A 72,089-nucleotide genomic window follows, 5' to 3' on the forward strand; every position below is an offset into this window, starting at 1 on the left:
TGCTGCTTTAGGGTGAAAGGTTCTGAAGATATCTATTAAATTGAGTTGATCTAGTGTGTCCTTTAAGTCTGCTGTTTCTTTGTTAATTTTCTTTCTTGAGGATCTATCTAGTGATGTTAATAGGGTATTAAAATCTCCTACTATTATAGTATTGCTGTTGATCTCTCCCTTTATATCCATCAAAGTCTGCTTTATATATTAGGTGTGTAGGTATTTATAATAGTTATATCTTCCTGTTGGATTGCTCCCTTTATCATTATGTAGTGGCCTTCTTTATCTCTTAATATCCTTTGTTTTAAAGTCCATTTTGTCTGATATAAGTATTGCTACCTCAGCTCTTTTTTCATTTCCATTTGCATGAAATGTTTTTTTCCATCCTTGTACCTTCAGTCTATGTGCATCTTTTTTTTTTTATGGTGTGTCTCTTGTAGACAGCACATGTATGGGTCCTGTTTTCTTATCCATGCAGCTATCCTATGTCTTTTGATTGGATCATTTAATCCATCTACATTTAAGTTATTATTGATATGTAGTTTTTTACTGCCATTTTATTCTTCAAAGCTCTATTCCTCTTTTTCTATATTCTTTTCCCTCTTTGATCTGTTTTCAATAGGCCCCTTAACATTTCCTGAAGCATTGATTTGGTTTTAATAAATTCCTTGAGGGTTTTTTTTTTTTGTCTTGGAAGCTTTTTATTTCTCCTTCAATTTTAAATGATAACCTTGCTAGATAAAGTAGTCTTGGTTGTAGGTTCTTGTTCTGCATTACTTTGAATATTTCTTGCCATCCCCTTCTGGCCTCAAGTGTTTCTGTTGAGAAATTTGATGTCATCCTTATGGGGGCTCCTTTGTAGGTGATAGCTTTTTTTTCTCTAGCAACTTTAATATTTTCTCTTTATCACTTAGCTTTGGTATTTTAATTATGATGTGTCTTGGTGTAGGTTTCTTTGGGTTTCTCTTTAATGGAGTTCTCTGTTCTTCTTGAACTTGTGTAAGTTCCTCCTGCATTAATTTAGGGAAGTTTTCAGCTATGATATGATTGAACAAAGTCTCTATCCCTTGTTCTTTCTCTTCTTCTTCAGAAACCGCTATGATGTGGTTGTTATTTCTCTTCATGTTGTCACAGAGCTCTCTAAGAGTTTCCTCAAACTTTTTGAGTCTCTTTTCTTTTTTCATCTCTGATTTTATGCCTTCATTCCACTTGTCCTCCAACTCGCTAATTCGATCCTCAGCTCCATCCAGCCTGTTTTTAATACTTTCCATTGTGGTCTTCACTTCTGATATTGTATTTGTCATCTCCAACTGATTCTTTTTTAATATTTCAATATCCTTTTTTATGCTTGCTATTTCTTTATGTGTTCGTAATGATCATTCATTGTTGTTCTAAGATCCCTAAGAATCCTTACAATCATTATTTTGAACTCTACATCTGGAAGTTTACATCCATATCACTCAGTTCATTTCCTGGATGTTTCTCTTATGGTTTCATTTCGATTGCACTTCTCTATCTTCTCATTATGTCTGGTTTTTTTGGTGTTTTGTTTGTAGAGCTGGTTGAGTCTAGGCTTGGTGTTGTCTCTCTCTAGTTTTTATTTGTGCTATTTCTAGGTCTTCTTGGGTTGGCATCAGCTATTATTTGTAATCCATTTTTAGATTTGGGCCACTTTGAAGTCTTGATTTGTTTGTCTTCTTAACAGTTGATAGTCTTGTTTACTGATCTCAGCAGGGGGCTTATTTGAAACTGTATCCAGGAATGTGATGGCTGTAACCTGAGACTCTGATGACCTTTTCTTCTTGTTACTCTCTCTGGGGGCAGGATGTTCTTTCAGCTTCAGTAGGGAGAGATGTATCTCAGATCTCCATGGAGACCTGAGTTACTGCCCCTCCTCCCTACTTCTTGTTTTGAGCTGTGTCTTGCTGCACTGATTGTAGCTGGAGAAATGTCTGGATATCTGTGACCCAGAAGCACTTCAGTGTTTTGTTTTGTGGAAGGATCAGCCCCTCCCCCAGCTAAGGCCACCTCCAGCACTGGATGAGTCAGCTTCTCAGGTCGTCCCCTGCATTCCTCTTCTCCTCACTGTCTGTCTCTCTCTCTCCCCTTTCTTTTTGGAAGACAAGCTGGCCCTTTCAACTCACCTCATTTCCTGGTTGCCTGGCAAGTGGCTGTGAGCAGTATATTCTGCTCTTCCTTGGAGTGAGTGCCCTTCTTGGATCTCAGCCTCACCCCCCCCCCTCTGGTCCTGTAAGCAGGGAGATTCAGGCACTCCCTACCAGGTTTTTTGTGGCTTCTTCTTTGCTCCTTGGTTTTTGAGAGCTGTTCTTGTAGTCCAGAGTTGTTTTTTCATGCTTACTGTTTAAAAATTAGTTGTAATCCAGTTTGGTTGTGTGAGCTGAAAGTCTGTGCATCTGCCAACTCCACTGCCATCTTCAGGTACATTTTAAACAAAATGATTCCATGGAGCACCACTGGTCTTGAATCAATGTTTTTAGTTATTAACTAATTGTTGTTATTACTAGTAATAATGATGTAGTAAAACTACTCGAGTTTTATATTGAGCTAATCTCATGCTATTTCTGGAAAGACTCCCAGAATAAACACTCAAGCTCAATATTTAGGACTTGCCAATTACAAAGAAAAAAGGTGCAATATGAAAAATACATGGTGGTTATACAAGGGAGAACTGTATGTACTTCTTGTATTAACTTCTTGTTTCTTGCTGAGGATGCCATAATTATGTTTGGGTCTAGTGAAAAAATATAAAAAGTAAAGACTGCTTTTTGGAATTTTTTTGCTCTGTTATCAGCAATCACCCTGCCAGCCATTTGATTCTTGGAGTGGCTTTTTCAATTTTACCTCAAAGACGAAATATCTTTGTAAATTTTTTTTAAGTATATTGATTCCCCTATACATGGGCAATGTTCTAGGGACTTTAGATAAAATGAATATTAATGGGACATAATCCTTGCCATCACTTAATAATACAAACTAGGATATAAAATAAGACAAACTTAAAAATACAATAAAGGAAGAATGCAGTAGTTATTGTAAAAGGAATTCATGTCATATTAGATATTTGACTTGACTAGTTCTTAGATGATGGCTGTATGTTAGATTTCTGTAAATCCATTTCTGCCAATAAACAGTTTCATCAATTCATATTATTCCTAGTAACATATTTCATGTACTAATACCATTTACAAAATAGCAAAACTATTAAAAAATAAAGACAAATATAAAAAAGTTGTGTGTATTTAGAAGAATTTTTTACTGCATGGGCTAGACTGAGTACATGCTTTTTATTTATATATATATTTTTAATAAATTTGTATTAATGTTAATGGGATGACATTAATAATTCAGGGTACATATATTCAAAGAAAACATGTCTAGGTTATCTTCTCATTAAATTATGTTGCATACCCCTCGCCCAGAGTCAGATTGTCCTCTGTCAACCTCTATCTAGTTTTCTCTGTGCCCCTCCCCCTCCCTCTAAATCTCTCCCTCCCTCCCTCCTGCGTCCTCCCTCCCCCCACCCCTGGTAACCACCACACTCTTGTCCATGTCTCTTAGTCTCATTTTTATGTTCTACCAATGTATGGAATTATGTAGTTCTTGTTTTTTTCTGATTTACTTATTTCACTCCGTATAATGTTATCAAGATCCCACCATTTTGCTATAAATGATCTAATGTCATCATTTCTTATGGCTGAGTAGTATTCCATAGTGTATATGTGCCACATCTTCTTTATCCAATCTTCTATTGAAGGGCTTTTGGGTTGTTTCCATGTCTTGGCCACTGTGAACAGTGCTGCTATGAACATGGGGCTACATGTGTCTTTACGTATCAATGATTCTGAGGTTTTGGGGTATATACCCAGTAGAGGGATTGCTGGGTCATAAGGTAGTTCTATTTGCAGTTTTTTGAGGAACCACCATACTTTCCTCCATAGTGGTTGTACTACTTTACATTCCCACCAACACTGTATGAGGGTTCCTTTTTCTCCACAGCCTCTTCAACATTTGTTATTACCCGTCTTGTTGATAATAGCTAATCTAACAGGGGTGAGGTGGTATCTCATTGTAGTCTTGATCTGCATTTCTCTAATAACTAATGAAGCTGAGCATCTTTTCATATATCTGTTGGCCATTTGTATTTCTTCCTGGGAGAAGTGTCTGTTCATGTCCTCTTCCCATTTTTTTATTGGATTGTTTGTTTGTTTGTTGTTGAGTTTTATGAGTTCTTTGTAAATTTTGGATATTAGGCCGTTATCTGAGCTGTCGTTTGAAAATATCATTTCCCATTTAGTTGGCTGTCTGTTTATTTTGATATCAGTTTCTCTTGCTGAGCAAAAACTTTTAATTCTGATGTAGTCCCATTCATTTATCTTTGCTTTCACTTCTCTTGCCATTGGAGTCAAGTTCATAAAATGTTCTTTAAAACCCAGATCCATGAGTTTAGTACCTATGTCTTCTTCTATGTACTTTATTGTTTCAGATCTTATATTTAGGTCTTTGATCCATTTTGAATTAATTTTAGTACACGGGGACAGGCTGTAGTCGAGTTTCATTCTTTTGCATGTGGCTTTCCAGTTTTCCCAACACCATTTGTTGAAGAGGCTTTCTTTTCTCCATTTTGTGTTGTTGGCCCCTTTATCAAAGATTATTTGACCATATATATGTGGTTTTATTTCTGGGCTTTCTATTCTGTTCCATTGGTCTGAGTGTCTATTTTTCTGCCAATACCATGCAGTTTTGATTATTGTGGCCCTATAATATAGTTTAAAGTCAGGTATTGTAATGCCCCCAGCTTCATTCTTTTTCCTTAGGATTGCTTTGGCTATTCGGGGTTTTTTATAATTCCATATAACTCTGATAATTTTTTGTTCCATTTCTTTAAAAAATGTCATAGGAATTTTGATGGGAATTGCATTAAATTTATATATTACTTTGGGTAATATGGCCATTTTAATTATATATATTATTCCAATCCAAGAACAAGGAATATTTTTCCATCTCATTGTTTCTTTTTCTATTTCTCTTAGCAATGCCTTGTAGTTTTCTTTATATAGGTCCTTTACATTCTTTGTTATGTTTATTCCTAGGTATTTTATTTTTTTTGTTGCAATCGTGAAGGGGATTATTTTTTTGAGTTCATTTTCTAATATTTCATTGTTGGCATATAGAAAGGCTATGGACTTCTGTATCTTAATTTTGTATCCTGCGACCTTACTGTATTGGTTTATTGTTTCTAGTAATCTTTTTGTGGAGTCCTTTGGGTTTTCGATGTATAGGATGATATCATCAGCAAAAAGTGATACCTTTACTTCTTCTTTTCCGATATGGATGCCTTTTATTTCTTTGTCTTGTCTGATTGCTCTGGCCAGAAATTCTAGCACCACGTTAAATAAGAGTGGAGAGAGTGGACACCCCTGTCGTGTTCCTGATTTAAGGTGGAAAGTCCTCAGTTTTACGCCATTTAATATGATGTTGGCTGATGGTTTATCATATATGGCCTTTATTATGTTGAGATATTTTCCTTCTATACCCATTTTGTTGAGAGTCTTAAACATAAAATTGTGTTGTATTTTATAAAAAGCCTTTTCTGCATCTATTGATAAGATCATGTGGGTTTTGTTCTTTGTTTTGTTGATATGGTGTATTACGTTAACCGTTTTGCGTATGTTGAACCATCCTTGAGATTCTGGGATGAATCCCACTTGATCATGGTGTATTATTTTTTTAATATGTTGTATTCGATTTGCCAGTATTTTGTTTAGTATTTTAGCATCTGTATTCATTAGAGATATTGGTCTGTAGTTTTCTTTCTTTGTGCCATCCTTGCCAGGTTTTGGTATGAGGGTTATGTTGGCCTCATAAAATGTGTTTGGAAGTATTGCTTCTTCTTCAATTTTTTGGAAGACTTTGAATAGAATAGGAACCAAGTCTTCTTTGAACGTTCGATAGAATTCACTAGTATAACCGTCTGGGCATGGACTTTTATTTTTGGGGAGGTTTTTAATGGTTTTTTCTATTTCCTCCCTGCTGATTGTTCTGTTTAGGCTTTCTGCTTCTTCATGACTCAGTCTAGGAAGGTTGTATTGTTCTAGGAATTTATCCATTTCTTCTAGATTATTGTATTTGGTGGCATATAGTTTTTCATAGTATTCTACAATAATTCTTTGTATATCTATGACGTCTGTGGTGATCTCTCCTCTTTCATTTTGGATTTTATTTACTTGAGTCCTGTGTCTTTTTTCCTTGGTGAGTCTTGCCAAGGGTTTGTCGATTTTGTTGATCTTTTCAAAGAACCAGCTCCTTGTTTTATTGATTTTTTCTATAGTTTTTCTGTTCTCTATTTCATTTATTTCTGCTCTGATTTTTATTATCTCCTTTCTTCGGCTGGTTTTGGGTTGTCTTTGTTCTTCTTTTTCTAGTTCCTTAAGGTGTGAAGTTAAGTGGTTTACTTCGGCTCTCTCTTGCTTGTTCATATAGGCCTGAAGTGATATGAACTTTCCTCTTATTACTGCTTTTGCTGCATCCCAGAGATTCTGATATGTCGTATTTTCATTTTCATTTGTCTGTATATATCTTTTGATCTCTGCGCTTATTTCTTCTTTGACCCATTCATTTTTTAGAAGTATGTTGTTTAGTTTCCACAATTTTGTGGGTTTTCCCCCCTTTTTTTTTACAGTTGAATTCTAGTTTCAAGGCTTTATGATCAGAGAATATGCTTGGCACAATTTCAATTTTTTTAAATTTGCTGATATTGTCTTTGTGGCCCAACATATGGTCAATTCTTGAGAATGTTCCATGTACACTAGAGAAAAATGTATACTCTATCACTTTGGGATGAAGTGTCCTGTAGATGTCTATCATATCCAGTTGTTCTAGTATTTCATTTAAGGCCACTATATCTTTATTGATTCTCTGTTTGGATGACCGATCTAGAGCCGTCAGCGGTGTATTGAGGTCTCCAAGTATGATTGTATTTTTGTCAGTTTTTGTTTTAAGGTCAATAAGTAGCTGTCTTATATATTTTGGTGCTCCTTGGTTTGGTGCATATATATTAAGGATTGTTATGTCTTCTTGATTCAGTGTCCCCTTAATCATTATGAAATGGCCATTTTTGTCTCTGAGTACTTTTTCTGTCTTGTAGTCAGCATTATTAGATATGAGTATTGCTACACCTGCTTTTTTTTGGGTGTTGTTTGCTTGGAGTATTGTTTTCCAGCCTTTCACTTTGAATTTGTTTTTTCCTTGTTGCTTAGATGAGTTTCTTGTAGGCAGCATATAGTTGGATTTTCTTTTTTAATCCATTCTGCTACTCTGTGTCTTTTTATTGGTAAGTTTAATCCATTTACATTTAGTGTAATTATTGACACTTGTGGGTTCCCTATTGCCATTTTATAAATTGCTTTCTGTTAGTTTTGTATCTAGTTTGATTCTTCTCTTTTGTTTTTCTATCGTTTGTTTTTGTTTGTTTGTATTCCATACTTCTTTCCTCTGTTGCTACCTTTTTTAAGTCAAGTGTTTTTGTGGTGGTTTTTTCAAGGGTGGTTACCATTAAGCAATGAAAATTGTATCTACCATATTCATTGTAGTACCCTTTCTTGTGAGTATTTCTGCGCTTCATCGTCCTTTGCTACTGTTAATCTTCATCCTTTCTACCCCCTTTTTTTTTTCCTTTTGTTGTCACAGTTTAAGTTTGGTTTTATTGTTTTCTTGGTGGAGCTGTTACTTGTGGTTATGTTTTCTTTTGTTCTTTGAATCTGGTTGGAAAACCCCCTTTAGTATTTCCTGGAGTGGGGGCTTTCTGATGATAAATTCTCTCATCTTTTCTGTATTTGTGAATATTTTTATATCTCCTTCGTACTTGAAGGATAGCTTTGATGGGTATAGTATTCTTGGCTGAAAGTTCCTCTCTTTCAGGGCTTTAAATATTGGGGTCCACTCTCTTCTAGCTTGTAGAGTTTCTGCTGAGAAATCTGATGATAATCTAATAGGCCTTCCTTTATATGTTGTATTCTTCTTTTCCCTGGCTGCCTTGAGAATTTTTTCTTTGTCATTGGTTTGTGTCATCTTCATTATGATGTGCCTTGGAGTGGGTTTGTTGTGGTTAAGAAAACTTGGTGTTCTGTTTGCTTCTTGAATTTGTGGCTTTAATTCTTCCCACAGGCTTGGGAAGTTCTCATCTATTATTTGTTTGAGTATATTCTCCATTCCATTTTCTTTCTCTTCTCCCTCTGATATACCTATTATTCTTATGTTATTCTTTCTGATGGAGTCAGACAATTCCTGTAGGGCTTTCTCGTTTTTTATTATTTTTGAGTCTCTTTCTTCTTCTCTCTGTTGTGCCTCAAGTAGCTTGTCTTCTATTTCACTGATCCTGTCTTCTATCTGGGCTGTTCTATTAGCTAAGCTTGTTACCTCATTTTTCAGCTCTTGAATTGAGTTTTTCATTTTTGTTTGATTTGTTTTTATAGTTTCAATTTCCTTGGTAATATATTCTTTGTGATCATTGAGTTGTTTTCTGATTTCCCTAAATTGCCTTTCTGTGTTTTCTTGTATATCTCTGAGTATTTTTAAGATTTCTATTTTAAATTCTCTGTCATTTGGCTCCAAGGCTTCCAATATGTTAAATCTTTTCTCCATAGATTTTTCCACATCTATTTGTGTTACCTCTCTGTCTTTTGTATCCATAATGTTCGATTTCCTTTTTCTTATTGGCATCTGAAGGTGGTCTTGATGATAGTGTTAATTGGAATTAATAAAAAATAAAAAGGAAAAAAAAAAGAAAAAAGGAAAACACTCCACAAAAAAAAGTAATAATTTATTATTTCCCCCTTTTTTCTTTCTTCTCTTCCCCTCCTCTCACCTCCTTAGGGAAATATCGTGGTGACCTGTGAATTATATTATGCTAAATGGAACAAAAACTGCCTATAATGGAGGGCCTAATTTGGGGTGAAGAGTTCAAGGGGCAAAAAAGGGAGTAGGGACCTACTAAATACAAAAAAAAAAAGGGGGGGGAGAAAATCTTAGACAAGCATAAAATGATTTGCTTGTAAGTGATGGTCAACTAAGAGATATAATGAGAGGGATGAGAGGGAAACAGAAAAAAGGAGAGAAAAAACAATAATTAAAAAATAAAAAAATAAAAATAAAAATAATAAGTAAAAATCTGTTGTATTAAGTGGAGCGAAGACTAAATACAATGGAGACTTTGGGTTGGGAGGAATGCTAGTGAGTTAAAAAGCAATGTAAAAAGTGCCTAAAATGCCACAAAAACAAACAAATAGAGGAAAACCAAGAACAAAAGCAGAAGAAGAAAAAAAAGAACAACAACAACAAAAAAAACCCCTTAAAAACTTGAGTCCCATATTAAATAATTTGTTCGTGATTGAGGCTTAAATGGGAGGAAAAGTAAAAGGAGAAAAGAAGAAATGAATAGAAAGGAAAAAATAACAGTAAGAGAGAAACGAAGGAAGAAAAAAAGGAAAGGAAAAAAAACAAAAGGGGAGAGAGGGAGAGTTAAGGGTTTTGGAGTGTAACCCTAAAGGAGAGTTAGGATGAAGAAAAGAAATAAAATGTAACACTCATGGGTAGTGTAGTTCAAGAAAAGGGTAGCATAAGATGGGCAGAGAGTAAAAGGACCAAGGTGGAAGAAATAGAAATAATAATAAAGGCAATAAGAGAGAAGAAAGAAACAACAACAATAAAGAATTAGTGGAACAAGTTATAAAGTCTGTGGATTTTTCTTGATTTTGAGAGGTTAACTTCTTCCTTTTTTCTTTTCTCCCCCTCTTCCTGGTTGGTGACTCTGTACCCCAGGTTCTGCCCCTGTGTCACTCTTAGGTAGGAATTTGCAGTTGATGGTATTCTATGGCAATGTCATATAATTGGTTTTAGTCTCGCTGGTAGTCAAGGCTTGTTGGCGTTTGCAAAGTCCAACAATGAGAGAGTTTGCTTTCCTGGAGTCTCTCCCCTAGTCTCCCCTTCCTGAATTAGCAGCCTGGTGATCCAGCTATGAGGTTGCCACTGCTTCTGTCTGGGGAGTAAGAGGCTCCAAGAGCTGGGAAATCCCCACTCTATCCTCACTCAGCGCAAGGCTCTGGGTAAGGCTCCAGCGTAATCAGGTGGGGCTGGGAGTCAATTGTTGTCAAGGTGACTGTTCAGCGCCTATCATTCAGTTGGACCACTCAACCCAGGCTTTCCACACTTGGTAGCCTGTTTTGGCTGGGAAGAAGAAGCACTAGTCACTGTTTGCTTTATGGATCTTAATATCTGCCAAGTCCCTCTTGTTAGGTATATCCCTGAATATGGAGGCTCTGTCAATCAGAAGTTGTCCCCGCCCCTTTAGCGAAAGGCACTGAAAAATATCACGCCTCTTGTCTTGGATTACTGAACTGGGAGAGATCTTATCAATTAGAGCCCCGTGGGTGCGTAGATTTCATGGGTTAAGCTAATTTCAGTGATTGGATCCGCAGCTGTGCTCCAGAAAGTATTTCAGGCTGTCTGCGCGCCCCTCCCCCCAGCGCTTGATTGTTAGCTTGAATGGCTGGGTGAGGTGCCCCGCCCATGGAGAGAATCTCCTGACTAGGAAAAACAGCCTTGGCGTCCCTGGGGGGGGGGGTTGGCGCGCGCGCACTCGCGGTTTCTTGGCACACCAGTGGCCGGGGACCGCGGCACGGGGCGCACGCGCGGTTTCTCAGCACGCCAGTGGACGGGGACCGCGGCACGGGGCGCGCGCGCGGTTTCTCAGGGTATGCTGGGGCGGCCGCCAGCGCCCAGGCTGCCGTCCCCTAGTGTGGGCGGGCCGCTGCACGTGTGGGTTGACTCACCACAGGTGTACTCTCTCCTCAGCAACAGTCCTTTTGCTTTCAGTGTGTGTGTGGAACTCCGGAATGCTCCGAGGATAAATTTCTCTGTTTCTAGTTGATAAATTTGTTGAGATTTTGGGGAGATCTGTCGGACGCGCTGCTCACGGCGCCATTTCCGTGACGTCACCTCGAGTACATGCTTTTTAAATATGAATTTAATTACATGAGCTGGAATGGTCACTGGAGAGAGGGTTGCAGAATCAAGAACAGGCTACAGGCTGAGAACCAAAAACAGCTTGAACTGGCATGAGTGCAAGAGAAGAAGCCAACTTCTTTGTAGAGCTTTAGTGTGAAGTGCAGGCTGAACACCCACAGCACCTGGAACTGGAATAGTCATTTGAGAAGAAAATATAGGTCCGAGAGCTGCAGTTTGCCCTAAAAGCAGAATGCTGGCACCAGCAGTTGTTAGAGCAACAACTATCCACACCTGTGTTCAGCTACTTTTACAGGCCTGTTTCTCTTGTTAGTCAAGGGGACAGATGGGCTGCAGCCTGCACAGCCTTATGGTTTCTTGCTGCCTCCACCCCCCCCCCAGATCTGCCACCATCTGTGTAACAGTGTTGATGGGCCCACATTGGGGCTCAAGATAGCCACTAGTGACCCAAAAAGGGCTGACAGGCTGCTACAGAGAAGGTCCTACATCTCTGTCATAAATACTTCCTCGGCCTGACCTGTGGTAGCGCAGTGGATAAAGCATCGACCTGGAAATGCTGAGGTCGCTGGTTCGAAACCCTGGGCTTGCCTGGTCAAGGCACATATGGGAGTTGATGCTTCCAGCTCCTCCCCCCTGTCTCTCTCCTCTCTTTCTCTGTCTCTCTCTGTCTCTCTCTGTCCCTCTCTGTCTCCTCTCTAAAATGAATAAATAAATAAAAATTTTTTTAAATAAATAAAATATTTTAAAAAAATAAATAAATACTTCCTCATTTCCTCATCTGGCCCATGGAACCTCAAGTTGAAAGCATTCTTCATACCTAGTTCCTGGAGAACCTGTTGCAACTCAGTATAAAAGTATCACCAACTCACTGCCCCTGGCAAGTCTCCAGCATTCTGCCAGACTGTATGAATGGCAGCCATCACCCACTCAAATAAGGTATAGTTTCCTGGGTTGTCATGGCAGTTATGAAGACACTGCTTCAAGCAGGAGTGCATGGTAATGGCAGTCAGTTTCTCCACCTCTGTTCTGGAGAGCATGATGCCATCTACCCTTTATGTCCCACAGCCACAGCAACCAAGCTGCTGAAAACTCAGTGGGTTTCTGCCTGAATTTTACCCCTAACTCCAACAACTCTATCTAGGTGTAGGGCCAAGCCACAGAGTGTTCAACTACTTGTGGAGGAAGTTTTGCCTGCCCTTGAAGCACTATTCGCTATTGGATTTTTAACTTCTGGGTGACCATAGGCAAGGATCTGAATCTGCCAATGGCAGTTTCAGCCCAAACCTCCTCCTCCTTCGAAAAGAAGGAATTGGAAATGCCTGTTACCACCAATTCAGAGCCACTCTGCTGGCATGACTGCAGCTCCTTCTTCAGCACCCACTTTAGCTCTTGAAACTGTTGGCTCTTGGCCTGGAGCTGAAGCTCAAGCTCTTGAACCTGAAGTTGCTTCTCTAACAACTGCCAGTACCAGTGTTCAGTTTCTAGGGTAAACTGAAGTGCTGGGATCCATATTTCCATTTCCATTGATCATTCAAGTTCCAGGCACTGGTGCTCAGTCTGCATTTCACACTGAAGCTCTCAAACTCAGTCAGTGTCCTTCTCCAGAAACTTTTTCAGTTCGAGCTGATTTCATACTCATTCTGCAGCTCATCCTGGAACTTTTGACCTAACACAGCCTCTTTCGGAGAGTTTTTGGTTTCTTCTCATAGGTCTATAAAACCCACCCACTTACAGCCCTCAACAGGGTAGCCACAGGGAACAGCCCCTCCTCTATTCTACCCTTTAAGTTTGTCAGTGGTTCCATAACAATCTGATCCAACTCTTGCCTACTAAACCAGATGTAATAATGGTGATTGAGGCCAGGCAGGCTCACATTGGATTCAGGCAGATGATGGAGGAACTGCAGAGCTGGAAAGTGGTGGGCCATTCTAATTTAGTAGAGTCTCACAATGGCAGAGAAGCAAACAGGCAGGGGAAAACTGCTTCTCATGGCAGCAGGTGAACAAACAGCAAAACAGCCCTTTACAGTGGTGGGAAGGCAATCCACAATCTGCTCTGAGAGCAAACACCCATAGCCTTACATAGTCTATACACATGTGTCACTGCCATGTGCTCACACACTAATCAGGCATACCACAACTGAGCAAGCCTAAAACAGCTGTTTCCCCAATACTATCAAACTAAATAATTTTAATTTTAGTACAAGGATAATAAGTACTGAAATCTGGTATTAGAGCAAGAGCGTAATATTATAGTCAATAGATATTCAATATTATTGCAAGTGTCTAACCTTATTCAGACTGCTATTTAAAAATACCACAAACTGGGTGGCCTTTTAACAACCAAAATTTATTTCTCATAATTCTGGAAGCTAGAAGTCCAAGACTGGTGTGCCAGCAGGATCAGGTGAGGGCCCTGTTTTAACTTGCAAACTTCTTGTTATACCTTCACATGGCAGAAGGAGTAAGCAAGCTCGCCGGGGCCTCTTTTATAAAGGTACTAATTCAACTCATGAGGACTCGACCCTCATGACCTAATCATCAGGTAGAGAGTACTATTAGAACCCCTGGAGTTTTGTTGTTTTTGTTCTAACCTCATGTAGTCTTAACTTTTTATATCAAACCCAAAAGATATAATCCTGAGATACCATGGGTAAGCTAAGCTTTTTGCTTGTTGACTCATATATATTTGTATATGAATGTTATCTCAAAATTCATTTAATAATACACAGGAAAAGCCTTCTTTTAAGGAGGCTAGGTTTTTTTTTAATTGTTGAGATACAGGTTTAGGTGTGAAACTCAAACAAACCTCATGGGCTGGTGTGGATGTGGAGGAAAGGGAGCCTTCACACACTGTTGGTCAGAATGCAGATTGGTGCAGCCACGTGGAAAACAGTATGAAGTTACCTCAAAAAGTTAAAAATGAAACTGCCTTTTCATCTAGTAATCCCAATTCTGGGAATATATCTTAAGAATTACCAAACTAGCTTTTATTTATTCCTTTTCAAATGATAGACTCTGGATTGCTTATTTGTTTACTCAGTGAAAGGCAGGGAGGAAGAGAGACTCTTGCATGAGCCCCAACCAGGATCCATCTGGTAAGCCCTCTACTGGGCAATGCTCTGCCCATCTGGGGCCATTGCTCCATAGCTCCACAGACGAGTTCTTTTAGTGCCTGAGGTGAGGCCATTGAGCCATTCTCAGTGTCTGGGGCCAACTTGCCTGAAACAATTGAGCTATGGCTGTGGGAGGAGAAGAGAGAGAAAAGGAGGAAGGATAGAAAAGCAGATGGTAGTTTCTCCTGTATACCCTGACCAGAAATTGAAACGAGAACATCCACACACCAGGCCGATGCTCTTCCCCTGAGTCAACTGGCCAGGGTCAAACTCTGTTTATATATTTAAATCTATGTTCAAACTATAATATATGGCAGGGTCCCAAATTAAGAATAGCAAATATATTTAAATGAGAAAGGACCTTGGAAAGATTACTTTTAAGTCACATAGTTCTACAATAATAAATTCCTTAACAAGAGAAAAGAGTTCATAGCAATAGTAAACTTTAAAAACACAAGAAAATATATTAAACCTAAAAGTAAATTGTTTAAATTTGTAAAAAAAAAACCATGAAGGGAAGATTAAGAGACTTAGTATATACAGATTGGGGGGCAAGATATTTAAATAATGAGGTCCCATTGTGTATAATTACCCCATTTCCCCTGAAAATCATTGTACAAATATCTTGTGGCTTTAAAATCTCTAGTAGAATGCGATGATATGAGCCAAACCATCCAGAAGAGGCAGTTAGTATAAAAAACACACATGCCAATTGTTCAAGGCTTCCCAGGCTTGGAAATCACTCCTACTTTATAGAGCAAATTTTAGGGGGGGGGGAATATATATATACACACACACACACACACACACACACAGGTATAAAAGATTAATCTCTTCTCCTTTTGTAGCACGAGAATAAGCCAAGGGGAGTACAGTAAAGCCTAGTCTAAATTGACGGGACCTATGCTTTAGGTCAACACTCTGTCTAAAGCCAGAAACACAGGCAATGAGGTCCTGGCCCCAGGCTGGAGTACAGAAGGCCACAGGGGTACAAATTAGGCTGAGCCCAAGCAGTACTGAGGGCCAGCACTATGTCTGGTGTCTCACAAACTGCATAAGCCTCTCTGCAGATATGACAGGACCCATTAGTGTGGTCATGCCTGTAAGCCAGCTGTTCAACAGAAATTCCCAATGTCCAGTTTCAAAAACCTGACTGATCATCAGAATCACCTGATATGCTTTTCAAAAATACAGATTCTTGAATCCTAACCTGGGTGATTTGCACTGAGAGGTCTGTGGTGGAGCCAGGGTATCTATATTTTATAAACTCCTACCGGTGATATAATGATCAGCCAGGTATTACAGCATACTGCCTTAAGCCATTCCACTCTAGGTTTGTTCTTTGGACATAAATATTTATGGTTTCCTCTCTCCTAATGTCTGGCAGCCTTCCATAAGCACACATTTTCTTGCCAGACTCTATTTTCAAGTCTGCTTTTCAAACCTTGGACCAATCCAGAAATGTAATTATTACTTTCTCTCTTATATAGCCACATAAGGTTAGACAGGACTCTGTTTTTATTTTTTCAAGGAGGAACATAAGCAGTCACTAAATAAATAATATAGAAAGTCAAACCATGAAACAAAACTAGTCAAGGACTATATGAACAGTGGATGAAATGACAGGTAGAAAAGCAAGAACAAAGAAGTCATATCCACCCAAGAGGAGAGGCATAGCATCCAATACTCAGACATGCATACTTAGGAGTTTTGCAGAGTGAAGAACTATATATATATATAGTTTCATGAAAATGAAAACAGAGCTAAGCAGTGTGTAGAGAATAAGATGCATTCACAAAGAAACTTAAATAACTATATTAGCCTTTTAAGTCCCAGTCAAAAGTATTTAATTCAAAAGAGTTAAATTCTATATTCAGCTGCTGTTATGGCAATGAGGGTGAGACAGACAGGTTTGTTTCTTTGTTTTCCAAACAAAGATTTATAAATATATCAGATTTTATTGACAGGCTAGAAAAGTTTTAAAAATTACAACATAGGTAAAGATAAAACACTTAAAACTGTACTTTTATCATAGTATAATGTCATAACAACTGAAAACTATAACCCTTCCCTGAGTAAGTTTCCAAGTGTCTACCAGGTGCTTAAGTTTACTCCATAGTTAGATGGAAAGAGGGCACTATTAATAGCTAACTGGACAACAGGATATGCTAGGACTCTCATAAGCACCCAGGACATAAGGTTCCCCTACCCATAGTCCTTCTGTTTGTGCTCGTCTGTAAAATTGACAGCTTCCTCTTAAGTCCTGCTGTGTACTCTCCACCTACATTTTGATAATCATCATTTCACTCACAATGCATGATCCTTTCTTAGAAAGCATGTTTCTCACAGTGGGAATCCCATTTGGAAATTTTTGAGTGACAAAGCATGGAGAAAATGTTGATCTGGATCTCCACTTTTTTTTTTCTATAAAATGATTTAAAGCAGACAGCGGCATTCCAAATCCAAACCCTTTCAAAATCTACCCCCAGTGATTTATAGATAGACTTCTTTATTCTTCTGATTATTCATCAGATAACTGTTTACATAAACACACACATGCATGTGTGCACGCTTACAGATTGGAGAAAAATACCTCTAACTAGAGAAAAATATTTTCTCTATCCCATCATCTAAAATGATGCTCTTAAGCAGAGGCACATAATTCTTTGTTGTCAGGGGCTAACTCATGCATTGTAGAATGTTTAGCTGCTCAGTGGCCGCTAACCACCAGATGCCAATATAACTACCTCTTTTCGTGACCACCAATGACATCGAACATTGACATATGTCCTGTGAGGAGCAAAATTGTCCTGATTGAAAACTACTGCTCTAGGTTCAAGACCCTGTCTTACTATGAACAGCAAGTTTAGATTTTTTTCTTCATACCCTTGTTTTCAAATTTTCCTTCCTCAGTTTTGATGAAGACAAGAATTAAACTTAACACTGAACAATAAATTTTTTATTGAAAATTCTTTTAGCTACATACAGACATGTTAAAACTATTGAAATTATCACTTGTTAGGAGTGGCTTGATTTCTCAGCCACATGCCATCTTTCTTCTTGGTCTGTCTGGGGGAGAGATGGTGGTAGCTTCATTCCTTCAGTTATATGATGTCCTTGTATAGGAGGATATGACCACCCCAAGCTGACAAAGTTGTTGGGAACACCAGGATGAGGTGGATAGAGAACTTTCTAAAAAAACACATTTTAGTACCAAAACCTATTAGAACTCAGGTAGCTGAGGCCCCAGTGTCTAGTTAAACCATACCAGCTAAGCTGCCTATTCCAGGTAGTTCATGAAAGAAAAGAAAATTACTTCTCTGCTAGGTGTTTTACTTCTGCTATCTCAGTCCCTCAGGAATTAAGTAGTTTAAGACCTGTTATTTTTTTTTTAATAATTTTATTTTTTTAATGGGGTCACATCAATAAATCAGGATACATATATTCAAAGATAACAAGTCCAGGTTATCTTGTCGTTCAATTATGTTGCATACCCACCACCCAAAGTCAGATTGTCCTCTGTCACCTTCTATCTTGTTTTCTTTGTGCCCCTCCCCACCCCCTATCCTTCTCCCATTCCCCCCTCCCCCCCATAACCGCCACACTCTTATCAATGTCTCTTAGTTTCACTATTATGTCCCACCTACGTATGGAATAATACAGTTCCTGGTTTTTTCTGATTTACTTATTTCGCTTTGTATCATGTTATCAAGATCCCACCATTTTGCTGTAAATGTTCTGATGTCATCATTTCTTATGGCTGAGGAGTATTCCATAGTGTATATGTGCCACATCTTCTTTATCCAGTCATCTATTGATGGGCTTTTTGGTTGTTTCCATGTCCTGGCCACTGTGAACAATGCTGCAATAACCATGGGGCTGCATGTGTCTTTACGTATCAATGTTTCTGAGTTTTTGGGATATATACCCAGTAGAGGGATTGCTGGGTCATAAGGTAGTTCTATTTTCAGTTTTTTGAGGAACCACCATACTTTCTTCCATAATGGTTGTACTACTTTACATTCCCCCCAACAGTGTATGAGGGTTCCTTTTTGTCCACAGCCTCTCCAACATTTGCTATTACCTGTCTTGCTAATAACAGCTAATCGAACAGGTGTGAGGTAGTATCTCATTGCCGTTTTGATTTGCATTTCTCTAATAGCTAAAGAAGATGAGCATCTTTTCATATATCTGTTGGCCATTTGTATTTCTTCCTGGGAGAAGTGTCTATTCATATCCTCTTCCCATTTTTTTATTGGATTGTTTGTTTGTTGTTGAGTTTTATGAGTTCTTTGTATATTTTGGATATTAGGCCCTTATCTGAGCTGTTGTTTGAAAATATCATTTCCCATTTAGTTGGCTGTCTGTTTATTTTGTTATCAGTTTCTCTTGCTGAGCAAAAACTTCTTAGTCTGATGTAGTCCCATTCATTAATTTTTGCCTTCACTTCTCTTGCCTGTGGAGTCAAATTCATAAAATGCTCTTTAAAACCCAGGTCCATGAGTTGAGTACCTATGTCTTCTTCTATGTACTTAATTGTTTCAGGTCTTATGTTTAGATCTTTGATCCATTTTGAGTTAATTTTTGTACAGGGGGAGAGACTGTAGTCCAGTTTCATTCTTTTGCATGTGGCTTTCCAGTTTTCCCAGCACCATTTATTGAAGAGGCTTTCTTTTCTCCATTGTGTGTTGTTGGCCCCTTTATCAAAAATTATTTGACTATATATATGTGGTTTTATTTCTGGAATTTCTATTCTGTTCCATTGAAGACCTGTTATTTTTAATGTTGAAGCACATTTGACTCAGAAAATCTATAATGTGGCTAAGTCACATGATAAGCAAATGTTTCAACCAGAAAGTAATATCAGATGTGGTTCCTGATAAGGTCTTGATACTACAGAAAATCTCAATTATTATTAATCTCACCTAAAACATTCTAATTCATAGAGAGGAGGCAAACTATGAGTAAATGTAAGAAAGTAACAATTGACAAATTAGTAGGTTGAGGAAGCCTAAAAATAGGAGCACAGTCAAGGGGTATAATTTCCTGATTGCCACCCAGTATCCATGCCCTTCATCTTCTCCAAAGATTTTGGAGAACCTGCCTGCCACCATTCTCCAGCATGGAACTTGGGAAGGATCATCTTCTTCCCAGCTATGAGGGATAGCGCTGGTGGACTTAAAGCCAGTCAGCATGTTCTATCTCCTGCTTTGCATGATTTGGTTTGAGGAATGATCATAATATTCTACTCAGGCCAAAAAGAAAAAACAAATCCCAGGATTGGTTTTGGTTCTTCCTTTTGTACTTCCAGAGGAGAATCAGTCATTATCCTTAGATGATATAGTACAATGTTTGGCATCTGAAACCACAGCAGCCATTTGGCCATCACGAAGTAAAACATCAGAGCTGTCTTAAGGTGAGAGGAATAGGACAGGAGCCTGAGAAAACTAACACTGAAGAAATCAGGTAAAGAGACAGAAAAAAGATTCTTAATAACATGATATGTGTATACAGATGAAGTCTATTCTGAGGTCAGATCCACGTTTGTACTTTTAGTCAGAAATAAACATAATCCCTCTGGTGTCTAAAACAGGGTAAACTGGATTTTCTGTCACTTGTGATCAGAGACCTAATTATTACAAAGAGTAAATTCTCTATACCTCTAATTCTTAAAAGGCTATTTATAAATGATAGTCCCTGCCAAGACAATTTGAGGGCTTTTACTTAAAACTAGAAAGTAAGAGAGAGTGTCTTCACATTCCTAGCCTTACATGCTGCTCAAAGTCTCAGAATGTGTTCTTGCCTTTTTCTAAAAAAGCATTTTCAAGATACTGTTTATTATATTTCTATTAATGTAAAATGAGCAAGGCAGAGAAGAAAGTAAACTTGAAGTCAAACTAATCAGATATAAATTTCTACACTGATTTAGTTCTCAGGTAGTTACTTAACCTACTTGTTACTTTAATTACATATAAAATATGTAAAATCAACAAAGTAATGCCTGTTTCATCCATTCATAAACATTGCAATAAATAGTAAATATATGAAAATCTTTTGAGACTTGGGAATAAAATGTAAACAGGCAGGTATGAAAGGCGTTTCAAAATGGTAATAAGAAAAAGTGTGGTTGAAAGTCACAGGCAAACAAAAGTAAGTTTCAAATAATTGTATTTCTCTGGAGAGTACTAGATACAGAAATTTTCATCTGGAAATGACATATGATCAAAAACACTCTGTATAATCCATTTATAGATAAGATCATTTTGGACTAATTATTAGTGAAACTTTTATTCTCCCAACAGTGTGAGAAATGATGCCAGACATCAGGGTTACAAAGAGAGATAAAATGTCCTTACCAGGGGCATATATATATGAGATTTCTTCATATTGTCTTTATAATTTTTTGGTAAATCTGCCCTTATTCTAACATAAAAAGGTTTTTAAAATTTTTCAGTTAGTTTTATTTTGTTCTGATTGACTAAAACATCTATCTTTTATGAGACAGATCCTCAGTGTCCTTCCCTGAGTATTGCTGCCACCTAGTGATCAAACCTTTCTATGAAACACCAACACAAGGCAGATTAGGCACTCCCAAATTGTTTACTAGTATTACGGTTGGATAAGCATAGTGTAAGAATGCTTACTCAGTAAGCATTCTTACTGAGTAATTCTTACTCAGTAAGAATATGGAAAATAAAGTTTATCAAATAACTCTTTCACATTTACCATCTATCCAAGTTCTATGGAAGATGCATAAACTCTATTTCTTAAAAAGCTTGCAACCCATTACTTTACAAAATTGAAAATAGTAAAATACATGAGAGGAAGGAGAAATCTTATACTTCTGCTCTTAGTTTGCTTATGTTTGATATCATGAAAGATAGAAATAACTACAATTTAGAGGACATCTTCACTGTGTCAGGCCTTGTGTTTTAAATAAATTATATTTACAATCCTCACATTATACTTTTAAGAAAAGCATTAATATTGTTATACAATTATTCATTTTCCAATATGGTAGGTACATCATCTACATATAATTATCTCTGTACTTTTTTTCAATATTTATATATTATTTTCCAATAATATATTGCCTGTTTATTTGAATACATCTTATAATTTCAAGTATACTAAAATATTCTTCATTTGTGAATATTTATTTTCAAAAACTTTCTAACATTTTATAGATTCCTCCGCCCCCCCCCCCTTTTTTTTTAATTTGGCCAATTGGTATAAACTACTTTTCTATTAATGTCTTTCTTAGTCTGGCACCAACATTTTAACCACAACCAGCCTCTTCTCAGGGAATGGACCAAACTGAATGAGGAAGATTTCAACAGCTGACTGGAGTCCACACCTCCAGGTCCGTGCACTTCCCAGTGCTGAGCTGGCAGGAAACAGAGTGGGAGGATGACATTTTCCTGTTTTCACTCAAACTTGTTCCATGGCCAAAAATCACATGAGCCAGTTTGAGGGGGAAGAAAAAATTGAAGATAGCTATTTAAGAAGAGAAAACCCACCATCTTTGTTATGGAGGGTAGATTGTTATTGTTTCTTCACCAAATAAGATCTGTGATAATTTTTTAAGTACAACTGACTTCCATGCTACCTCTACTTCAGTCATGTTTTCCATATTGCATATTCCACTTCATAATAGTGACATCTAATGACCTATGCTACCTGACAGTGAGAAATAGTTCATGCAGTTATATGCATTCCTGTTTGGAAATATTGCATCAAGTCTTAACATCACCAATCTACATATTAAAAATGAATTAACTGGCCCTGGCTGGCTGACTCAGTGTTAGAGCGTCAGCCTAGCGTGTGGATGTCCCAGGTTCAATTCCCAGTCAGGGCACAGAGGAGAAGCATCCATCTGCATCTCCATCCCTCCCCTTCTCCTTTTTCTCTGTCTCTCTCTCTTCCCCTCCTGCAGCCAAGGCTCCATTGGAGCAAAGTTGGCCCAGAAGCTAAGGATGGCTTCCTGGCCACTGCCTCAGGCGCTAGAATGGCTCTGGTTGCAAAGGAGCAATGACCCAGATGGGCAGAGCACCACTCCCTAGTGGGCATGCTGGGTGGATCCTGGTCAGGCGCCTGCAGGAGTCTCTCTGCCTCCCCGCTTCTCACTTCTGAAAAAAAAAAAAAAGATTATCTGCTTAGAGTACAGATTAAAATTTAATACATTTCAAAGTATAAACTGTGCACTCATATCATAAATATGTTGTAATATTCCAATATTTTTACATGGTAATGGTAATGTATATATGGGAATAATATAGATAATAATAATCATATGCATAATAATATGCATTCTTTTCTTTATAACACTTTAATAAAAAATGAAAAATTACTTGTTTTTACTGCCAGATATTGTTTGCATTTTCACAAACAACCTCCCATTGACTAGGGAGTAAAGCCAAGGTCCAGCCACAGAGCTTCTAGTTCGGGTATTGGTCCTCCTTCAAACACTCCACACCGCCTCACAGTACTAGGCTCAGTGCATTCACCCAACCTCAAGCTTATTAAAGTTCTCATAATTCTCTGGTCCTTTCTGTCTATTTAAAGTCAAATATCTTCTAGGGTCAGCTCATCATTTTGTCCTTTTTCTGACTCCTGCAAAATGTACTTGTCTCCCTTTCCTCTCAACAGCAATAAAATCCAGATGACTTTGTCACATAAATTTTAGTACATATATACATATATATATGCTATTATCCAAGTATATCATGATATATCATAGTATTTTTCAGCTTTCAAAAGTTTCATCAGTTAGATTATGTCTTAACTAGCTTCTTTATCCTGACAGAATCCAACATCAGGTTGAGCACCTGCTACTCAACAGTATGTATGATTAAACAGAATTTGTAAATTCACAGTCTCAAAAGCATGATGAAAGACAGGAACCATGATAGTGCATCTTCTCAACTTCACTGCCTCTGTGCACATATTGATGATCAAAGTGGGTAAAAATAGTTTATTACAGAACAATGGAAAACTTAAAAGTGCAAGTACCTATAAAGAAATTAACTAAATAATATTTAAAAATTTTTTAGATCTTCTTGTGTTTCATAAGTGTGATGATTGGGTGTTCATTCTCTTGTGTGACATGTGCCTCCCTCAAACCTGGTAATGATGTTAGCATACTATTCATCTGATATGAACCTAAAAAAGTATTTTTAATTTTTTTTATTCATTTTTAGAGAGGAGAGAGAGAGAGACAGAGAGGGAGAGAGACAGAGAGAAAGAAGGGGGAAGGAGTTGGAAGCATCAACTCCCATATGTGCCTTGACCAGGTAAGCCCAGGGTTTCAAACCGGCGACCTCAGCATTTCCAGGTCGACACTTTATCCACTGCGCCACCACAGGTCAGGCTAAAAAAAGTATTTTTAATTGAAGCCTAAACAAACAGTAGTAGTAACTAGTACAATGCTTTTTAAAAACTGTGTTCCTTGGAGCTCTGTGGTTCTTGAAGGTGTAGCAAGGACTTTGAGGGGAATGAAAAGGAAAGGAGACAATTATTAAGTAGAATTCCCTTCTCAGCTCACCCTAACCCTGAATGGCACCACTGTCATTGATTTTATATTTTGGGGGTTGTATTGAATATTTCTTCCATAAAAGGAGTCTCAGCTGATTAGACCAATTGATAACTTTAAGAACCACTTGTTTGGTTAAATGTTTTTCTTCTAGGAATAAAGAAATTATAGGTCCACTGGGACAAGTAACTGTGTTACCTTAACTAGCTTGATATTGGCAGGCTTGAGACAAGACACACACCCAGGGAATATTTATAAAGAGCTGGCTGTCTGCTCAGTACCGGCATACACCCTCATGTGTCATCTACAGTCCAGCCTCAGTTCAAAGTGTTGTAAAGTAGCATACCTTAATTCTGCAGGTTTACGTAGAGACATCAAGGCAGAATACAGAAGAATTTTTAGAAGGAGATTTATTAATAAGCTGGCTGCATATGACTTACACGGGGTATAGCTAACCTAAATCGTGTGTGTGCAAAATAGCCCTGAAGCTAGCTATATAAACTTGATCACATATAGTTTGGGGAAAAAGGAGAGGGAGCATGACACAATAAGCTTACAATATTCATCTATAGGATCTATAAAAACATTCCTACATATTAAAACTTACAAAGTAACACAATAGTGATGTCGTTTTATATATCAAAGACATTCACAAATCTTTTAGTGTCTACTTCCCATTTCTTTGTCTAGAGGCATATGTTACTCTCAGGATTCCAGGAAGGGAGGAAGAGTTAAAATCAGTGTAGGATATGTAAATATTGTCTCTTATTGAAAGGTAAAGGAAGTTCTTCAGATAACCTTTATTCTTTCAGAGAACTATAGTTAAGCTAAATGACCCAGTTGTCCTTATAAGCCAGGAAGCTCCCACATCCTTCTCCCTCCATTCTCTAAAGATAGGAGGGGTCAAGAAGCCTGACTTTTTCTCTTTAAAATGGCATTGTCAATACTAAGTTTTACAGTTCTTTGGTACCTTATCACAAAAGATAAGAAATATTTGCCCTAACTATTTGCTGAGTGATTATCAAAATATATATATTTATTGTGCCTATTCTTTCCTGTTCAAAAGAAAGGCTAATGTTATTTTTGAAAGTACTGAAGACTGCCTGGCATTTTATACATGTACATTATTTGTTATAAAAATATTATTCTGAAAGATAACATGTGCTCTGGTGTATGGCCAGTGGTTGCGGCCGTCGTGGCCAATGCTCATGCTGGTTCTCATTGAATTCAGACAGATGGTAAAGAAACAGCGGAGCCAAAAAATGGTGGGCCATTCCTTTATTAAAGTCTTGGACTGGTCAACAAGCAAACACAGAGGGAAAACACTTCCCTTTCACTCATTCAGAGCTACCAAAGCCCTGACACATTATCCAATTACACAACCAAGAGAATCTTCTTTGGTTCCTCCTAGAATCAAAGGCCTCACCAGTCTCAGCGAAGCTCACAAAAGCCCCTCAGTGCTGGTTCTGCATCTGCAGATCTCCCTTCTCTGCCAACATGGCCTCTTTTTCAGCACCCTGCATTCTCTCTGCTCTCTCTGCTCCTCTCTGAAAACATGGCTTCTTTCTCTTTCTCCTCATCTCTTCTTTTTTCAAAACATTCTGGCTCGAAAACCTCTCCTCCAGCAAATGTTAGCAAACCAATGGCCCTTCCCAAGCAGGAAGGTAATTTACAATTTCACAGACCACAGTTACCTGGTGCTGCCCAGCCCCCAATGCAAACTATAAGCAAGCAAACATAAAAATCATATTTTACTAACCTATTTGACCAACATCTGGTTATATATTATTTTCCCTTTAAATTGGCATATTCAAAAAAGTAATTTCCTTATGACTTAGACTCTGTGACCAAAACATTTCTACCTAGAGGAAACCACTGGAAGGCACCAAAGGCACTGCTCTTGAAGTCTGCATCCCTTTGGAGGAGGCTGTGTTTCCCATCTCATTGTAAATTTAGAGGAAGTGGGTGGGGAAGCCCAAGGTCTGGGAAAATGACCATAATTATAGTACCTTGTGTTTACATAGCACCTTTCTTCAATTAGCTCAGCATGTTTGGATATGATTATTCAGCTGGGAGCTTCCAGTTGTGGGAAATGAGGCACAGGGCAAACACGTGGCTGGCCAAGGTGGGACAGAGGATGAGAATGATTCTTATTCCTTTCAAATGCCCATTCATTATTTTTACTCCAAAAAGTTAATGCATGACCTTTCCTGGCCATTTCCTTAGAAACAATTAGAGAAGTTAGAGTCCCAAACTCAAATACATTTAATGGAAAGACCCATAAGCTTTTACTAGAGGGAAGAAAATCACATTCGTCAGAGCCAAAAACGAAACTAAAATAGAATAACTTCAACTCTGTAAGTGTAGTTGTAAAGTGACAAGTTCAATATTCCAATTTCTAAAGCATGTCACAAAACAACAGAACTTAAACAATCCCTTTGTAATAATGTACCAAAGGCTACAGAATTAATATTAATATTTTAAGAAGCTTAAAGAACATTTTGTTAATTTGGGCTAGGCATACAGAGGGATTTTGTAAATGTTCTCTGTACTTGTGACTAGCATAAAACCAAGATGGCCGATGGCATTGTGTCATAAATGCAGAAGAGCAAGGAGACTTGGATTCTCTGACCTTCCCCCATACTTATGGAGAAATGGGTGAATAGCTAGCCAGGTGTAAGAAGAGAAAAACTTAAATTAAACCTTTTCTTATACTAATGGACCATTTACAGGCATTTGTTCCCATAGAAACTACCTCTCCCCTCCTGAAAGCATGTAGTTAATGCATGTATCTCTAAAAAAAAAAGGTATAGGCTTACACCATGATGTCAGGTTACTTTCCTACCCATGTATAATTAACGGTATATAACCAACTCCTAGAATATTAATAACACACACGATTTGGGACTTTGAAACTGCCCCATGTAAGATATATGTGGCCAGCATATTTAATAAATTTCCTCCTTTAATAAAACTTTTCAAAAACTTATTTGGACTGAGTTCCTCTATGAAAACATGCGGAATTGTGGATTGGATACCTTACAACATTTGGCGCCCAATGTGGGGCCTATGGTGTTTTGTGTCACCGGTAGAGGCACCCCGAATCGGATGGACTCTCTGGGGAGCTGCCCAGGGCCTGCTTGAAAATCGAGGAAAGGCATGCCACCTGAGACTTTCAGGGGTCCTGGTCTTCCTGCGGGGTCTGGACAGTTCCCCAGTAGATGCCTCTTGGTTCCAAAATTCAATAATTTGGACTATTTGGCAGAAAACTTGAGGAGGTAAATAAAGCAACTCTTTTTGCTTTACTGAATGCTAGCTTTCCTCTGTATGTCTGTATGCTTGCTTTCCTGTTCGGTAGTGAGTATGGCGAAATAGATCAGACATGGTCGGCATGTTCGCTGTATGCTCTCCAAGACCAAGACGTCGGTGGAGAGTTTTTAGGTCCTGCCTCAGACTCTAACGAATATCTGCTTGTACTCTGGAGGGACATTAATGAGAACTGAGTGGACCAGGTCCACCAGTTCTGCCTCGGGCCCTCATTGACGTCGGGTTCTCTAGAGAAATATAGTGGGGACTTCGTTTGTGCTCTAGAAAGGCATAGTGGAAATTGAGTCTGTCCAGGATAAGTCAGTCTCATATCGCACTGAATCAGTGGAGACTGAGCTAACCTGGATTGATTAATCTCGCCTCAGACTTCCAGAGACTTCTCTGTGTTTGTTGAGATCTTAGTCTTTGTCTTAATGTTTCTGTCTAAAACCCCTGGTTTAGAAACCTCTGGTGACTAAGCCAAAGTTCCAGGAACACAGCTAGCAGAACACTGGAGAGGCCTCAAGGAGGAGCCTTTCCCTTGTCTATGAAAGTGTGCTTGTGTGTGTGTGTGTGTGTGTGTGTGTGTATAAGTCCTTTGTTTAATGTCTAAATGTGTGTTTTAAAGCCTAATTTCGGTCTTTTGTGTTAAAACCGGAAGCTTCTGACTAAAAGCAATCTTAAGTGGAGAACCACTGTCCTCTCTTTGTTCTCAAATTAGCTTCGGGGCACCCTGTTAGATTTCTTCTCTAAAAATCATTCTCTTGTAATAATTAATATCTCTATAGTCAAACACCTTTCATTCTGGGTGCTAGTTAATTATCTGTATTATCTTTCTTGTTTTTATCGGTGCACTAATTTCTGGATTTTTCTGAAGTAGTTTTAATTCTGTAATTAGTAACCTTGGCTATTAAATATGGGAGGAGGGGCCAGTTCATAGAAGACCCTATTAGGTTGTCTTTTAAAGCACTTTCAAGAAGCTTATGGAGACAGCTGTAAATACGATATTAAATGGTCCAAGAAAAGGCTACACTATCTCTGTGAATCAGAATGGCCTGTTTTAGGAATAGGATGGCCAGTGATTGGGACTTTTAATCTCCAGCTAGTAGAGGAAGTCTGGAATATCATAACTGAGGATCCAGGCTACCCTAATCAGTTTCCATACATTGATCAATGGCTAAATTTAACATTAGATCTGCCACAATGGCTAAAAGCTTGTTCAATACGGAAAGGGCGATATGTCTTCCTAGTCCAGCCAGACTTATATCTAAGACAGAAAAGAGATTCAAGAGAAAAATATTAAAACTCAGTTAGGAAGAAATCAATGTACATATTGCAATAGGGAATATGGCCGGGAAAGTATTTCTCCAGCCTCTAGGAGAAAGCGCTGGCAAGCAAGCAAATTAAATGAGAGAAGAGAGAAAAGCCGAGCGGGGACACATGGTGTGTGGAACAATAGAGTGGGAGTGTGGCCATGGATAGGTGAATGTGGACATGCCTCCCCCCCAGCCATGCTCCTACCCTCGCTGCCACAGGGCACCCAAGCAGAAGGCAAACATCAGGCAGAAGGCCGAGCACCAAAAGGTGAGCCCCGCTGCCACCTCCAGATGCATGGCTAGAATAGGGCTCAGCATGCTGTGTGTGGGGCAGAGGAGAAAGGGCAATAGAGAAAGAATAAAATAACTAAAATATAGAATATAAATTAGTTTCAAATGTCCACCTGCAGACCAAAGGAGGTTTTGCCCATTTGGAAAAGACAGGGTAGAAATAGTATTTAAAATTAGAACTTTGCTTTAAAAAAAATCTTAAAGGAGAGAAAAGAATTTAGAAATTAACAAACTGTAGGTATGGACCTTGCTAGTTAATTGGTTGTTTCTTAAATTAAATTGCAACTCCAGAAGGAGTAATAAAAACATAAATAATAAAATTATAAGGAATAGAATTAAAAATAAGTTCTCCGTGGGCTGAGGATGATGGCTTATTGCCCTCCACTGGTGTAAAATATGGGAAGAGGTTCCAACACTCTCTTGAGGGCAGAGGGGGTGATGGAATCTCCTTCAAGTCTCTCAGTTACGTAGAAGACATGGAGTTCATAAGGAAGACATACAGCATTCACCATAATGGTAAAAACTGTAAAAATATTTTTTAGGGAATTACGGGAAAGATTGGAAACCTCATATAGGCTAAAACGCAGCCCATTATTAGGAAGGTAAATTTATAAAACTTGTATTTTATTTGCTGCTTTTATTGTAAGAAATAAAGCTAAACAGCTGCTGGGGGAGGGAATGAAAGTCAGCTTGGCTTTTGGAAATGCTAGGTCTGAACACCAGCCCATCTGTGCCACCTCTCCCATGGCAATCATGTCCCTAATCCAGCAGCGAGGGAGAAGGGAACAGAAGTCCTGAGAGAGTGCCGCTTTGGGACTGAGCCTGGAGCCTCGCTGCTTGGCCAGGCTAGGGTTCAAGTCAGCCCTCCAGTTGTGCAAAGAACAGGTCGAATGTCTCTTCCTTTTCCCCTCTCCTAAGAACTCTGGTCTGCAAACTGCCATTTGCAAACAGCTCGTGGACCACATATGGCCTCTTAGGTATAGCTCTCCAATGGAATGCCAAGTACGGGTGATGCCTCAGTAGGAAAGATGCCTACATATATAGTTTAAATTTAAAATTTGGCTCTTAGATACCACCTCACACCTGTTCGATTAGCTGTCATTAGCAAGACAGGTAATAGCAAATGTTGGAGAGGCTGTGGACAAAAAGGAACCCTCATACACTGTTGGGGGGAATGTAAAGTAGTACAACCATTATGGAAGAAAGTATGGTGGTTCCTCAAAAAACTGAAAATAGAACTACCTTATGACCCAGCAATCCCTCTACTGGGTATATATCCCAAAAACTCAGAAACATTGATACGTAAATACACATGCAGCCCCATGGTTATTGCAGCATTGTTCACAGTGGCCAGGACATGGAAACAACCAAAAAGCCCATCAATAGATGACTGGATAAAGAAGATGTGGCACATATACACTATGGAATACTCCTCAGCCATAAGAAATGATGACATCGGAACATTTACAGCAAAATGGTGGGATCTTGATAACATGATACGAAGCGAAGTAAGTAAATCAGAAAAAACCAGGAACTGTATTATTCCATACGTAGGTGGGACATAATAGTGAAACTAAGAGACATTGATAAGAGTGTAGTGGTTACGGGGGGGAGGGGGGAATGGGAGAGGGAAAGGGGGTGGGGAGGGGCACAAAGAAAACAAGATAGAAGGTGACAGAGGACAATCTGACTTTGGGTGGTGGGTATGCAACATAATTGAACGACAAGATAACCTGGACTTGTTATCTTTGAATATATGTATCCTGATTTATTGATGTCACCCCATTAAAAAAATAAAATTATTAAAAAAAAATTTGGCTCTTAAAAGAAAATTCAGTTATTGTACTGTTAATAATGGGCTCTATTAACTAATAGGTTTTCTGACCACTGGGTTAAGAGTAGTGATTTATTGTCTTTCCTTCCCTATTGTGTAAAAAAAGATATTTTCCATGTTAAAATGTGTTATTTTAAAGGTCTCTTGTTAATTCATTATTTACTGTTTTGTAGCCTTGTAATATTAGAATCTTAGTTTAAATATTAGGAGTTATTAATACTGTCTTTTTATATAATGTTTAATTTATTATCATTTTGAAACAATATAAGGTAATATAAAAAACGTCATATCCTAAAACTCCTGTAAATCTATTTTATCATGGTTTTGTTAAAATTTATTTTGAATACTAATGTACTGAGTTATTCAGCAGCAAAGAGACTCTGGAATTCTAAATGAAGCACCAAAAACCTGTTTTTCTTAATTTAATCCAACTAATAATATTGCTTTTGTCTTTTTTCCAAGAGTTTATATAGACAGAAAAGGGCTTTCAGGCCCCTCAACAAGATATTCTGAGCATGGCTTTTAAGGTCTATAATAACCAAGAAAGGAGATAGAAAAGGCAAATAAGGCCCAAAAGAGATCAGGAAAATACCAGCTTTTGGCATATACCCTTAAAAGTCTCCAGTGCCCCAAAAGGGCTTCATAGGATTCCATCAGGGCCTTGCATCAAGAGTGGAAAGAAAGGTCATTGAGCTGAGGCCTGCCAGGCTTCTTAGCCCCACCAGGTGACATGCCTTTGCTGTGGAAAAAGGAACAGGAGAAGGTAAGCTGCGCCCTTGCTCCATGGAGGGAGGGTTCAGTCTCTTCCAGCCCTAACCCAGCTACCTGTGACCTGACCTTGCCCAGCAGGCTGGAACTTGCCACTGAAGGATTGGAGATTGGCCCCATCTCATTACACCGTTTATGAGCCTGAGGTATTTCTTCCAACTAGCAGGTAAACTGATCTCATTTCTTATAAACACGAGGGCCATTTACTATGCCTTGCCTGAATATTTGAGTTTTATTTATCCCTCAAAGATCTTTACTGGGGGTAATGACAGTCTGATTTTTGTTGCTTTATTTAATGTATAGTGTCTCCTTTATTCCTCTTGTCTCAATGCCCCATGCCTATTGTAGGCTGGGACCTAATCTAATTCCAGTTAAAAGCAATGATCATAAGGGCTTAAACTCTAGCTGCCAAGTGTAGAAATGTGACCATGGTTCCAGTGCCTTGTAGACTTTTCCTGAATATGTATGACTTATGCTCTTTAGGACATTTCTCAGAATGAAATAGAAATTAGGTTATATTTGTGAATAATATAAAGCAACAATAGTGTCAACATAAATTTAGTGAAATTATGTTAACATGTTAAGAACATTTGTGACTGTAAGAATTTTACTTTAAATCCTGTTATATTAGTTAGAACTTTGTTTAGTTTAATAATCTAGTAGGCTTTAGTCGCTTTATTGTATTAAGATGCTTGTTATAGTATTTGTTAACATTAGCTATTTGAATTTTATTGTTAATTGTATTATATATTCTTCCAGTTTACCTCAAAATCAGAACATAGTAATTCAAATGAATAGATGTCACCCAGAACCAGTGGGGTTTTGGGACCCTTACTGCCAAAGGTTTATTTGAAACCAATTATAAAAAAATTTAAAACAGAGAAGAAATGAATTTTCTCAGGTATATATTTAGAAATAGACTTTAATAAATTAATTGACAATTGTTAAGAAATTGCTATATATATGGTTCTTTCCAGGGTTAGCTTGCCCATTGTAGTATTGGACCTGCACTTCTGTCCACATTCTCAAAACTAGTAGGAAAGAAACTCAATATTGATTAGAAGCTAATTTAAAGTTACATTGTACCCACAGGTACCCAAAGGTTTAGGGTAAGTAAATTACATGAATCAAATAGTAAAAAAAAAGTAACCACTCCTTCCTTAAGTACTTTCAGGATTTATAGGTTACTCAGCAAGCTGTTCAAAAGACTGTCCAAGATGTGCTTCCAGCATTATTAGGAAATCAAGTACATCACCCAAGGACTGATTCCCACATGGACGGGTCCACACACCCTGATCCTGATAACTCCCACTGCTGCCAAAATAGAAGGCAGGTCTTACTCCAACAACAAACAGGAAGCGGTTGATCTATGTACGGCAAATGTATGAAAAACTAAGGACTCTTTTTAATCAGACTTTGGGAAAAAGGAAAACTAGGGTAAAAAGAAAATTAACTTAATTGTCACTAAAAGTTAAAGGTTTTAAATTAAGAATTCTGACTAAAGGTAAATTATTATAAAAGCCAATTAGTTTTATATACATTGCAAAAGGAAATCATACAGTCGATAGAAAATGAATCAGTAATATTTGTTTCTTTAGTAAACTGTATTGCTATTAATGCTGTTTGTTAAATATCTGTTACATGTTATAAGTTAATATTCCTATACAACAGCCTTTTGCTCATCAGTAAATTAAGTCAAGAATTTGACTTAGGAAATAAAACCAGTGGGGATTGTTGTAAGGTACCAAAGGCTACAGAATTAATATTAATATTTTAGGAAGCTTAAAGAACATTTTGTTAATTTGGACTAAGCATACAGAGGGATTTTGTAAATGATCTCTGTACTTGTGACTAGCATAAAACCAAGATGGCCGATGGCATTGTGTCATAAATGCAGAAGAGCAAGGAGACTTGGATTCTCTGACCTTCCCCCATACTTATGGAGAAATGGGTGAATAGCTAGCCAGGTGTAGGGAGAGAGAAAAATTAAATTAAACTTTTTCTTATACTAATGGACCATTTACAGGCATTTGTTCCCATAGAAACTACCTCTCCCCTCCTGAAAGCATGTAGTTAATGTATGTATCTCTAAAAAAAAAGGTATAGGCTTACACCATGATGTCAGGTTACTTTCCTGCCCATGTATAATTAACGGTATATAACCAACTCCTAGAATATTAATAACACACACGATTTGGGACTTTGAAACTGCCCCATGTAAGATATATGTGGCCAGCATATTTAATAAATTTCCTCCTTTAATAAAACTTTTCAAAAACTTATTTGGACTGGGTGCCTCTACGAAAACCCGTGGAATTATGGATTGGGTCCTTTACAACACTTTGCTACATTTAACTTTTATTCTCCAATCAAATCTTTTCTAACTTGTACTGTAAATCATTAAGCTATTATCCATTCTCTGACCCCCCCCCAAAAAATAAACAAAAAATGTAAAGAGGAAATAATTGAACTTGTATAGTATTTTAAAAGCTAAACTCTTCACCCACATAAGAAAATACTATTTCAGAGTTTAATTAAATGTTCCACCATGATTTAGTAGAGAAAAACCATGACAGAGTGTAAAGCCAGTAACCACAGCCACCATCACAGCTGCCTGGCCCATGCAGGTTTGAATTTGATTCGGACGAATGGTAATGAAACAACGGAGCCAAGAACTGGTGGGCCATTAGCTTTAATCCTAGCTTGCACCCGGCGGGCAAGTAAAAACACACACTGGGCCCCATAACCCACTCATTCAGTGCTCACAAAACCACTGACTTATCCGAGTTTCTTAGAATCCAAGGTTTTTTGCTCACCAGACTTATTCACCTCTGTTCCCCATCTCCCTGCACAAACTCTGCACAAACTGGCTTCTCCCTCAGCATCCACCACCTTGGCTGCTTTTCCTGGTCTCCACATGGCATTACTCTGCTCTCATTCCTGTTCTCTTCCCTCTTCCTAGAGTGCAGTCACTCTTTTCCTCTAATGCTAATCTCAGGAACCAAGAGAGAGCAAGCTCCTGGTCTGCCCCCATTTTATAGTGTAGAAATCAAAACCCTTAATTCAATATACAAACAAAGAAGTCTCTGATACAAAGTTACTTATCTGAGGCATAATAGGATTCCTCATGAGAGTGCACCACCCACATCATGCAATCAGTCAAGTGTGCAGGGAAAAGCTTAGTCTTAAAACTAAGCCTTAGACTATAACGACCCATTCTGTTTACAGCCTGTCCCCCACACCCAATACAAACTATAAGCGAACAAACATATATATCGTATTTACAAACTTATTTGACCAACATTTTACCCCTTTTGCTCACTTCACAATATAAAGCACAGGTATTCCTGCACAAGGGAATTAAGCACATTACACAAATTACAACAATATGACAAATCATACAATTTCAACAATTACAAAGGTCCATTTCACCAGTCTCTGAGCACTTTGCCAAAAGTGCAAAATGTCCTCGGCTTTCTGTCTAACCACAGTAAAAGCTTCCCGGGGCAGGGAAGTGCTTCCAGCAAAGCTGCCTCCACCCCCATCAGGGTATTGCACATTGTCCAAAATCCATAAATCCATCCAACAAAGGAGTCAGTGCCCACTCTGGTCATAGTCCAGGAATCAGTCCAAGTACATGGGGCTTCAACCCCCCCACTCATTCCTGCCATTCTGGCAGGTCTTACACTGTCCCAAAGAGGAGCACATGGCAATGGCAGTCAGCATTACCATCTCTGCTCCAGAGAGCATGATGGCAACCACTCCTATGTCCCAAAATTGCAGACCTACCAGGGGCATAGTAGGTACTCTTTGCTGCTTGGCTCTCACCTTCTGGAGACTGCAGATTGCAACTCCAGCCCGATTCTCCTCATCCTCCAAAGAGGAACTGAAAACACTAGCTCGCACTGCCAGGCTTGAGCTCTGGGCCACCGCCACCTTCTGCTCTGCGGCCTTACAACTCCAATCCTGGCCTCCTACTGCTGCTGGCTCTCCACAATGTCCAGGGCAATCTGCAACTCACAAACTTGTGATTCCTCCTCCAGTAGCTGCTCCATTTCCAGGCGAATCTCACAAACTTGGTCAGCTTCCTCCTCCAGCGCTTCTTCCAGCTCCAGGGTCAGCATCTGTTTCTCCCATGTTTGCTCCAGCTCCTTCCACTGCTCGGTTTTCAGGTCCCAGACAGCCTCTTTCACAGAGCTCTCAGTTTCCTCTCGCATGGCTGTAAAAGTCAGCCAGCTTACGGCCCCCAAAAGGACAGCCATGGGGAACCATAACAGCAGCCAGTCCTCTACTCCACTGCTCAAAGGTGGTGGTGGCTCCTTGCTGATCTGTATCGAATCCTGCCACAGACTACGCCAAATGTAAAGCCAGTAGGCATGGCCACCATCACACTGCCTAGCCCATGCAGGTTTGTATTTGATTCAGACAGATGGTAATGAAACAATGGAGCCAAGAACTGGTGGGCCATTAGCTTTAATCCTAGCTTGCACCCGGTAGGCAAGTAAAAACACACACTGGGCCCCAAAATCCACTCATTCAGTGCTCACAAAACCACTGACTTATCTGAGTTTCTTAGAATCCAAGGTTTCTTGCTCACCAGACTTATTCACCTCTGTTTTCCATCTCCTTCTCCCTGCACAAACTCTGCACAAACTGGCTTCTCCCTCAGCATCCACCACCTTGGCTGCTTTTCTTGGTCTCCACATGGCATTACTCTGCTCTCATCCCTGCTTTATTCCCTCCTCCTAGAGTGCAATCACTCCTCTCCTCTAATGCTAATCTCAGGAACCAAGAGAGAACAAGCACCTGGTCTGCCCCCATTTTATAGTGTAGAAATCAAAAGCTTTTATCCAATATACAAACAAGGAAGTCTCTGACACAAAGTCACTTATCTGAGGTATAATAGGATTCCTCATGAGTGTGCACCACCCTGCATCATGCAATCAGTCAAGGGTGTGGGGAAAAGCATAGTCCTAAAACTAAGCCTTAGGCTACAACGACCCGGCCTGCTTACAGCCTGTCCTCCACACCCAATGCAAACTATAAGCGAGCAAACATATATATCATATTTTAAAACTTATTTGACCAACACAGAGCATTTAATTAATAGACAATTAGGTCTATGGTTTAATCATCAACTGAGAAGATTGCTATAGTGAAAGTTTTCAATGAAAGCATTGCAATGACTGGTGTATAACACATGGTGAAGATATTTTTCTTCCTGTAGAGTCATTGAGGATCTCACCTCCTAACAAAGGGTCTCACATTTTCTCCAAGTAATAAACATGTTACTTTAACCTCACTTTCTCACATAGATGTTTGAAGCTGATCTGTTACATGCTTAAACCCAACAGGTTTACTCTCCAGGGTCATTTGTTTTAACCAAATACATATTTTTCTCTTAAATTCTGGATGATGCTTGAATATGGCTTTCTTTATAGTTCAAGTGATTTTTTTTTATTATTTTGTGACAGACACAGAGAAAGGGACAGATCAGGACAGACAGATAGGAAAGGAGAGAAATGAGAAGCATCAATTCTTCATTGTAGCACCTTAGTTGTTCATTGATTGCTTTCTTATATGTGCCTTGACTGGGGGGGCTACAGCAGACCGAGGGATCCCTTGCTCATGCCAGTGACCTTGGGCTCAAGCTGGTGAACCTTGCTTAAATCAGATGAGCCTATGCTCAAGCCAGCAACCTCAGGGTTTCGAACCTGGGTTCTCTGCGTCCCACTATGACACTCTATCCACTGTGCCACTGCCTGATCAGGCTAATTCAAGTGATTTTAACACACAAGTATTATATAAAGAATTTCACTAGAGTATTAAGGGTCATATGATTGTAATTAGCATATTTCATTTTTATGAAAATATACATTTCAGAGACTCTACATGTCTTTAAGTGGAAAAAATTCAAGCCAGGTTTCTTTCTTCCTCATTTATCTCTCCCCCTCTTCCACATCATACTAAATTTGAGAGATGCTAATGATTTATTGGATTTTATGGAAAAATATTAATTTTACCTTATTTATCTGGATACTTAACTCAAATGCCCACTTTTCCAAGACTGGTGCAGATTGATTTTTATACACACTTTATAACAATTGTATATCATGTCCTCACTCAAAAGACTGTAAGTATAGAGGATCTTGTTTTGAGCATTAATGGACTTTTTGAATGCTAGACTATCTCTCAGCTCAGATATAGAGAAATCTAAAGGTACAAAAAGTAAGATTATACTACCCTAGACTCATCCATATCCTCACCCAATTGCTATTTGAAAATCATGGGTTTCTCAAATTCTAAAGCATGTATGTAGCCAGTGATAGATTCAAATCTCCAATCCAAGTATTCTATAATAGAGTTTACCTTGTTTTCACTAACATTTCGCATGGATTTTTAACTTCTAGGTAATAATAAGAATGAAAAGGCCAAATTTTCTCAAGGTAGACAATTAATCTATTTTATTTCATAAATATTTGTGAGGCTTTACTGTGTGTAGTGTTCTGCTTGATACAGAAATAAAAAGGCAAAGTTGTGTCTTCAAGAATTCAGAACTAGCTCTTACATTTTCTAAACAAGTTAGAGAAAATAAAGAAAAATTTAACCAGAAAAACCCTTATGTACTGTTAAATTTAAAATATGACATGCCTGTCTGTCTCTTTCTTTTTTTCTTGTGTTTAAAAAAATAAAAAAGGTATGCCTATTGGAAGTTCCTTTTCATGATAGTTTTCTTCCAAAGTTCTTTCATGTGAATATTTAAGAAGAAAATTTCATCTAAAAGTGATGAAGTAAAAAATTTAATTCAAAATTTGAGAGTTTTAGCCATTGCTTTTCATATTTTTAATCGTTTGAGTAGTGAGTTTTCTGTTCACCTTTTGAGTGAGGATGGACATGAACATTTGTATACTCAAAGGGTTCAACGTAATTTTATGAGAATAATTTCAAATATTGTCAGAGTTCAAATTACTTAGTTACCCTACTCACCAGAATTAGAATTTATTACTTCACACATACCATATATCTACTAAAACATGCATTTCATTTTACCAGAACTGTTGGATGTTTGCCATTTCAGTTAACCTGTCACTTCCCTGAAGGTAGGGATCTTACTTTAGTCATCCTTATAACCCAGAGCACATGTAAAACAAACACATTCCTGGTACTGTAAATAAATGATGAAAGAGCAGATCAATAAATGAATGTTTGAATGTGACTATAGGGTTATTCAAGGAAAGAGAAAAGAGATACAATGGAAAATGAAAAAAAGAATAGAAATTTAAGGATCAATTGCACTTAGGCCATTGTGAAAAAAGAAGTTGGAGAAAAATACGATAATCACAGCTAGTGCAAGAGGCTGTTGAGATTTTGTATCATGAAAAACAAAAAACAGTAAAAACTTTTAGAAGTTTGGGTTGGCAATAGTATTAAAGGTTAAAAATAATAGAAAATGTGATAGTTATTAAAACTGTCCATAAATATTCCAGCTCTCTCTTCTTTAACACATTAAAGATTCTGTTTTCCTCACTTATCTTGGCTCATGAAATGTGATTGGAAGGGGTGTGTGCTATTTCTCATTGAAAGCTTAGCAAGCCAATAGAACTTCCCTATGTTTCCTTTTCTTTCCTCTACCATGGGGACTGAAGGTTTAAATAACAGTTGCTTCTTTTGCCTGTTGCTAAGCATGAGGGCACGGTGTGAACTACAGATCCCACCAACCCATGCGACGTGAGTGAGAAATAATCTTAGCCATTAAAAGCCTTAGATTGTAGGGTTGTTGTTTGTTATTGCAGCGTAAGCTAGTCTATCCCTGACTGATACAGAATAAGAACTTTGTTTTTAGGTAACATTTATTAAAATAACACATTTTTTAAAGTTTTATATTTCCATATAGGAAGTAGACTAATAATAAGGTATTGATAAGAAATTGTGAGCAAAGAGTGCTGACAATGATTTAAAATAATTAACATAAAAGGAAGAGAATCATCTCTACTTATTTCTATCAAATTTGTTTTGTTCTTTTTTAATTTATTGATTTCAGCAAGATAGGAAGGGAGAAGGAGAGAGACATTGATCTGTTCCTGTATGTGCCCTGACCTGGGATCAAACCAGCAACCTCTGCACTGAGATGACGCTCTAACAAACCAAGCTATCTGACCAGGGCTCAAATTTCTTTTTTAAAAAATAATGAGGCCTAGTCCAGAAACAACAAGGTTACAGTTTGATCCCTAGTCAGGGCACATAGGGGAAGCAACCAATGAACACAAAACTAAGTGCAACAGTAAATAAATGTTTTCTTCTCTCTCTTTCTGTCTCCCCCTTCCTTTCTCTGTTTCTCTAAAATCAATCAATAAAAATAATAAGAAATATAGTAATAGGATAACTTCAACTATAGTGTAGGATACTACAAAGAAGGGACTAGTGAATGCAATATGTCAACACTTTGAGGAGTATTGAAGAATATCTGAAACATATCTGCAGGTGAGACAGGACTAAGAAAGTTACTGCGTGGCCCAATGTTTACTATATAACAGCAAAAGTTTACACTTGCAGGACACAGAGCTCACTACCTAGCAGGACCATGATAGCATCTTCTAGTGTAAAAAGAAAGACCCTCAAAGTGAAATAGTTTCTGGGGGCAATGAGTAAAATCCTATTTCCTATCCAAATGACTTACTGAGGAAGTAGAGATTGTTTTTTTGAAGTTACACCCTCAAGTTGCTAAGAACAAGCCAAATAAAATGTGGTAATTATTCCACTTGCCATTAATGAAGTTAGTTAGAGAGGAAGCTATTGGCTAAGTTATATTTAAGCTACAATAACAGCCATGTATAAGAAACTTCTGAGCAGAGCAGCAAACCTGCCTACATGGGATACAGTCAGTGGTGGGATTCAGCCAGTTTGCACTGGTTCAGCAGAATCAATACCTAATTTTTTGTTGAGTTCCATAAACCAGTTGTTAAAATGGCACTTGTAATTAGGGTTCTCTCTAATGTGGGCACCTGGGCAGCCACCCAATGTGGAAGTCACAAATTTACATTCCTTGCTGTTTTTTAACATTCATTGGCACAACAGCATATTCTAAGCACCTGTAGTGATGTTCCTTTTATCTATAAGTGAAAAAAAATTGCAAGTGAGGATGCCAATCAAGAAGCAATATGCCTGACCTGTGGTGGCGCAGTGGATAAAGCGTCGACCTGGAAATGCTGAGGTCACCGGTTCGAAACCCTGGGCTTGACTGGTCAAGGCACATATGGGAGTTGATGCTTCCAGCTCCTCCCCCCTTCTCTCTCTCTCTCTCTCTCTCTCTCTCTCTCTCTCTCTGTCTCTCCCTCTCCTCTCTAAAATGAATTAAAAAAATCAATAAATAAAAAAAATAAAAATAAAAAAGAAGCAATATGGAAATATCTTAAATGACAGTTTTATTGTTTTTGTCAAGTATTATTTAATATTTTTTATTAATATCTTAAAATTCTTTCATATAACAAAATCTAATTCTGTGTACCTCTCTTATTGTTCTTATTTAAGTATTAAATGCATGAAATAATAAACTATCTTTCAGTATATTTTTTTATACTTAAAACAGTCATTAGGGCAGAGAACCAGTTGTTAAATTATTTGAATCCCACCACTGCTCACACAGATAAAGTGAAATTGTTCTTTTTACCCATTTAAATTAGCTTGTTATTTGATTTGTGCTTATCTGTGCTGCTGTATTCCTCTTAACTGGATTCTGGAATTCTCATAAAGATACTGTGGTCTATATGTTGATGTTAAATCAATGTTTCTGTAGGAGAACTAGGGCTGGGACTTCCCAATCCATAATCTTGCTAATCATCTCAAGGCTACTTTTATATACGATTTCTCTTACTCTGTTATCAAATATTTTTAATATCAACTTTTTGTTTTGAGTCCTTTTCTGTGTGTTTAATAGTTTAAAACATTTTTGCTTAATAGCTCTTTTCATTTTGGAAAACCTTACCCTAACATCTCTCACTCATGGTAATTTATTGTCCAGTGCCTTTTGCCATTTTTAGGCCATGTGCTCTTTCTTCTAGGAAAGCTATTCATGGAGGACCTGAGGGGCTTAGATTAAGGGCTTTCATTTGATTCTGCCATGTTTCACAGAATATAGTCACCCCAAACCTCTTTCTATCTCAATTTCTTGGTATAACAATTCTCAATAACTAATAAAGCTCAGTACTCAAATGCAAATTAAGATAAATTTATGCTTATAAATTTATAGGGAAGATTTTATTTTTCTATTCCAAGTTTAGATTGAATTAATAATGATGCCATAATACTGATGGGTGCACTTTTTCTAGCCCATGGTTGATCTGAGACTTTAGTCCTTTGAGTATCAGTATTATATACTATATATTGTTATAATATATACTATATACTATATATTATTATAATATATACTATATACTATATATACTATATATATGTCTCAGTTGCAACTTTTTGCCTCATGTGGATTTCATGGTTCATTTCTTGACCTGTATAGGCATATGTTCAATGTCCATAAGGGAGGTGAAATTTTAGCTTACACATTAATTCCTCGAATTTCTTTTCCTTCATTTCTCCCTTTCTTCTACCTTTTCTCATTCTCTTCTCTCCTTCTCCTTTCTTGACTAGGTAATATATTCATGTGATATATATTTTGAAAATATAAATGTATAAACTATTACTGATAAGGCACTTCCTATATCTGCAGTCCCCATATCCTGTTCCCTCATCAGAGACACCCTTATTATCAATTCCTTATGTATTTTCCACAGATAGTCTATACACACACATGTGATTTATTTTCTATCGGTATGTCACCACATGATACACAGTCTTCTGTGAGACTTTTATTCTTATAAAAATATACTTTTCAAGGTCATTTCCTCTATATAAAAAGCTATGAATATTCTTCTTAATAAGGTTATAGTATATGCATGTCTGCTATCAGTTTTCAATAATTTTTTTTATAATTTACTGCAATGAGTACCTTGTAAATAATCACTTTTACACATATATTTATATTAATACAAGTATATTATAGAATCATTCTTAGAAGTGGAATTATGACTCAAAGTATATATATAAAGTATATGTATATAAAAAGTATTCATTTAAAAGCATATATATTATGATATATATATATATACACACACACATACATATATCTCAGAAATGCAAGAAGGTACCCATTTTCCCATACTCTCACAAACATAGTGCTAATAGATATTAATTTCTACCAATAGGTAAAAATCTCATTGGGATTTTAATTTTCTTTTATCTGATTAACAAGATTGAACTCTAATAAATAGGTTTGAAAGTCTTTCTATTTCCTTTTTTATAAACTTTCTGTAAACTTTGTATTTATATTTCTTGGGCATATATGTAGTGATTGTGGGACTTTTGTTGAATCAAAGCAGTTAGGTGCTCATCACCTGTGCTAGTCAAGTAATGACATTATTTTACTCAGATTCAATCTCAACAGTGATAGATCAAATAGTAAATCTGATTATGTTAAAAACTTATTTAAATCCTCTTGTTGACTCCTTATCAACAAAAATAAACTCAAGTATTATAAAATGGTAGTACAAAAGCCCTCTCTTGTTGGCCCATACTCATCTCTTAATTCCTAGTGTTAGTAATTAACTACGGTATTTCACACTTACCATTCTGGTAAAACCAAATTGCTCTACACACATTATTTTCCCAATGCCATATCGTATTCTTAAAATGAGCCTCTCTCGATCCTTGTTTCAGTTAGCCATCTCTCATTCTCTACCTCCCCACACTCACAGGCTTTTCTGAGTTTATTTCTATTCTACTCATCTTCTACAATGCAGTTCAAGTACAATCTCCTCTAGGAAGAAGGTTAAATTATAGGCTCTGGCCTCTTAACACACAGTTTGGTGCCACCCTTTTATATACTCCAGTCACCTTTTGTAACTATGAAAATTATCTAATGATGTGACAGTGACAGCTTCTGCACTGGGAGAGAACTTACTGCCTAAGACCCTATTCTACTAAGATTTCAATTCATTGTGTGTACCATGTGTCTACACATAATAAGTACTCAGTAGTATTTATTAAATAAATGAATGCACCCATAAAAATAAAACAAACAGATAAAACTAGGATAACCTTACCAAAAGATAGAGAATTGGAAAAGATAGAGAATATGACTAAGGAGAGATTACTATGACTGATATGGTAATGAATGAATAAAATGCATTCTCTTCTCCTTAACCACTCCCTTTCACCAAACACACTATTGTATGGGTTTTCTTGGTTTGAGTGTAGTTATACCATGTAGCAGCAGACGCTATAGCTAACAAGGGGATTGTACACACACACCAGTGTCATAGAGTACACACATAAAATAAACATTTACAATTCAAAATAGATAAAAATGAATTGTTTCAGGGTTTGAAAAAGTATTATCAGAGCTTGGACGGACTTGGGTCTCTCCAGAAATGAGGAATATTCATGAAGAAGTTTAATAAGTGTTGATTAGTAATCACCATGATCACAATGATGCAACTGCTATTTTGAGCAGCACTTTTTTAAAAAGTTTTTCCACTGCTAAGATGACTCAGCTGTTTCAAAAAACAAACCACACAAAGTACAAATGAGTGGGTAGCATGCCATGAAGGTCCTTTTCAGATGAGTAAAGCCCTGGTTTCTTCACTTAGCATGAGTGTCATGGTCACCCCTTCATAACTGCTCTGCTGAGAAATCAGGCAGCACACTGTGGAAGGTCTACCTGGGCCCTTTACTTTGACTGAGAATTCCAGAAAATTGGTAGAATTCTGGGAATTGGTATATATCCCCTTTTCATCATACTGTTATCATCATGGATACAGCAAGGGAAGAAGATATTTAATTTAAAATACTGGTCTTTAACCGTCTCTAGTGAGGTTATCTGATCTCAGTGATCTTTGTTAAAAGCCAATCAGAAAAAGGCATGAGCCTGGGCTAGAGCTTCCTACAATGTAGATAGAATACATTTCTAAATCCTGACCCAAGAAACCAACCCTTTTAGGTAGGACACTTGACTATAAGAGACAGAAACACAATTTAAATAGACTTAAGGAAAAACAAAGTAGAAAGAGAGATTTTGTTTTGCTATTCTTGAGTCTACCAGAGGCTTTCATATTCAAACAAGGAATTAAACATTCTTTCTCTTTCATTTCTGCTTCTCTTGACCTATTAATTTGATGTTTCCTCATTATCAGCCAGAATCTTCACACAGTGGGAGATACTGACTCTGACATCAGTGCAGTCACAACCTTATAGCCTCAGACCAGAAGAAAAAAGAGTTATGTCTCCACAGCTCCAGTGAAACACACTCCTGGAAAGGAATCCAATTAATTAGGCTCAGCTTGAGCCACATGCCCACCATGTGGCTAAGTCACTATGACTAAGGAGGGATTACTATGACTATCCCAACCAGAGGTGGATTAAGGTTGGTTGAAGCTCCGAGTGCAGAAGAAAATATTGGGCCCCTTACATTAGAAAAGTGTAAAGTTGGGGTTTTTCGGGGCCCTTCAGAAGTTAGGGTCCAGGGTGCATACCCAGTGCATTTACTGTTAAATCCGCCTCTGACCTCGACCTGGTTTGTGTCCACCCTTTGATTAATCACCAACCTTTGGCTAAGCTTTAGTCGAGGGAAATGGAGGTACTCTATGAGACCATGAGGTAAGAGGTAGAGTAGGGGGCACTGTTAACCCCAGGCAAAGGGAGAGATTTAGGCAAAAAAAGAGATATCAACCTCAGTCACCAACAGCATAACATTGATTTTCATGGGGTGTTACGTTCTCAGTTCCAGGAGTTCTTCTGAAAACTGAACTTCGTGAACTTACAAGTGAGGGACGGTCAGTATCTGAAAAATCACTCACGGGAAAAGAAGACAATGGTTATGGGAGAAAGTGCATCATGTCACTTGTCATCTGTTTTTCCTTAAAGCACAGGCGTGGCTTTCCTTTGGGTTTTTGGTCTTTCCAATGAGGTTGCTTCCTTAGTTGATAGGCCAAAACCACTGCCCTTAGGTCAAAGCCTGATGGTCATTCTGATTGTCAGCATTAATAAGAACATTTATAATACAATTTCTTTTATGTTCTGAGGACTGGAAAAAGTGTATTTACTTTATTTAAAGAGTATAAAAGATATAGGTTATCTTATTCAGATCAGCGGTGAATACCCATAATATCAAAGTTTAAATTAAAATCATGCAAATAGCATACATATAGAATCTCTCTCTATTTTAATCTATTCTAAAATACCTGCCTTAAAGTTTAGAACACATCCTATCATGATATTTTGTAGTCATTGTTCTTATTCCATTATAGACATATTTTTTGTTAGACAATTACTGCTTCGATCACTTCTCAGTGTTTTGGCTAAGATCAAGTGTAGTATCTTTTCATAGGACTTTAATTATTGCTTGGAAATAATATGGTATGTAGTGTATTTAATTTTATATAAATGTCAAAATAATGTGAATAAATTTACCTCTGTGCTTACTTGGCCACAAAGCCCTGCCTTAGGGCACCTGAGAACCTCATCAGTTCTGAAGAAGGACGTGTAGGAAAATGTACTCAGATTGTTTTGGCAGAGAACTCTGGAAATATTTTTTAAGAGTCATCACAGAATTACTTTAGAAATGTTAAAAAAATAAGAAATCAGACATGGAAATTTTATCAAAATGTAAAATTCAACAATCACAACTGAAATATAGTTTATAATAGCTACCAGATTCTCAGCATCTTCCAAAGGAAAAGCTTACAGAAAAATACTGTACATTTTTTTGTTTGTAAAATTGAAATGCCCTTCTCTTATGCTTTATTTTCTTTCTTTCCCCTCACTGTGGAAGAATGTAAGATTTCGTAACAACAGACAGCTTGCTTTTGATTGAGACACTCAATGCAAATGTTTCATGATTTTGAAAAAAAATAATTGGTAAGAAAATAGTCTTCTTATCATTAGTATTCTTCATATATACTCACTGGAGCATTTGAGGTGATAGCATGGTCACACAAGTCATCAGATTCTGTGTTTTAGCCATAACCACTCACCGTCAGAGACATTGAACTAAATGGGAACATGTCATGTACCCAGTCTGAAACAGGTCAGACCTCTTCAAATAACCTTCAACTTTTACTGGAACTGACCTCAGACTTACAGCTTAGAGGAAACAGGCTACAAACTTTGACCCATCTGTCTTCAAGTTTATAAAATGCTTCTGTGGGACATGAATGTTTTGTTATTTTCTTAGCTGATGGTGAGAAACCCACTTCGATTTACATCTGCTCTATTGCAGAGCTAAATATAGCCTCATTTTGACAGTTTATTTTGGCCCTAAATTATTTCCTTTAGTCAGATACCTTTAACTGTCCAACTCATCCTATTGGCATGGATAGAGTATTAAAAGGAATTCAAAATTCACAAGTTCATATGACTACCATTTCAATTCAAAGAGAAATTTGACCTCTGGAAACTAAAAATGGACTATTTCATAAACAGAGTTAGTAGTAACTTTTGTGATTTGAGTTTAAATAACTCTCTGATACCTATATATATCTCCCCCAACTTTTAGCTGGACCTCATGAAATTCACAATTTCAAAAATTATGTTGGGAAAAATTATGGCATGTATTCAAAGGAATGAGTGTCTTGAAATTTAGTACTATACTTGTGTTTTCTAAGAGCAGAGAGGTAGTAATTGAGTGGAATTTCTATATATTGAACAGCTCAATGTTAATTTCTGATGTTTTGATATGTATTTTGTACAGCTAGCTGAGATTGAACAGTGAATGAAGTAAAGAGAAAATAAAGACAGTAAAGTAGAGATCAGAAATTTCCAGTTCCAGCCCTGGACAAGGTCATATGTCATTTAGAACAAATTACTTCAACTCTCTGAGATTCATTTCTCTATTTAATGATAGCTGCTATAACAAATAACTGTGAGACCTCATTTATTGAGTATTAATAAATAAATAATTAATACATAATAAAATATGTCTTATGATCAGAAAATCTAATGAGAATTTTCTTTATTAGATGACTTGTGTAAGTCCCTTGGGAAAGCACTTTGCCAAGAAGTAGTTTGAAAGTCAGTCCTCTTCCATACTGTGGCCCTGTTATTTTGGAATCCCTCATTTTTTAGCTTCTCAGACAGGAAGAGAGAGGGGAAGGAATTGTAGAAACACTTAGGAGCCAGATGTGTAAATGGTTTACATCATTTTTGTTCACATTCCACAGACAAAAAAAACTCCCTTACAACTATGGAGGGGATAACCTACATTAATTCTGAAAAATTAGTGAATAAAGTGAATTTCCTAAATGTAAGATAAGCTAAAATGATAGCCATGTTGTATTATCTGTGCCACAAGATGTAAAATAAATGAAGTTAAGTAAGTTCTATATTCCACTCCAAGGATCTGTAGTTTAGCAAATAATTTAAAGAGAAATTGCAAGGTAAGACCTCAGGAAGGAAGAACTCAGTCTAAGCTACAGAGAACAGAGTAAAATGCTAGACTGCAAAATCATGAGAGTAAGAACCATGTGCACTATTTCTCACCATCTCCCACACATGCAAATTATGGGCACTTATTAATGTTTGCTATTGATAATATCAGAAGCTAACTGACCTGAAGGTGGGATGAAATTGGGAAGAGAGCACAATAAAGAGTATGCACTTGTGAAGACAAACCTGTTTACCTTACTATATGATTATTAGCTGATCTTGTCATAGACAAAAAGTCAACATGGAAACAATCAGTTTCATAAGAGAATAACCTTCCACCCCCATTACATGAACATCTTCCACCATTTCTGCTGAAGGACCTGGGTCACCTTCCCAGTCATGACAAGGCAGCTGTGTATATCCTAACAGTGAGGCATTTTCTAAAGAGAACAGGCCTTCAAAGCTCCTAATTTTTATTTTTTATTTTAGTGTTTTATTGATAAATTTATTTGTTGTTGGTGATAGAATTATTTTTTTGGATGAAAAACAAAATTTATGCATCAAAGAACCTTGTTTTTATAAGGAGTTTTCTAGAATCCATAAATTATTCATGAAGATAAATTTTCAAACACACAGTGATTTCAACAAATAAAAACAAAGCTGTTGGCCTGACCAGGTGGTAGTGCAGTGGATAGAGTGTCAAGCTGGAACTGGGACACAGAGGACCCAGGTTTGAAACCCTGAGGTCGCTGGCTTGAGCGCAGGCTCATCTGACTTGAGCCCAAGGTTTCTGGCTTGAGCCTGAGGTCACTGGCTTGAGCAAGGGGTCACTCGCTCTGCTGTAGCCCCCCAGTCAAGGCACATATGAGAAAGCAATCAATGAACAACTAAGGTGCTGCTCATCTCTCTCCCTTCCTGTCTGTCTATCCCTATCTGTCTGTCTCTCTGTCTCTGTCACATACATACACACACACACACACACACACAAGAAATACATGTGAAGGTGTGCACTTCTGAGCCCACTAGGTAGGTGGTCATCATGAAGTTCAACCCCTCATGACGCAGGACTGCAGCAAACCTGCAAACACTTCAATGCCTGGCCCCTTGCACCTGCACAGGAAGATCATGCCTGCTCATTCTCCAAAGACCTGTGGTCGAAACACAATGTCTTCTCCATGTTCACTGAGAGGATGACAAGGTTCAAGAGGTCTGGGCAAACTACAAAGGTCAGCAAATTGACAGTATGGTACATATATCTAGAAAGAAAGGTATCATCTACATTGAGTGGGTGCCAAGTGTGAAGGCTAACAGCACATGTCATTTGCTCCAGCAAGGTGCTTACCACCAAGCTAAAACTAGACAAAAAAGAGTGGAAAAAACATTTTTGCACTCAAGGCCAAATTGTGACAGATTAGCAAAGGGAAAAAATATATATAAAGGGGACCTTATTGAGAAAATGCAGGATAATATATAGCCCATGGTGCAGATTTTTAGCTAATGTGAGTATCTTTGGAACTTTTCAAGATATATCTGGAAAGTTTTATTTTCCTTCCGTTTTGTCATTGATTTTTGGCTCTATAAACCTATTTCTTTTTGAAATTAGATTTGTAATTCTATGGAGACAAATTACAAATGTTTCTTACTAAAAGAAAGAGATGGAAGATTACAGAATGGTTTTTCTCCTTCACCCCACATTACCACCACACCAACAGGCTCCATGGTAATAGCAGAAGAGGGCAGATACAAGTCTTGTGATACACAGACTCTCCCAGATGAGTAGCACTTAAAAAAGTTCAAAATCAACAAGAGAAACAACAAAGACATTAGATGTATTTGAAAGCTCCAGCCCTTACAGTTACAATAACCTTACCCAGATTAACATAAACATTATACTAAAGGCTTATTTTGCTCACTTCTTATTCTTCAGTACATAATGTCAGGTTTTCAACAAAAATAACAAGGTGTGCTAGGAGTCTGGAAGAAACAGTCTGAAGGAAAAAAGCGAATTTCAGAACTAGACTCAGATATGACAGAGATGTTGGAATGATCATACTAGGCACATAACTATGATTAGTATGCTAAGGGCTCTAATGGAAAAAATGGACAGAATGTAAAAACAAATGAGTAATGTAAGCAGAAAAATGGAAACTCTAAGAAAGAATCTCAAAGAAATGCCAGAAATCAAAGCCACTAAAACAAAAATACAGAATGCTTTTGATGAGCTCATCAGGAGACAGGACATGGCCAAGGAAAAAATTGAGGAGCTTAAGAATAATTAATAAAATCTTTCCAAACCATCAAGAAGGTGAAAAGACAATGAAGATAATAAGAGAAAAGTTTCCAAATCATATATCTGATAAAAGATCTGAATGTAGTAAGGAGTCTCACTTCTGGTTAGAAACATCTACTTGTGATTATTCAGGCCTGATCACAGGCCTGATCACAGGCTTTGCCAGGCAGTCTTGTGGGGAACAGAAAAGATGCCCTGTGCACTCAGATTTGGTGCACAGCTCACACACTGCAGCACCACATATTTTGAAAGGAGTTGTGGTCAAGATAATGCTTTTTGAATATTTGCCACCCCAGCCCCAATGCTTTTATTCCCAGGTCATTTGATCTGAGACCTTGGGTAGATATTCCCAGATGTCTCTGTTGAGACCTTTTTATGCAGGGAAGGAGGAGGTTGCCTTGAAGATAGTTTTCCCTGCTCCAACTCAGTGCCCAGGACTTTTACACTCCCAATCATTCCTCCTCTTTCTCCCCTCAAATGCAAGGTCCATAAAACTTCCAGAGGCTTTGGTAAGAACTTTCTCAAAAGAGAGACAACCCCCATATCCAAGCTGATTACCCTGACTCTCAATTGGTGAGTTGTTTCATGGTGACACATAGAATGGAGGAGTCAGTGTTTTCTCTGATTTCAGCCTCTTGCTGTAAGTATTTCAGTAAATGATTCAAGGCTCAACTTTCTCAATGACTACCCTGCCACCTGGTAGCTTTGCTCTTTTTCACAGCTCAGCTATGCTCCTGACATCTGCATTTAAATTTTTACAGTGCAATAATAAAAAGACAACCCAATTAAAAGATGGGCAAAGGACATGAACAGATACTTCTCCAAAGAAATATAAATGGACAAAAAAAAAAAAAGAACATGAAAAAATGGTCACCATCATTACACATGAGGAAAATACACACCGAATGAGATTCCACTTCACACTCACTAAGATGGCTATCATCAGAACGAGCGATAATAGTGTGTTGGCAAGAATGTGGGAAAATTGAAACCCTCATACACTGTTGGTATAAAATTAATATGGTGCCACTGCTTTGAAAATCAGTCTGGCAACTTCGAAAATGTTAAGATAGAGTTACTACATAACACAGCAATTCTACTCCTAGATACATATACAAGAGAAATGATATGAAATTAAAAAAAAAAATGAAAACATGCCCATATAAACACTTGTACACAAATGATCATAGCAGCAATATTCATAATAGCTACAAGGCATAAAAAGTGTTTATCAACTGATGAATAGATAAATAAAATGGAATACACAAACAAAATAAAACATTATTTAGCAATAAAAAGAAATAAAATAACATTACTTTCTACAACAGATAAACCTTGATAATATTATGCTAAGTGGAAGAGACAGTTACAAAAGACCACCTATTATGATTTCATTTATATAAAATGTCAAGAATAAGCAAAATTATATGGACAGAAAGCAGATCAGTGATTGTCTATACTTAGAGAAAGAGATGGAAGGACTGAAGAAAAATATTTAAGGCATACAAGGTCTCATTTGGGCGTAATGGAAATATTCTAAAACTGTAAAGAGGATACATAACTCTGAAATAGATCAAAAGTCATTGAATTATATACTTCAAAGGGGTGAACTGTAAGATTTATGAATTATATTTCAAAAAAGTTATATAAAAATAAGGTATACTTAAAAGGTTAAACACTGTATAAAATTTCTAAATGCACAAAAATAAAATTATTTTAAAATATTCTGACCAATTCTCTATATACAGAGTTTAAATTTTATCTAATATATGTACATTATCTCTTTTGCACACAGGTATATTTCTAGTTCTTAACATAGATTTTGATCCATAGTTATATTCAATAAATATTTTTTAATTAATCAAAAATTGTTGCATAACTGTAATTGCAATACCAGGAGATGAAGAGTATGAGAACAGAAAAAAAGAAATAGGTGAAGTAATAATGCTCCTCAACTTTCCCAAATAAATTAATAACAGACATAGATCCAGGAATCTCAGAGACTACCAAACAGGATTAAAAACAGAAAAAGAAAAAGAATAAAACCACACCTAGACTCTTATATTTAAATTGCAGAAAATGAGGTCCTGGTCACTTGACATAGTGGTAACACCTCAGCTGGTATGTGGATGTCCTGGAGTTCCATTACAGGTCAGGGCACACAGGAGAAGCAACCATCTGCCTCTCCACCCCTCCACCTCTCCCTTCTATCCCTCTTCCTCTCTCTCTGCCTCTCTCTCTCTCTCTCTCTCACACACACACACACACACACACACACACACACACATCTATGGCTAGATTGATTCCAGTGAGTTGGCCCAGGTGCTAAGGATAGCTCCCTGGCCTCTGCCTCAGACACCAAAATAGCTAGGTTGCAAAGCAACAAAGTAACATGCCAGATGGGCAGAGTAACCCCCACAGGGGGCTTCTGGTCTGGCACATGTGAGAGGCTGTGTCTCCGCCTCCTCTGCTCTCACTTAATTAAAATAAAAGGAAGAAAGGAAGAAAAGGAAGGAAGGAAGGAAGGAAGGAAGGAAGGAAGGAAGGAAGGAAGGAAGGAAGGGAAGGAGAAAGGGAGGGAGGGAAGGAGGGAAGGAGGGAAGGAGGGAGAGAGGGAGGAAAGGAGGGAGGGAGGGTGGGAGGGAGGAAGAAAGGAAGGAAGGAAGGAAGGAAGGAAGGAAGGAAGGAAGGAAGGAAGGAAGGAAGGGAGGGAGAAAGGGAGGGAGGGAGGGAAAGAGGGAAGGAGGGAGAGAGGGAGGAAAGGAGGGAGGGAGGGAGGGAAGGAGGGAGGAAGGAAGGAAGGAAGGAAGGAAGGAAGGAAGGAAGGAAGGAAGGAAGGAAGGAAGGAAGGAGAAAGAAGAGAAGAGAGGAGAAGAGAAGAGAAGAGAAGAGAAAATGAAAGACATCCAAGGTATTAGAAGAACAGAATTAAGGTAAACTTCTTGACAGAAGCCATGCAAATAAGGAGAGAACTGGTTGAAATATTTAAGTGTTGAAGGAAAAACAACCACCCAGAATTAATATCATTTAAAAGAGAAGGAAAACTGAGTACTTTCTCAAACAAAGAAAAACTGGAGGAATTCATCACAAGATGATATAACCCTTAAAAGTATTATAAATTATTGGCCTGATCTGTGGTGGCACAATGGCTCAAGTGTTGACCTGGAATGCTGAGGTTGCTGGTTTGAAAACCCAGGCTCGCCTGGTCAAGGCACATATGGGAGTTGAGCTTTCTGCTCCTCTCCCTGTTCTCTTTCTCTCTTTCTCTCTCTCTCTCCTCTCTCTCTAATAAAAATGAATAAATAAAAAAATTTTAAAAGTATTAAATTATTGAAGGAAATAATACAGATTGTTTTATGGGATTGTGTTCACCAAAAGTGTATATATTGGGGTCTTAACCTTCAGTAACACAGAAAGTGACCTTATTTGAAAATAAGTTCTTTGTAGAGGTAATCAAGTTAAAATGAGGTCATTATGATGTAAACCAAAATTACTGGTGTCCTCAGAGAAAGGGAAAATTTGGACACAGAGACAGGTACACATAAAGGGAAGACAAAGTAAAGACCCAGAAATAATGCTGTTTATAAACTGAGGAATGCCTGAAGTTACTACAGTAGAAGCTAGGAGAGAGGCATGGACCAGAATCATACCCTAACTTCATCGATACTTGATTTGGTTGGTTTATATAATGAGATTTTAGACTTAGGGTTAATGCTGAAATAATTGAGATTTGGGGGATACTGGGATAGGGTGAATGGCTCTGAGAAGGAACCGCCTTTGTCAACATTTTGATTTTGGACTTTTAGCACACAATACTGTGATACAAATGTTTGTTGTTTAATTTACCCAATTTGTAGTACTTATGGCTGCCCAGTAAAGTAATACAGATTACAGCAAGTAGAGCATTGTAACAAATACCTAAAGATGTCAAAATGATTTTGGAATTTGGTAATGGATGGAGGTTAAAAGGTTGTTGAGGAATTTCATAGAAAAAGCCCAAGTTGCCTTGGTCAGAGTGTTATAGAAACATGAATGTTATAAATACTTCTGGTGAAATCTTGGACAGAAATGAGGATCATGTTATTGGTAACTGGAGGAAAGGTAATCCTTATGATAAAGTGGCAGAAAACATGTGTGAATTGCATTCTGTTGGGTGTAAGTACAATATGTAAGCAATGAACTTGAATATTTAGCTGAGGCTATTTCTAACACAGTGTTGAAGCCATGCTCTGGTTTCTCCTTGCCACTTACCAAGCAATGCAAAAGGAAGGTGATAAGCTGAACAAGAAATTGATAACCAGAATGCAAAGATATAGAAATTGCCAGCCAATCCATATTGCACAAAATTAGGAAATGTGCTCTGAAGTGAACACCAAGGGTGTAGCTAGACAAACATTCACTAAAGAAACTAGGCATGTTACCTGTGGATCCAACTGGCCATCTCAGTAGAAGCACTTCCAGCATGGACTGAAGGAGAGAGAGAGAAGGTAAAATGAAGGAAGACGTTTAGACTTCTGGAATTCTACAGAAGGAAACAGGCAAATGGGGTTATCTGACTATGAACATGTGTTATTGTTCAAGAAAAGGGAAGAATGACCTCCAGGGAAGTTCAAAGGCCGGTGGGTCTGTCATTGATATTAGAACTCTGAGGTCAAAAGCCCAAGGGGTTGGGAAACTTCCTCCTCAGTTCCAAAACACACAGCCACATCATAGGTTGCAAAGGGCGGGGCCACTTATCAGGGCATAAGAAGCAGGGCCACCACCCAAGGTTGCCTCCCCAGTGGGCCAAGAAGACAAAGCATTGAACCAAGGAGGAGTCATCTCAAGCCTTAAAGTCGAATAAGATTTGCCCTGCTAGTTTTCAGATTTGTTTGGGAACCATGACCCTCTTTTTCTTTCTTTTGTTTTGGAATAGGAATGTTTATCCTATGCCTGCCTCATCATTATATTAATAATTTCAAGGCAGATATGTTTTTTTGCTTTCACAAATTCACAGATGGAAAAGAATTTTGCCCTAGAATAAATCATAACCCAAGCTTCATTCATATTAATTTGAGTTATTTAAATCAGTGGTTTTCAACTGCCAGTCCAAAGATTGGCACTGGTCCACCAGAAATTTTATGTCAGTCTGCGAAAGAGTTAACCACCCCGATGTATGAAAATTATAGAATCTATAAATTTCTGGTGGACTAGTGGTTGAAAACCACTGATTTAGATGATGATATTTTAGACTTAGAGGTGATGTTGAAATGATAAAGATTTTGGAGATATTGAAATAAGGTAAACAGATTTTGCATGCAAAGAGAACAGAAATTTGGGAGGTACAGGAGACAGACTACTATGAATTCAATTGTGTTCCCACTAAAAGATATGTTGAAGTCCTAATCCCACTACAGAAGAATGTGACCTTATTTGGAAACAGAATCTGTGCAAGGGCAATCAAATTAAAATGAAATCATTGGGGTAAGCCCTAATATAATATGGATGGTGTCCTTATAAGAATGGGAGATTTGCGTCAGCCTGACATGTAGAAGTCCCAGGTTCGATTCCCGGCCAGGGCACACAGGAGATGCACCCATCTGCTTCTCCACCCCTCCCCCTCTCCTTCCTCTCTGTCTCTCTCTTCCCCTCCCGCAGCCAAGGCTCCATTGGAGCAAAGATGGCCCGGGCACTGGGGATGGCTCCATGGCCTCTGCCTCAAGTGCTAGAGTGGCTCTGGTCACAACAGAGCAACACCCCAGATAGGTAGAGCATGCCCCCTGGTGGGCGTGCCGGGTGGATCCCAGTCGAGCGCATACAGGAGTCTGTCTGACTGCCTTCCTGTTTCCAGCTTCAGAAAAATACAAAAAAAATACAAAAAAAAAGAAAAAAAGAATGGGAGATTTGAACATAGAGATAGACACACAGATGGAAGATAACGTGAAGACACAAAGAGAATACTGTTTACTAACCAAGGCATGTCTGAGACTCTCAAAAGCTAGAACAAGGGCAGGGGACAGATTCTCCCTCAGAGCCCTCAAGAGAAACCAATCCGGCATACACTTTGATTTCAAATTCATGGCATCTAGAATTATGAGACAATAAATTTCCATTGTTTAAGCCACCTGTTTTGTAGTATTTTTGTTATGGAAATCTCAGGAAACTAATACAGATTGGGGGGAATCCCTCAAACTTATCAGGTAACAAAATAAAACATTTAATATTTCTTACTTAAAGTGATAACAGTAATAATGTATCATGCAATGATAATATAAAGATAAATAAAATAAATGATGACAGTGCCATAATGGATAAAAAGGAGAAACTGGAAACACTTTGTTATAAGGAACTTTCACTAAAAGTGAGCAGTATAGTATTATTTAAAGATGGACTTAGATTAGTTAAAAATGTGTGTTGCAAACTCTAGGCCAAACACTAAAAAATTTTAAAATATAATTGATATGCCAAGTGAGGAAATAACATAGAATCATATAGAAGGCCTAAGACAGAAAAAAAGAAGAGAAAAAAGAAACAAAGGATAAATAAATAAGAAAGTTCAGCAAAAAGAAAATAGTTACATCATAGAGATAATCCACTATATTAATAAACATTTTAAATGTGAATTGTCTAAATATAGCAATTAAAAGACAAAAAATGTCAGAAGGGATTTAAAAAACACTGTAACTATCCATTGTCTGTAGAAACTTACTTTAAATATATAAATATTAAACTAGGTAGAAAGTAAAGGGACAGAGAAATATGTATCATGCTAACACTAATCAAATAAAAGCTGAAGTAGTTATATTAATTTCAGACACAGGAAATTTCAGAACAAGAAATTATCAGAAATAAAGGGAGGCCTTACATAATGATAAGAAGTCAATTCGCCAAGCAAACATAAGAACCCTAAATATGTATGCATCTAACAATAGAGTGTCAAACTACATGAGGGACAACCTGATAGGACTGCAAGAAGAAACAAGATAAATCCACTATTACTTGGTAGATATCGGGGTCCACTAAGTCACTCCTCAACTGACATTCATTCATCTGTTTGCCAAGTATTCTTTATTTTGATGAGCACTATCCACAAAAAAAAAAAATGAACGACATGCGTCAGGGTACATAATGCTATGACAGATTGAACATGCAACGTATGCATTCATTGTTTCTAGGCATCTTTTTCAACAAGTCATCACTTAGTTTAATAGTTACATAGTGATTTCTGGCTCTTTTCTGCATGTTACTTCCCAACAGGTGTCCTCCACAGGATGTTAATGTCATCAAAATATCATCTTATAGATGAAACCAGTTGAATGGTTCTTTAATTACTTGGAGCCCATCTTCGACCTTTAGATCCAAGTAAAGAAGTAGATCTCTGCAGTCTAATACCCCACACCCCCCGTCAAAGGTATGTGTAAACCTATCTCAAGAAAGTATTCTCTTGATCTAGCTTTTCCTTTCTATCATAATTTATTTTTTAGCCCCCTTTAGATCAGCAAGCACTTCCCATTCTTTTAATCATTATTGAATATCACCTACATCTGCCTTCGATCCCTGGAGTACAACTGGAAAGTTCAGCCGAGGAATGACCCTCAGGGCTGGCAATAATTTGAGTCTGACCAATGCCTTACCTTTTGTCCATTACAGTGAAAACAGGAAGGGCTGGAGACCTACAGACTGATGACTGTCTTGCTCAGGGGGTGGAAAAGCAAAAGCCGATCAAGCTTGGACAGGTGAGAGAAATAATAACCCATCATTCTCAGGAACTGCTCAATAATTTTTAGAGCTGTCGTCATGGTAACATGTTAAGCATTGATCCTTTTTCTAAAACTCTTAAATGAAATCCAAGTCCTGGCACTTGCAAGATCAGGTAATGATAAAGAAAAAAAAGTAATGAAAAAAAAAAAAAAACCAGAAGTAGAATATGCAAAAAAATAGCAATAGAGTAGATAAGTTTCGATGCCCCCCTTCCCTATCATCATCACAATATCTCAGCAATCTATCCAATGGAAAATACCCTTTATTTCCACACACATTAAGTTTGAAACACACTTTTATTAAGTCATGAAGGTAATCTCTTCAGTCTATTATCACTCCCAATTTAGTAAGCAGGTGTTTCAACTGCTCATTCTAATTGTCGTCAGCCCACTGCCTTGTAAAGGTAAACTTCCTTTTATTCGATGCTTTTTTAGTCACGTCGCAGTGCACCTGAAATAAAATTAGTTCTCTGATCAGGTGACACATTAGCAAAAAGTCCAAACTGAAATTGTATTTTCTCCCCTAGCTTCTATTGTGAGAGGAGGGCAGGGGATAGATTCTCCCTCAGAGCCCTCAAGGAGTTCTGTTAGCTGAAGAAACAGAAATGCAAATCTAAGTCCAGAAGGAATACCTAACTCAGGGAAGACCCACTGTAATCCACACAGAGTCATGAATTTACCTGCAAGCCATGGGTGGGCCCAGAATACCCTGGTATGAGGCCCATAGCTATATTAATCTCTGATGTTCCTGTTAGAAAATAAAGCAATGTTTAGTCACATTTCAAGCTTCTGTGAGATAGTTGGACTGCCCATCACTGATTTACTTGACAGTCTCATACAGCCACTGACTTGAATGCAGTCCACCCTCAAAGTGCAAACGAGGCACTCACTTTTTAGTTCAAGACACCTTAGGAATCAAAAGGGAGCTTTTTGATAGATATCAACGTGTCCCACTTTAATCCCTCCCTTCCAGTGCATTAGGTTTTTCAAAACAGGGCACCCCAAATAGTGGTTCCCTTTATTTTCCAGTCCTCTATGACTTCCTTTTCCAAATCACTCACTGTATCAGTTCATTAGTCCCAGTCTGAAAATCCTGGCTGTTGCCACTGGGTGGCAGTAGCAGACTTTTGCCAGAGCTCCAGTCAGCACTATTGCAAGTAACAGAAACATCCTCAGTCCCACCACCTTATTCAGCTCTACCATTTACAGTTAGCCTCCAGCTTGTCTTCTAGGCCGCATGGGACTGTGAAATAAGGGAATTTGTGGGCTCTAATATCACTGCATATCCCAGATCCAAGATTAAGGTCGAAATTGCTCTCCAAGGTATCTAGCCCATATTGTTGTATATTAATGACATAAATGAACTCAAGTAATTCTAAAGGTTTCTTATCTTGCATGCCTAATGAAAATGGGGGAAGAGCAGACTGGCAACATTCCTCTGTCTAAATGATTTGGATAAGAGAAGAGTCTCCATGCAGACATCACATCTATTGCAAGAGTGAGTAAACCATGACGCACAATTGGTATTCATAAATCCTCATTTTCAACCATATTTTCATTTGCAAGCCTTCAACATCTACATCACCATATTCTTCTAATGTAATTACCGTGCTTTGTAACCTTCCTTAGCAGGTTTACATACCAATGTCCAGCAATCCCGATAAGATTTCTTCATCTCCCATGGGCCACTTGACCCAGAGGGTGCCTGGCTGGGTTTTCTTTATAAGAGTCAAGGGCCCTCCCATCGAAGTCATAATCCCCTTTTTTGCTTTGCACTTTTTCGATTGTCATAGGCTTTGAAGAGATTTTAGACTCTTTTGTGTGTAATAATCAAATTTTTAATCTGTCAAAAATAGAAAATATTGAGTAAAACTGTCTGTTATTTTATAATCTGAGGAGCTGGTGTTGAAACTTTTATAATCTTTTACAGTGATTCATTAACATTTAGTGGCTACTCCAGTTATCTCCTCCTTTTTAGATCAACTATAGAACATTTCTGCCTGGTTTCATTGTCCCCAGGATTATCTTTTTCGTCCCTTGTATTCTTATTGTTCACTTGTTTCTGAATAATTCTAATTTTTTCCCTATTATTAAACCCTACTCAGGGTAGCTAAGCAAGGAGACCTGGGGCAGCTTATCTCACATTATCTTGTCCCCCAATAATGTAGGCACTGAAAGCATTTTGGAGTCATAGCTTCCTTTATCTCAGTATTAATCACCACCTGAGTCAGACTCATAGGGTTAGGCTCTATCATTCAACCAATCTAAAGCTGCTAACATTTCAAGCAATTCAGTAGCCTCGGGATATTCCACTGTCAATGTAAGAAATTTCCAAACCTGTAAGAATATATTTATGAGTTATTTGAATCAAACCCTCAGCAATTGCTGAGGAAGCAAAGTCGCAATGGATTGAGAAAATGCTCCAGAAAATGGCAGTTTCACCACTTATTTTATAAAGTAGAATCAAAGGGAAAAATTTAAGAGAGTAACGTACACGAAATTGGTGATAGATTAGGGAGATGGGAGAAAGCAAAGTGGGGAAACATCTGGAATTGGATAAAAAGTAAAAATGTATATTCTGAAATTCCTTTTACATAGGCAAGAATAAGATAGTTAATAGTTTACAATCAGTGGTGGGATTTAGCTGGTTCGCAGAACTGATATTGGCAGAATCAATAACTAATTTTTTGTTGAGTTTGGTGAACCGGTTGTTAAAATGACACTTGTAATCAGGGATCTCTCTAAGGTGGGCGCCCAGGCAGCCACCCAATGTGGAAATCACAAATTTACATTTCTTACTCTTTTTTAACATTCATCTGTGCAACAGTGTATTCTAAGTGCCCGTAATAATGTTCATTCCTTCCATAGGTGAAAAAATTTTGATGAAACTATACTTGTAATATTTATTTATTCATTTTATAAAACTCATTATACCTTTGATTAAATACTACATTTTAATTCCCTCATGTTTATTACTTTAGTAAACAAACATGTAACGTAAAAAGAAAAAGTGCCAAACAACCAGGGCGCGACAAGCTGTCATTTGCTTCAAAGAGCTAAAAATATTGTCAGAACAATTGCTCTAAGTTCAGCAGAAGTGGAAAGAGGTTTTTCAAAGATAAACATAATATGTTCAGAGAAGAGAAGTTGCCTGTTTCTAATATATCAAACACAATGACTGTTATTCTAATCGGCCTACCTCTAAAGAAATGGGAGCCTACTCCTACAGTGAAAAGATGGTTAAGGATAAATCACACAGCTGATGATGCTCAGATAAAAGTGAAGCAAATTGCAAGTGAGAATGTCAATCAAGAAGCAATATGGAAATATCTTAAATAACAGTTTTAATATTTTTGACAGGTATTATTTAGCATTTTTTCATTAATATTTTAAAACTCTTTCTTATAGAAAAATCTAGTTTTGTGTACCTCTTTTATCATTCCTACTTAAGTATTAAATGCATAAAATAATATACTACCTTTTGGTATAACATTTTTTTATATTTAAAACAGTCATTAGGCAGAGAACCAGTTGTTAAATTATTTGAATCCCACAACTGGACATGTGATTTTAATTTCTGTGTCAGTTAGAATTCAATTACAGAAGCAGAGTCATTAGAATATGTATGAATCTGCTACAGGAACTTGATCTTATGTATATAGTTGTAGGTCATTGTAAGGTTTTTTATTTTTGTGTCAAAATCTGGAGTCCAACACTCACAGGACAGGTAGTTGGGAAGGAAAGATGGGCATCGGATGAGGACGAGGAAGATCAAGCAGGAACCCACAAGTGCAAGCTGAGGATGATGTAAAACCTGCATCAGTTCTTATTGCCTTTGAACTTGGTAATGAGGATATCCTGCAGAAGCCTCTGACGTTGTTCACAAAGCTAAAAATTCACACCTGGCCCAGGACTTGGACAGAAAGAGAATCCCTGGCAAGGTGGAGCAGGTCAGGCCCATCTGCTGCCTTACACAAGGTGAGTTGGCAGATGAGTGAGAATGTGTGTGATCTACAGAGTGGCTACTGCTTTACCTGTCCTCCAAGCCTCTCATAAGAATCTCTCTTCAAGTCAATGCTAACTCAAAACATATAGGAAGGAAAACTAAGAGAGATATGATTCAGCCTAGCCATGTTGATGCATCACAAAGCCACCAAAATTCTATTGTTTCACAGATGTAAAAAGTAAGCACTGGATGGATTTGTCATATGTCTAAGATCTCTAAGAAAGTTGAGAGTAGAGTAAACCTGTTGATTTCCTCTGCACTTTCTTTTTCCCTGTAAGCAGAGTGGCACATAGGTTTCTTTCTTTTTTTTTTTAAGTGAAAAGAGGGGAGATGATGAGGCAGAACCCTGCATGCGCCCCAATCGGGATCCACCCAGTAACCTCTGTCTGGGGCAGATATTCAAATCAACCGAGCCACTAAATGTAGGAGAAGAGAGAGAGAGTGGGGAGAGGGAGGGGAACAGAAGCAGATGGTCACTTTTCATGCATGCCCTGACCTGGCATCAAACCCAGGATGTCCACATGCTGGGCTGACGCTCTATCTACTGAGCCAACTGGCCAGGGCCAAGGTTGCATTTAACCTGCCCAAATATAGAGATTGATAGTGGCTACCTGAAACACTGGGTTGTGAAGGATTTTAGAGCTAAGAGTTCTGTATTTGATTAGTGATGTCTTCTGTGGGCACAAGAGGAGAGCCATCACAAATGTGATACAAATGTGCTACTCTATCTTTTACAAATTCTGCTTTTCTTCAGAAAAGAAGATTGGTAGGGATGTGGATAAATAAATCAATGAGATAACCATATATATTTTTTAATGACTTAAAACTGAGGATAAGGAACTCTATAAGTTCATAGAATAGACACCAAGAGATAATTATGTGTTCTCAAAAAACACCCCAGTTGGAGACAGAACACAGAGCTCAATGAACATTTCTAATACTTTCTGGGAACATGGACTGGATAGGCTTTTTTTTTTTTTTTTTTTTTTTTTTTTTTTTTACAGAGGCAGAGATAGACAGGGACAGACAGACCAGGAGAGAGATGAGAAGCATCAATCATTAGTTTTTCGTTGCACGTTGCGACTTCTTAGTTGTTCATTGATTGCTTTATCATATGTGCCTTGACCGCGGGCCTTCAGCAGACCGAGTAAACCCCTTGCTGGAGCCAGCAACCTTGGGTCCAAGCTAGTGAGCTTTTTGCTCAAGCCAGATGAGCCCTCGCTCAAGCTGGCGACCTCGGGGTCTCGAACCTGGGTCCTTCCGCATCCCAGTCTGACGCTCTATCCACTGCGCCACCACCTGGTCAGGCTGGATAGGCTTTTATGAAATTTATGTCTCATGAAGAACCTGCTTGGAAATCATATAAACCTGCACTTGTCAGCAAACTTCTTGACATGCAAAGTATAAGCCTAAATAACTTAATATTCTTGAACTACTTACTCATACTAAGTGAATTAATCATGCATTAATTGGTGCTGATTAGAAAAGTTGGGTTTTCCATTGCAGCAGGCTAGAACAATGAGGAATTGAAGACATGTTTTTTTTTCCCTTTCGGACAAGGGTATATTCTGACAAGCTTACACAGAGCTTTTTGATTTAGAGTTACACAAACATTTATCTTTTTATAAATATTTATTATCTCATCATAAAGCATGTATAATTCTTATTTTCACTGATGAAGAAATTCAGGTTCACAAATGTGAAATTACTTATGTCATATTGCTAGTAAGTGCCAGTGCCAATGTAATAATTCTAATCCAGTTTTTTTTTTTACTGAAAACTTGCTATATATAAACATATATGTGTATATCTACTGCTCACGAAAATTAGGGGATTAGGGAACAAGCAGATAGTTCAGTACTCTTAGCCTTTTGTTTAGTGTATTTTCACCAATGAAATAAAAGTTGGTTTTGCATCTTATTTGCATAACTGAACAACTTTCTTTGACTTGTCATTTGCTTTTCTGATGTTCTTGTTTAATAAAAAGAAAATCAAATGCTTTTTTATCACTTTATAAGCAGTATATATATGTGTGTGTGTATATATATATATATTAACAAGAGAGAGATAGAAAGAGAGAGACTGAGACAGACATATAGGGAAGTAGAGAGATGAGAAGCATCAACTCACAGTTGCGACACTTTTGTAGTTCATTGATTGGTTACTTATATGTGCCTTGCCCAGGGTACTTCAGTTGAGCCAGTGACCCCTTGTTCAAGTCAGTGACCTTTGGGCTCAAGCTAGAGACAATGGGGTCATGTCTATGATCCCACACTAAAGCTGGTGACCCCATGCTCAAGCTGATGAGCCCACACTCAAGCCAGCTACCTCAGAGTTTCAAACCTGGGTCCTCAGCATCCCAGGTCAACACTCTATCCACTGTGTCACCACTTGGTCAGGCTATTAATATAGTCTTAATGACTATATCAAATACACGTGTTGATACCAGCAAGAGGGAGATATTTTCACTCCAGACAAGACTCAAGAAGTCTGCATAGAAATTCTGCTTTCTATTCAAAATATCCATTCATTGACTGCCTTTCCATTTACTCTCATGAGGGTAATACTGTCTCCCTTCTTAATAGGGAATATACACATGAAAAGGCAGAAACAAAATTATATGTAGTAAGGCATGCTGGAACATTTTTAACCCTTTGAGTAATGAGGTTTTTTTTTTTTCATGCTCACTGACCCCCAGGAGTGAGGTGTGTTTTTTTTTTTCAAAAAAACGTAATTAGTTCCAGTTACAGTTTTATTAGCTTAAAATCATGTTTATTTGATAACTATTTTATGAAAACAAGAAGTGCATACATTTGCCTTTTTTTAATGTTGCCTTACACATTTTTTAAATAAAAATTTTTGTACGATCATGCTCTGGATGGTCAGGAGACACGAGGACATACATGAATATTTGTATTACTCAAAGGGTTAAGTTTCTAGCGAAATGCTGTCCTCAGATATGTGCATCTATATTTATGGTTTCCTTAAGTATACTAGAATAGGTGTTTAATTAAAGAAGGTGAAAATAGGGCTTTTTTGTGCTAAATATATGATGTCTTAACAACTGTAGGTGTTTAGAAGAAGTAGAAGATTAAGATTTGGTTTTTATGATAAGCTAAAGGTAAAAAAATCACAAAGACTTGTAAAGAAAGCTAATATTTTCAACCAGAGCATAGCACTCTAAATCTTATTTAATCTTTACAAGCACATTCCAAAATAGGTCTCATCATTCCCATTTTATAAACGAAGAAGCTAAAGTTCAGAAAGCTTGAAGGAATGCTCAAGTTGTGAAAACCAATGAGGATTTATTTAATCATCTGTTATTCTAATGGCATTTTTCCTTATTGTTCAAAGAAAAACAACTTTCTTCTTGTTTTATCTTCTGGGGTCACAAAAGAAGCCTAAATTTCTATGTAACAGATAAATTTGTAGGGATAGTTGAGGAGTCTAACCTAAAAAGTAAGAATTACTCTCTAGAGTGGCTTCAACAAAGCAGTAGACAGCTCTCAGGGATTTGAGCAGACTTGTCTATACAACAGACATATTTCTCCAGGGCCATCCCATTTTTTTTCCTTAGTGGTAACATCAATATATTAACAGTAGCTTCTGGGAACGAAAAATTAGCAGAACACTTCACAGCAGCCAAAGGAGGTAGACATTTTTCTCTAAAAGTGTATACCTGAGAACTAGAAGGTGTAGAGTGAGTAAATAAATTTTCTAAAATCATACAGCAAATAAGGGGTAGAGCCAGGATACGAGTGCAATCAATCAGGGCATGCTAAGCCATCACATTCCATAGCCTACCAGTATAAAACGTTCACAAGGAAAAAAAGAAGAGAAAGGAAGGAAAAGAGGAGGAGAAGAAATAAGAAAAAAGTCTTTACCCAAAACTCAAAGATATTTTTTTCACTCTAGTCTATTTTCAGCAGTTGGCAATAAGAAGCAATTAGCAAAAACACAAAAACAACTACAATAAAAAACACCAGAAATGTTTTGAAAAAGTGCTTTCAGAATTGATTGTCCAGATTTTTTTTAAAATAAACTTTATTTTTTTAGAGCAGTTTTAGCTCCCAGCAAAACTGAACAGAAGACACGGAGAGCTACCATCTATGCCTTGTACCCACACACCACATAGGATCTCTACTACTATTAACACCTTGTACCACAATGGTGCATTTGTTTTAATACAGTCAACAAACCTACATTGACACAAAATTATCACCCAAAGTTTATAGTTTATATTAGGGCTCTGACAAATGCATAATGGCATGTATCAGTTATCTAAGTTCAAGATCAAGTTTGAGAAACCACATACAGCTAAAAAAAAGAACAACAAAATAAAGCCAGAAAGGTAATTCATCAAATCTATCCCTAAGAACATAAATGAGACAATAAATTTATTCAACTATCTGATCCTTTAATGAGTTACTTCTCTCAATAAACAATTACTCTTGCTATTCTCAATTCAGTTGCGTAAATCAATATTATAAGATCATCTTTCTTTGGTCATGCCTGCCCTTATCTAATTTAAACATATGTACAAAACAGTTTGAAAGTCTGAATAATTTATTTAGAGATAATTGTAATAACCTATTATGAACTATTAAACAAAGAGCTTGCCACAGAAAACATAGTGGGTTTAATGGAAACCACTAAAAAAATAATCAATGGAAGTGTCTTAAAAATCCATGAGTTTCTTACATTCATCTGTTACAAAGATCCTTCTATTATTCTACTGAGGTAAGATGCTAAAATTAATAATGTTAATTAAATAAAATCTGAGATACAGTTAATAAATCAAAGACAAATTTATTAACAATTACATTGCTTTCATTTATTTCTGTATCTACGGTTTAAGGGTAATTCTTTCCATGTTAGAAATAAAATATGCAAGTGAGGGTGACAATCTTAATCCTGCTTTTGAAAATATTAAGAAAGCCCTGGCTGAGTGGCTCAGTGGATAAAATGTCAACCTTGTGTGTCAGAGGTCATAGTTCAACTCTGGTCTGGGCATGGAGGAGCAATCAGTGAGGACACAACTAAGTAGGACAACTAAGTGAAGCAATGAGTTCATGCTTCTCTCTGTATTTCTCCCTCTCCCCCCTCTTCTTTCTTCTCTTTCTCTCTCTCTCTCTCTTTCCCTCTCATCTCAACAAAAAAACTAAAAAAATTTTTTCAGAAAATGTTTTTTGAAGTACTGCATAAAGCTTTAGTTAATGAGAGTGCTTTAAAGAAATGGCCTGCATAACACATATTAAGTTCAGGAGATAGAAGATGAAAACCTTAATAGTTTGAGGGCAGCATCATCTGTTGGACACTCTACCAGCAAAATGAGTAAAAGTTCTAGCTAATCTACCCAATTCAGTAGAAGATAAGCATCTACTTACCATGGTAACTGCATGGTAGGGTGACAGAAGTTATCTTGTAGATTAAGATACTGGGAAATATTATTCTTGTGCTCCCACATAAAACTTATACAATTTGACTATTATATATTTAATAACAAAATAGTAATAATAATCATTAATTTGTTGATAAAATGTCAAAGTCTTATATCATGAACTATTTTTTCTATGAAAATAACATTCGCCTTTGGCTGAATATTGATTTTTAGCACTGGCCCATTCAGCCAAAAGCTATATTTGAAGCTCTTTCCATGTGTCAGGTTTTCTGGACACAGTGGATAAAACTGAGCCAGTGTCCTTAAAGTGCTTATGTTTCCATGAGAAATAGAAAAAGAAACAAAGGCATGCTATATATCTAAAGTGCAATAACAAAAAATAGAGCAGGGTAAGGAGTGGGTAGGTGGAAAGTTATGTTCGGTAGAGTGGGTGAAGAAGGCCACATAAATAACCAAGAAAAGAGCATTCCAACAGCCAGTGCCAAGGCCTTGAGGTAAGAACATGACTGATATGTTTGAAAAAGCAAAGAGGAGTCTAACACCAACAGAGAGGACAAAGGGCCAAATGATAGGACACAAGTGGGGGAAAAAATGCAAAGACTGAGATTTTACAAGTGTCATGAGCAGCCTCTGGAGGGATTTAAAAGTAAAGGGAAATTATCTGACTTATATTTTAAAAAATATTTCTTCAATTGCCATGTGGGGTGCAGACATTATGGTGAGAGTATTTTGTAGGTACAAGAACAGCAAGAAGATTATTGCAGTTGTTCAAGAAAAGAATTGTTCTGCTTTGTTCCAGAGAAGTAGCAATGGAAGTGTTATTCAAACTCAGAATATATTTTGAACATAACCAAGACATTGAACTTAAAAAGCATGACTCATAGATCATAAAAAGCAAATTCATCTTCTCTTTCACTATTCTTTAAAATGAATGAAAACTTGGTATTGTTATAATTTTCCAACGTGTCTCACTATTCAATTTGGTGACCTCTTTCACTTCAAGGTCTTAGCTTATTCTTTTTCTTTAATAGTCTATTATATGAAAGTAGAACAGAAGAGGCATGTTGACTGGTTTACTACGATAGAAAAGATAAGGAGTACTAAATCAAACACTGCTCCTAAGTATTTTTAATTTTTTTAAAAATGGGAGAGAATAATGTCAAAAATGTGGAAGCCTGAGGGAGAAGCAGATTAGTACGTTGGTAGGTGAGTAGAAATCAAGAGTTTATGACTTTCACTTTCATTTAGGATGTAGAAAGCTGCATGGAGTGTTGCAATCAAACCTAACAATGAAAATATCTAAATATGATACTACCACTGTTTTGAGCCCATCCCAAGCTGAAATCCCAAGGCAACCAAGTAACCTACATTCCAACAAGAAGCCTGTTCAGACAAAGACTGTGTGATCTGTGATGGAGCATGGGAGGAGGAGTCACAATACAAGTGCATAAATTGAAATAATTTGAAGTTCTAATGAACTATTAAAGTCTAAATATAGGCTTAAGGGTAAGTTTGGAATAACTGGGAACCCAAGATACAAGAGGAGTTAATATTCATTCTAAAGTCCCTTTACATGTCTTTACCATGTGCCTACAGGAAAATGACATTTTAGACTAAGTTGTGTCCCTTCCAAAAGATATGTTGACATATCCCCCAGAACCTCAGGGTATACTTTTATTGGGAAATGGAGTAATTCAGTGAAGATGAGGAGAGATACCAGAGTAGGATGGGTTCTTAAACCAACTTGACTGATTTTCTTAGCAGAGGAGAGAGAGGCATAGAGAGAATGCCAGATAATAACAGGGGCAGAAATTGGAGCCACATAGCTGAAAGCAATGAATGCCAAGGATTGACAGCAACACCAGAAGCTGGCAAGGAAGAGGAAAGGGAGGCAACGCAGAGGAGCATGGCTGTGCTGACACCTTAACTTAGACATCTAGTCTCCATAACTGTGAGAGAATCTTTCTCTTGCTGAAAGCCACACAGTTCATAGTACTTGCTTCAGTTTCTCTAAGAGATGAACACAGGGGGAAAGGCAGGAGACTGAAGACAGCCTCCCTTGGTGATACTCTGATGTGTAAGGGAGGACAGTGGCTGATGGGGAGCAGGAGGAGTAGAAAGTCTTGTCTGCTTCTCCAGACTTTCTCTTCTGTAATGAGTTCAGGGATTTGGGGGATGATCAGGGAAAAGGGTAAGACCATGAGCTGGTGGTAGCACAGGTTTGTATAAGAAAGGGGAGGTTCCCTCATAGCATCAAATCTCCCACAATGGCTGAACACAGGGCCAAAATAGAGAGTACTCTTCAGGCTCATGTATATTATAATCTGTCCTTTGGCACCACGTTGCTTCACAATCTAAGTTGCATGTTACTTTATAAAATCTGAATTTTTGCAGCCAGAGATAAAGCATTCTAATGACCCAGAATCCTATCAGGCCACAGACTAGGATTTCAAAGTCCATTTGCAGCCATTCTGCTCATCCAATTAAAAAAATTAAGGAGAATAGATCCAGAAAGGAGATGACTTTGACTTGTTTAATCATTTAGTGATAGAACATTATGGTACCTGTCTTGGACTATCTGGAAAACCTGGTGAGTGTTCTTTTCAGGCAGATGTGTGAGCAAGTATACAGACCTGCCCCTCAACCCCCTTAATCAGCCAATTCTTAATGCAAGGCTGTTAACACCATGGGCCCTAAAGTATGATGAAATTCAACCAGGAGGTCCATTTCTTGGGCCATTTGTTTACTTTGTGTAGCTAACTCCTGGGACATGGATATCTGATTTTCTTTTAAATCCAGGGCATTTGTGGCCTCTTAAATTTTTATAGCATTAGCCATCATTGCAGTAAAAAGAACTTTTTTCAGAAGCCCTCTGTTGGAAAAACAGCTGTGTTAGGCTTGCTCACTTATACTTTTCATGATTAGTATGTGAGCATGTGGTAGAGCCATGTGTGCATAGCCTATGTAAGTTTATGGGTGATTTGACTTAGGGCAGATTATGAATTGCCTGCCTGCCACTGCAAGGGGCTGTTTTGCTGTTAGCTTGCCTACTGCCATGAGGAGCAAATTTCCCTTGCCTGTTTGTTCATCTGCCATTGTGAGACTAATAAAAGGGAATGGTCCAATGCTTTCCAGCTCCACAGTTCCTCTACCATCTTCCCGGATTCAATGCAAATCTGCCTGGCCTCGGCCACCAGCATTACATCTGGTATAGTGGGCAGGATTCAGATCAGATTGGTATAGAGCCACTGACACTCTTGAAGGGTGAAATAGAGGAGTAGCTGTTCCCAGTGGCTCTCCTGTTGGGGGCCATGAGCTGGATGTTTTTTACAGTTCTCTGAGCAGAAAACAAAAGCTCTGTGCAAGAAGCTATGGAAAGTCAAAAGCTCCAGGATGAGCTGCAGACTGAGCACCAATGGCTTGAACTGCAACAGTAGCTGGAGAAGGAGACTGACAAGAGTTCCAAAGCTCCAGTGTGAAATGCAGGTTGAGTACCAATGGCACCTGAAACTGGAACGGTTTCTGGAACTGAAAGAAATACCAGTTTGAGAGCTGCAGTTAGGTGTCATGTCTTCTTGTGCTCACCTTGACTGTGAAAGTTTCTCAAACTTTCTTTGTTTTTAATGACCTTGACAGTTTTGAGAAATACGAATCAGATATTTTGTAGAATGTCCTTCTATTGAGTATTTTTTTAAATTACAGTTTGCATTCAATATTATTCTGTATTAGTTTCAAGAATACAGCAAAGTGGTTAGATATTATGTACTTTACAGAGTGGTCCCCTCACTGCTCCAAGTACCCACCTGGCCCCATACATAGTTATTACAATATTATTAACTTTATTCCCTGTGCTATAACCTACATCTGTTTCTATTCTGTAACTACTGATTTGTATTGCTTAATCTCCTTATCTTTTCACTCAGCTCTCCAACCCCCTTTACCTTCCCCTCTGAGAACCATCAGTCTGTTCTCTGTACCTATGAGTCTGTTTATGTTTTATTTGTTTAGATTGTTCATTAGATTCAATATATAAGTGAAATCATATGGTATTTGTCCTTTCTTTCTATAGAGATTTTTGCATCTCTTCTAGCAAAATACTGAAGTTACACTAAAAATAATCTTATCCGCTGGTTTTAGATTAAGACCATCGCAAGCAACATTGTGGAGGATTACTGTAAATGAGTGCAAAATGATTGTTCCAAATGGTACCCATAAATTACCACAGACATAATTTGAAGTATTATAGTTCAATGAAAAAATAAGTTGTTTTGGATACAAAAGCAACAGCTTCTATTTCCAAAAAGAACACAGAAAAATAAAGAAATCATCTGGGTAATTTACAACTAAATTTCCAAATGATCAAGGCTTGAGTGATTAGATGATTTTATCTTCCTTCCCCAGTTCCCAAGCATGTATGGATCCAGCCAGAATAGTTTTTAAAGTTCATGTACTTCCTGAGTGGTGGCATTTCACAAGGGAGAATACACAATGAATACGCTTCCAGTTCCAGTGGCATAGGATGTTTAACAGCACTTAATCACATCCACAAAATTCTCTCGGAAAACGTATTGCTTATGAATGACGTCTATTGCTGTTTCTTCTAGGTGGTGACTTGGCAAATGAATAATGACTAATGCACAACACCCAAAATAAATTATATCTCCCCCATCCCCATTTCCCATAAACTCCTTCCCACACACACTTGAGTGGAAATTAGGCAAAACAACAGTCAAATGCCATTGTATATATTTAGGAGTCATTTTCAGTTTAAAAAGACATCCTCAGGTCTTTTCCCTGACCTTCACAAATGCCCCTGTTCTTTCAATTACAGAAAGCATACTTGGACTGCTTTCCCAATCAGAACACTTTTAAGTAGTTGTTTTAGTACTAATATTTCTTAGCTAGAGATTATTACAGAGAGATTATTGAAAGGTGACACTACACCAAAGATTTGTCCATGTACTTTGGTCTGTTTTGAGCAGTAAGTTGA

General features: G+C 37.6%; 2 non-coding genes across 2 annotated transcripts; both read left to right on the forward strand.

Moving 5' to 3' along the window:
* Window positions 1-23,199: 23,199 nt before the first annotated feature.
* LOC136321348 (small nucleolar RNA U13) lies at window positions 23,200-23,303 on the forward strand. The gene has a single exon (XR_010728609.1). It is a non-coding gene; the product is annotated as a small nucleolar RNA U13 (small nucleolar RNA).
* A 22,275-nt stretch (window positions 23,304-45,578) lies between these two features.
* On the forward strand, window positions 45,579-45,763 carry LOC136321473 (U2 spliceosomal RNA). Its single transcript, XR_010728686.1, has one exon. It is a non-coding gene; the product is annotated as a U2 spliceosomal RNA (small nuclear RNA).
* The last annotated feature ends 26,326 nt before the right edge of the window (window positions 45,764-72,089 follow it).

Source organism: Saccopteryx bilineata, chromosome 1 (genome assembly GCF_036850765.1).
Source record: "Saccopteryx bilineata isolate mSacBil1 chromosome 1, mSacBil1_pri_phased_curated, whole genome shotgun sequence".
Taxonomy (NCBI): Eukaryota; Metazoa; Chordata; class Mammalia; order Chiroptera; family Emballonuridae; genus Saccopteryx; species Saccopteryx bilineata.